Source organism: Gastrolobium bilobum, unplaced genomic scaffold, assembly GCF_033153095.1.
Source record: "Gastrolobium bilobum isolate Gb01-03AN ecotype WA unplaced genomic scaffold, APGP_CSIRO_Gbil_v1 utg3588, whole genome shotgun sequence".
NCBI classification, from domain to species: Eukaryota; Viridiplantae; Streptophyta; class Magnoliopsida; order Fabales; family Fabaceae; genus Gastrolobium; species Gastrolobium bilobum.
In genome coordinates this window covers 668,697-740,785 of record NW_026899729.1, presented here as the reverse complement: position 1 = coordinate 740,785, position 72,089 = coordinate 668,697, and the positions used below count along the sequence as shown (strand labels likewise).

Below are 72,089 nucleotides of genomic sequence, written 5' to 3'. Positions count from 1 at the left end.
TTGCAACCAATTCTTTCGTGTGTTTGAGAAACTTTGATTGAGTTGTTGTTAGTTTGGTACATGGAATGAACCTTTGACAGAGAAGAAGATCTCACCAACAAATAAAGTCTCTATATCAGAATTTCGAATTGATTAAGGTTTGGTGATTTGATGTCGGGGTTGTTTGTCCTAAAGAGAAATTGAAACCTTTTATGAGGCTTTGAAGAATCCTGCTTCCAATTTCCTGAATAGTTAATTGTTGTGTTGATTTCTGGGGGACATGAAGTTTCTAAGCCTTGTGGGGAATTCTTTTGGATGTTCTGCATCTGGTGAGCGCTTAGTTTCTGCAGCAAGAGATGGGGATGTTCAAGAGGCCAAGGCTTTATTGGAATATAACCCCCGTCTTGCAAGGTATTCCACTTTTGGAGTACGCAATTCCCCTTTGCATTACTCTGCAGCTCATGGCCACCATGAGGTACTTAATTCAATGCTCTCCATTTATTGTATCATGTTTTGCATTTCTTTTCATGATATCTATCGTGTTTTGCAATTGCATTGATGTAGATAGTGTGTCTCTTGCTTGAGTCTGGAGTTGATATCAATCTCAGGAATTATCGTGGTCAGGTAATTGATATTGTTTTGTTTGAATATTCTCTTCTTTAAATTCAATTGACTAAATTTATTTTGTCACATCACAGGAAAAATTACAGCTCAATCTAGAACTCACTCTGACTGTTCACTGTCTAAAACTGTCAATTTTATGCTAAAGGCTGCAAACTTTGTTGTGTATGAATAGCGTTGTATTTCATCTATAGAAAGGACCATTTCTTTTACTTACTTTACAGTTTATACCATTAACAGACTGCATTGATGCAAGCTTGTCAACATGGTCATTGGGAAGTGGTGCAGACCCTGATTCTTTTTAATGCCAATGTATGGTCGTTACTGCCAACAAATTTGGAATATTTTATTAACAATCATATAAATTATTGGGTAAAATGAGTTGTAAAACATTGGCTATTAAAATGGTTGCAGATTCATAAAGCAGATTACTTAAATGGAGGTACGGCGCTCCACTTGGCTGCTTTGAATGGCCATACCAGGTGCATTCGGCTTCTCCTGGCAGACTATATACCTAGCATCCCTAACTTTTGGAATGTATTACAGACAGATGATCATGAATCAATCTTGGAATTTGATCAAAGGTACTCTCACCAAAACTCCTCTTGCAGTCATCTTTCATAAACCTGTTGCATTGAGTTAATTTTTGATTTTTTTTCTTTAAATGGTTGCACACAAAGTGGTCTTTGTGAGGTAATTAACAGAACTGCTGATGGAGGCATTACTGCTCTGCATATGGCAGCATTGAATGGACATGTTGAAAGTGTGCAGTTACTCTTAGACTTGGGAGCTTCCGTGTCTGAGGTTACTGTGGAGGATGGAACTACCATTGATTTAATTGGTAATTGTTTGGCATTTTCTAGTTCATGTGATACAATGATGTGCAAATATTTGCTATGGAAAGTAGCATTTATATATAAGTAGATTAACGTTACTTCCAATCTGCTGATTGTTTCCATACTCGTGCCACCCTCTTTTTTATTTTTTAATTTGCATATTTGTTATCAAACCTACACAGCCTGGTCATTTCTCATCACTATTGTTTAACATTCTGTTTCTGGTTTCTGGAAGAATTTTAGAATGCACTTGGTTGAACTGAAAATGAGCTGGTGAAAATTTTAGAATGAAAAATATTTTGCAATTGCTTTGTACAACAAAAATTTAAAGTGGTTGAAAAAGTGAACTGCAACTCATTAAAATTCTAATTCCACAATTGTTGACTCCTCCTATAGCATGAAACTGAGCTGAAAATGATTTTTGACCCACTTTCCGCTCTCTACCCAGAAGGAAGGACTATGCACATGGAGTAAAAATCAAAACCTTTCTATCTCACTCCGTTTTCTACCCCACACTATTTTCTTCCTTATATACTAAGAATAGCCTTGGTTTCTGAGTGGGTTTCTCCCTCTTTGATCTCTTTTTACACCTCACAAGTTTGGCTGTGAGTCAATTTCAAGTATACATTTATCAAATTAAACCAGATGGAGAGAGATTTGTGCTAGATGTTCCTTCCTTCTATTATATAAGAGAACATGCAATTTGTATTTGTCCATTAAGTCTTCATTTTTAAAGATCACCTCTTGTGCAGAGTAAATTTAAACACTAACATAGTTCATTAGTTATTAAGAAAATTTAAACGTATAGCATTCCGTAAGTTTGGGCTAATTTCATTAATTTCACCTCTAGTAACTGCTGTCTATCCTGCTTGCAGGTTCTGGGAGCACTCCCCTCCATTATGCTGCATGTGGTGGAAATGCACAATGCTGTCAAGTATGTTTCTATTTTGCTTTAGAAGAAAAATATACTTTTGCAAATGAAAATATTATTCTTCCTAATGAACATGCAAAGTTAAAATTGGTTACATTGCTGGTCTTCGTATTGAAGTCCCTTTCCTTTTTTAATTTCGTGTATTATTTGTTTGGTTCAGCTTTTGATTGCGAAGGGTGCCATTCTGACTGCTGAGAATGCAAATGGGTATGTATCAACATATCTCTGTTACTTCTGATGTGTGATGAATTTATCCTATTTACTGCCTGCCATGGTAGACATGTAAATATTTTGGTCTATATAGTTGATAGGAAATTTAATACTCTTCTAGAGGAGCCGAACAACTCCCTATTCCCTTGTCTTCTAAGTAACGTGCTATAAAATTGTTAACTTTTAGAAGCTTAAATCTAGCTCACTTGGCTTTTGACCAGAAACTTAAGTTTAATTTATTATTGATGTTCTGGATTCAGAGTATCCATGTTCCTGGGTTTTGATATGGTTTTTTTGTGAACTTATGTTTTAAAGTTTAGCCTCAGATCCCTTTTCTGTCTTGTGTATGATAGTAAATTGCATTGCATATCACCTTGAAGTCTAAAATGCAATCATCATCCTTATATTGTGATTGTGTTTAGTTGCAAGTGCCTGTTCCTTTTTTAGTACAAATTGCATGGAGGATAGCAGTGTTTTTAGACTGCGTTCAATTCAAGAATCCTTTGATCTGTGCTATCTCATTGTAATAAAAAACAATTGAACCTGTCATAATTATAGTTCCTATAATGCTTTGTTGCATCTGAATGAAGCAACCTGAGTTTTATATTGTCTCAAGCACTTGTTTGTCTTTTATGGGTTTCGAACTTTTTGGTGAATTGTTTCTATGATTTTTGCTTTGAAGATGGACCCCCTTGATGGTGGCTCGTTCGTGGCATAGAAACTGGCTCGAGGACATCTTAAAAACACCTCAAGCAGACCACTTACAAGTTCTTCCTTCACCATATATATGTCTTCCTCTTATGAGCATTGTCAGAATTGCTAGGTATGTGTTTGTCGAAGCTAATCTCTTACCAATTTGACCAATTTCTTCCTATCAGTTAATAGTCCTGAAGTTTGATATTGGGAGCTGTCTGCTTTGTTCCTCCTCGGGAGAACCAACTAAAAATTTATGTTTTCCTAGACATTAGCTTGAATTGATTTTAATAAGCACAATTCTTTCCATGAATTTGTGGAGTCTGCTCTGATTTCAAGTCAACTAACAGGTGGTTTTAACTGATTATTCTTTGAGCGAGGTGACAATCCTGATCATTCAGCTGTTATTGATGGAATTTTAGATTTTTACTGATTAAATTCAATGATACTCGGAAAATTTACTCAAATTCATTTGTCATTGATTGTTTGTTATGTGATTATGTTCTAACTAGATGAGTTAAGTCTTGTCTTTTTTAGATTTATTATTTTCATTTTGATATCCAGCATCATTGACATCACTGGGATTGGCTAACCGGTTGGATTTGTAGAAGTGTTTTGATCTTCTTATTTATAGTTTGCAACAAGTAGGCATATATTGTACCAAATTAATCTCAAGTGCTCTAACAAACAATCTGCCCTGAAATTTTTCGTACCATTAATCAGCTCTGTGTGATTATCAAGTTGTTCATTCAGTAAAAGCAGACACACTACTAATATTTGGATACAGATTTTTCCGTAGCAAATACTACATCTTGACAATGCTGAGTAAATTAAAATAAAACTTTTTCCATATTTGATTCGATTAAGCCAGTTGACTGTACCTCAAATTTGGGGTATTCCAATTCCAAGGGTTACTAATTTTGCTCCTACCCGCTTTTTGTTTCTGTTGTGTTCATCATCCTCAACAGGGAATGTGGATGGAGGACGAGTGAATTAGCACCAACATGCTTAGATCCATGTGCTGTTTGTTTGGAAAGGAAATGTATGGTCGCTGTCGAAGGTATACACGCCTCTTAAATTCACAAATAAACATATACTTTATTGATTAGTATTATAAAAGCTGGATTCATGGTATGTGATTAGACGCTTTAATATGGAAAATGATTTTAGCCTTTTTGAACCAAAGGTTTAAAAAATGTTTATATTTTTTTGCTATGGAACAAGTACACTATTAATGGCTAAGGAAACATGATGTAATTACCAGAGATGAAAAGGCGATATTCCCAAAATGTTCTATTTACAATAACTAGTCTTTTCATTTTGATAGGCATGCTTACAAATATAAAGTGACTGGTCAGGCTTGGATATTGTTCATGGATTTTTTAAGTAGCCATAGTTCGTCAGAAATGATAGATAATGAGTGCACTTCTATTCCCATAGTATGGGTTGCCATTGTGTACTCATTCATTCATGAATGCAATACCACTGTTTCCATGGGACAATCCAGTGTGCTACTGTAGAAATTAGAAACTTAGATCTAAACCATGACTCTTAGGCGATTACGAGGTTGTTACAAGTGGGGCCATTTTTTTCAATGAAGACATAGTTAAGGTCTACCAACAAGATGATCAAGTTCAAGACCCTTCATTTTTCCGTCTATGGTAGTGTATGTATCAGTCAAATAAGAGTAAATAATTATAAAGTATCGCTACAAACACATTCTCACACTAAAGTAAAGGGGGGGAAACAACATAACTATGCTTTTATGTTTGCAACGACTAATGAGTCAAGTTTTGAATCAATGGTAAAGGAATCTGTGTGTTCCCTTTCCCATGTACTTTTTTTTTTTATATCTGTTGTTTCTTTATCCATGATATTATCTGTACATGTTCATATATTTATTCTTCCTGGCTGAAATCTTTTTGTTTCATATCGTATATTTTACTAATGGCCTCCAATTATGATGATGCAGGTTGTGATCACGAGTTCTGCACACAGTGTGCCTTGTATCTTTGTTCTACAAACTCAACCTCAACGACCACTCATGGCCCCCCAGGTTCAATTGCTTGTCCTCTCTGCCGGCACGGCATAGTCTCATTTGTGAAGCTTCCAGATACAAGGCCACTACCCAAGGAAATGCAAAGGACAACAAATTTGTCCCTAACATTTTGCACGTGTTCTAGTGAGGTGTTAGGAGATTCCACTGATATGACCACCCCATTTTGCAAACCAACTTCCCGGGGATCCAAAACTTCTTCCCCTTCAAGATCATTCCGCTCCCTGAGCTGCCAGAGATTCTCCTCATTCAAAATCAACCCCAGCATTTGCTTGGGAGCAGACGTTGCACCTTCCTTAGTTCCTTGCAATGCTAGCAGGAACTTGAGAAACCATTTGGCAAGATGTTCTGGTTCTGGTTTTAGGCGAGCATCTTCTCAAACAGAAAGAAGGAAGTCATGGTTTTGTTCCCTCAATCAATCTGTTCCCACAGGCAGTGGATGCTGATTTCTTTTTGGTATCTATGCTTTTCCATTTATCACACCAATATAAGCAGTATATCCAACGTTATATTCATCATTCCAAAATTTCATCCACGTTTGACACATTAACCTTGTAAATACCACCACCCCAATTGAACAGCTGGGACAAGCATTTGTTTTTTGGGAGCAAGTTTCACGATACAATTTCTACAAGGTTCATGTTCCGTGCATATAGTTCAAGGTCATCATCAAACGGACTGAAAATTTAAAAGACTGAGGAAAATCCGGTGGTTTATGATAACCTTTCACAGCGTAGATATTATTTGAAATTTGGGTGGAATATTCTATGCACATGGAGAAAGCCACGGATGATGTTAGGCACACGTCACGAGTTCATTAAATTTGGTTGAGGTCATAACCTAAACAACATCGATGCCTTAAATTCAGTTTTCAGGAAAATAATAAATCTGTGCCAGCTGAAATGTAAGACCATGAGCATCTGGACCCACAATCCCACGTGCAGCTTACAGAGATTGCAACCTAAACAACATGGAGCTAAGCAAAAGGAAAAAAAGATGCTGAAGATGTATCCAGTTTGCCATACTATATGCTACTACTTTTCTTTGTTCTTCATTATATTATTATGCAAAAACTTGCTATGCAAAGAATATTGAACTCCTCAATTTACCACAGAAACTGACTATAGAAGAATCTTTTCCTTTTATGTTACACAACTTATAAATCAGGATACGATTTGCCTGATTTGTAATAAGCATTTAACTTATACAACATCATCTTGAATTGAACTAATAGAAAGATATATAGCAAGCGAAAGAGATGGTACAAATTTTGCTCAAACATTAAATTAACACAATAGATGAGACTCATAAGAGATAGAGATTTGTCTGTATTAACACACATAAAATAATAACAACGTTTCCATTAAAGCTCAGGAGGAATAGGTAAAAAATATTTAAACGGGAGTGGCTGACGTGATGAAGATAGAAAATTTAGATAAGAAAGAAGTAGAAACTTATAATAATAAATGGAAAAAAGCTAAAAAGTCCTGCAAGGTCAAGAAAAAAATAAAATAAAACACTAAAATAAGAAAAGAAAAAATAAAAAGCTCAGTTAGGATAGCGCCATGAAAACCCTATCGCGTGCTTCATTCTCCATTTGCTGTAGTGAAAGCGAAGGAAATTTGTTGCACTCGGCCCAGATGATAGTTGGAGATGCCTGATGCCATTTGAGAGAGATTCTGGAGCAGTTAGTACCAAAAGCATATTGAGAAAGAAGTGACAAGTTTGAACGAACTGAATTGTAAAGAACACGCGTGATGTTGTAGGCGTGCTATGATATGATATAAATGGGCAAGTGGAGATGCATGCAGAGTTGATAGATGGAGTTTATATAGTGAAAAGAGAAAGGGAAATAAATGAAAATAAGAGACTACTGACATTCCAAAAATGCTGTTGTTTCACTGAAGTATGAAGAAAAAAGGAATAGGTTGGTGGACCCAAAAACTATGAATTAATGGGATATGTATAACGCTTTAACGTTATAGGAGATAAATTTATCTTGTATAAATATATAAAAATATATAAGATGAGGTTTGTATTTGTCATTTAACATGACATAACAAAATTTTTTACACACATAACATTTTGTGAGACCCATATTTTTTGAAGAAAAAAAAAAAACTACGGCACCCAAAACGAATCTCTATAACATTACAGAATCACTTTTTCTACATCATAACTCTTATAAAACCTATATAAGATTCATATTTATTTTTTTTCTCGTTTTTTTTTTCACTTGATCTTCATATACTTATTTTTTACGATAAACATTAATATCTATGTAAAAATCCTTTTTCTTTTAATTTTTTTTCTTGTTCTAGCTGTCTCTGTCTTTCTGTTCTTTCCAGCGAGAAGTCTTTGATTATAAATCAGATAAATGGCGACTGATTTGAGAGAAGAAAGGATAAAGTACAGTGCAGTGTGACAAGCAACGTGACTTAACCATTTTCCTCTGGCTTTCTCTTCTGTCCTCTAATCTTTTACCTCCTCAGTCACGTAAATTCAAAAGCATATATATGAATGAAAGCATGGGATTTCGTACTCAAATTTCCAAGAAAGGGAAACGAGTTAAAACACAATAGGGCCTCCCTCTGCCTGCAATGAATTCTATCACAACGTTAAAAGTAAATATCAAACATATATACGGCACGGTGCCAACTTTGATGAAACTATTACAAGACAAGAGAAAATATGTAAAAACAAGACATCCTCTTCATCCTATCAATTAATTTTCTTTTTCTTTTTCTTTTTCTTTTTTTTCCCTCTCATTTTCCTTTCTCATCCAAGTTTGGTCCCTTTGACTAATGTTATAACTGATATTATTTAAAAGAACATGATGCATACGAAATATGTATTATTTTATGTGTATATACTTATTTTGAACTAATATTAATTAAAAGAAATATAGACGAATAGGGAATATATATATATGTAAACCAGTTCCAAAGCTTTTCCTTTCTTGTTGGAGATTATGACAAACTCACTGCATCAACATAGAATTTTCAACCAGAGCACTGCATCAACATAAATAATATACATTAATTGAAATCGCATTGCATTTCTTGGCATAAGCTTTTTAAGCACGAAACTGAGAACAGGTCAACAGGTCATGCAATGATAAAACCCAACGTTGGTTGGACTTGCAATAGAGAGGAGCACATTTTGTGTATTACGGAAGTACCTACTCTCCTTACTCGCCTTGCTAAAATAGAAGGAAAAAAAAAAAAGGGATTAAAAGGAAAATAATCATAAATATGTTAACTTTTTTTTTTATATGTGATAAAAGATACATTGAGTGTTTGGTACTCGGATAACACTTAGCCACTTAGCAGATGTTTGGTACGACATTTTTTTTTGGGATTTTCGAGAAACTGAAAGTGTTAATCATATTTATTCATATTTGGTACAAAATTTTTAAACTTTTTTCGAGAATCTAATTTTTTCGGAATTTTATTTTGTGTGTAAAGAAAATTCAGGGGGTGATATTCTAGGATTTCTACGGCAAGGGAAAATTTAATACAACTAAACATGTATCAAGAAAATTAACTCAATATTTTCGGAAATATTTTAGTCCACCAAACAACTTTTTGGTAACATTCCCATAAAACTCATATTCCCATCATATTTCTGAAAATCGTAATTTCCGGATAAATAAAAATTTCTTCTCTACCAAACACCCCCTTAAAATATTTTCAAACAGGCAGGGATGCGTGGGTAATTGGGTTGAGGAGAAAACATTACACAGTTTTGCACGTAAAGCTGGTTACTTTATAACCCACACTGGGTTTTCTCTTCTTTTCTAGTTGATTTTGAATTGCTATTTTCAGCTTTCTAACTTGGTTCTTTCCCATCCAATGCCACCAATCAGTTTCATGCCAGTTAGGGTGTGTAGCCGTGGAAGAGATACGGTTTTCCAGGTACCAATTTAAGGATGTGTGGTTTTTAAATGTAGACATAAAGGAAAATACTACATTACTATGGAATACCATATATGATTAATGAACATGTTATATTTATAAATTTTTTATTTATAAATTATATTACATATTACGAATAATATCTAATACTTGAATATATAATATCTATAATATATAATATAATTTATAAATAAAAAATTTATAAATATTACTTAACTTATCATTAATATATGAGGACAGTGGAAGGTGTGAATCAAAATGGCAAAAGGGGGAGTGGGGCAATTGAAGAAGGGATATATAGGGATCTTACATATTGTTTCAGCCTTTTAAAAATCTTTAGATAATCATCACAATTCACATCGTAGCCAGTGATGGGACAACACATGGTCAATCCATCAGTCTCTTGAAGTCACTCTCAGAGTCCTTTCTCTTTCAACTTTCATCCTCAATGCCAATGGTTGCAGCCGCCTACGTAAGACAAAGATATGAACATGCAAGATTGGTGACATGTTCCTTACAATTGATGCAGCATGCCTACTATATCCGTACTGCACGCATGTGCCAACCTCGACCCTTTTGTTTTGAGACTCTTTGCTATTACCATCTTACAAATAAATGCTTTCTATCTTTTTATTTTTTATCCAAATCATGCAAGCAAAAGGGTATCTTACTATCTTATCAGTTTTTGTGTTTAAGCTAGCTGCGTGCGTGTAGGGGACTGAATCCAATTTAAAGTATTTCTTGGAAAACAGCTGGGTGTTCAACTGTTTCATTTATTATGTCAAAATAAGGGAAGGTATCGATTCAGTTTTGTCCTCACTAGCTGGCTCTAGGCAATGGCAAATTGATCGATGATGGGGTGTAGAACACTGAACAGGGATACAAGGAAAGTGTAGGTGCGGTGTGGACTGTGGAGGATGGATCTCTCTATCTCTGCATTGAAGTAAACGATCACACTATTGGCTATGTTAGCAAGGGACGTCTTTGACTACTTGCTCATTGGTATGGGAATTGTAGTTAGGTTTTTTCTCCTATAGCATGAAATTCATTTTTTTAATTTACATAAATTATAATATTTGCATACATAAATTATATATAAATTGAAAAATTTCCCCTTAAAATTTCTGTCACTTGCAAAGTGTGCAAGTCTCTTATCTATCATTATATTGCTTTATATATGTTGCCGATATTACTTTGGGAACAATGATAAGCATCCCCATTGGTGTTTATGAGTGTTTGTGAAGAACATGATATGGTGATCGTGAAAAAATTATAACTATATAATGATGAATCAATGAGGATAATTTTGAAAAAATTTATTTCAATATTTTTTTTGTCTTTTCTTTTATCACCAATGATTATGATCTCTATGTTATATTTATTTTAACATGAAAGGATCTAATTCCATTTGTGAATATCTAAAGAGTATCCCATCTGTAAATTCTTTCATTCTTAGGTTAATTGTGAAAAATCGGGTTCAACCAGCGTTGAACCAGTTTTATATTAAATTGTGTAAAATATATACATTTTTCAAGTATTTGAAAGCTCCTATAAAACTCACCACAATGCTTGAAATGAGAGCACGAAGAAGAAGAGCAATTATGTTGTTAGTTCCCGGTAAAAGATAAAAATGTCAAGTGACAAAGATAAAAATGAAAGCGTGTAAGAAGAAGAAGAAGAAGAAGAAGGCATTAGTGTTAGGTACTGGCAAGTGCACACATAAATTTGGTCATATATTTTTTTTAGTAAAGAAGAGATATATTTTTTAATTAATTATGAGTGTCACTCAAGAAGCAATTTTAGTGGCTGTATTACCAGAAATAAAGCACAGATATTAAGAAAGAAACACATTTTATTTACTGCTTATGTTTTAGTGGTTTTATATCATTAAGTTGATTACTATTTTTTTATGTTAAGTTCAAGTTTTCTTTTCTCTTGTTGTTTGAGGATTATATCCCTCATATTATATGAATGAAATTTTTTGTCAAGTTATATAATATTAAAGAAAGTGAGATGATATATTATTCAATGAATTTGTCTTGTCTTTTTCTTAACATGACAAAAAATTTAGTTCATGTAACATAAGGGATATAATTTTTTTTATATTCTTTTATTTTTCATTGCATTTAAAGCTTTGTTTAATTTTTTTTCTTAGAAGCACTGCCCCCAAATTCCTTCCACTAAATATTCGGACTAAATATGCACACATAAGTAAAATTTTCTAGGTCCGCTACTCAGGGGCGGGCCTAGGGGGGGTACTAGGGTAGGCGGCCGCCCCCCTCAAAATTTAAAAAAAAAAATTAACACAAGTATAATGCAAGAAATTTCCATTTTTTCTCTCCATTAATGTGAAGTAGTTTTCTCCCACCGCAGAGATTTTATAGAGCTTCTTTATATTCTCAGGTCCTATATTTATTTAAACTCCTCTAACTCTGATTGCATTTTTTCTCCCTCCAAGAAAGTTAAAGAAATGAACAAAACAAAAAGAGAATGAGAAAGAGTGCAGTACCATGATTAGATCTTGTCGAATTGAAAAGTAAGCTCAGGATTTAGTTTGGGGGGTTTTAGAGAGAGTTAAGAGATAGAGAAAAGAAAGTCACGATTATCAAATCCAGAATTTAATGTTTTCTTGTCTTTTTTTGCTTTAACAAAAAAATAAGTTTATTTAAGATTACATCACAGTGTTGGGAGTATCAGTGACCACCAATAGAGCTACATGGTTTTTCTTAGCTCAAATTCTTTTAGCTACGTGGCTCTTGTTTGTTGGCACAGACCTGATGGTAACAATTAGCATATGAAATTGGCATTAAATTATGGGGAAAGACCTGTTTATAATTTTTTTTTTACGAATTACACTAAGTATGACCAGTCATACACTCATTAAAGTATGACGGTCAGACACAATATAGTTTGTAAGAGTTTCTAAACAGAAAGTTTGTAGATATAACTTTCCCCTTAAATTATAGTTTAAACCTCGACTTGAAACTTACAATTTTAACTTTTATTATGCTTAGATGTTAGCACAAATCTTCCCATCCATGAATAAAAATAAGAAGTCTGAGAGTCTTATGAAAGAATGAACCTTATTCTTTCGATCCCTCTCCTTTTCTGATGATTCGTGACAAAGAGGGAAGTAAGGGCAGAAGGGTTTTGGTGATCGTGCTTTTTGGCAATCTGTCTCTTCTGCTTTATCTTTGTCTTTTTTTTTCTTGTTGGGATAACAATGAGTAAATAGAAAAAGATGTTAAGAAATGAAAGGGGTCTGCTTTGAATTATCTATTTAGATTATAGTAATTAGTACATATTTTTGTGAAATCTAAACCTTTGCTCTCTTCTCTTTTTCTTTGTTTTCTTTGCATAAAAAATGTTCATTTTAGGGGTTGAAAATGTGTAGTTTTTTTCAAATTGATAGTAGATTTTACTGTGACATCTTCCACCTCTTTCTCTCTCTCTGTCTCCTTCTTTCTCTCTGTAACAAGTTAAAAGAGGCATTTATGATTTATGTTCTCTGGATTGATGTTTCAGCCTCCCACATATTGTGGTTGAAGAGAGGAACAAATATTTAATTTTTCATATTTTGGCCTCTCATATATTATGTTTGTAGAGAGAAACAAGTGTTTAATTTTTAGCCCCCCACAGAAAAAATTTCTGGGTTCGCAACTGCCGCTACTGGTGTTAGGGTTATCTTTGCCTTGCAATGATGGATTTTATATTGTGTTAATCTGATGAAGAAATACACTCAAGAATAAAATAAGAAGAAGAAGGCGTTAGTGTTAGGGTTTGATAAAAAAATAAATAAATTTTTTAAAATATACATATATTGTAGCGGTCATCAAATAACAACTAAAAAATATTCAAAAATTTAAAAAAAAGGAAAAAAGTTTCCGATGTTACTTTAGATAACTTTATCTAATGTTCATCGAAACGACGTCGTTTTGGAGTTGAAAAATTAAAAAATTAAAGTGATAAAGACTATTATAACCCTGAAATAAATTAAAATTACATGATTTCCGTCCCAAAACGATGTCGTTTTGATGAACATTAGATAAAGTTATCTAAAGTAACATCAGAAAAAACAAACCCTTAAAAAAATTATATAAATCCTAGCGTCAAAACCTGCCACTTTATATAAATTAACAAAAAAAAAAAAAGAATTTTGCAAGGTGGCATTCACTAAAAACATTAGAATTTATATATTATCTGGGGTTTTATTGACCTTCAGTAAATAACCTCCACAAATCATGCTATTTTTTTTAATGATTTGAGCCGTCTTGTTTGAGGATAGGAAGACTTATCACTAGACCAATTTTATTTGTTGTACATAATGTTCATAATTTAATATTTATTTTATATTATTTTGAAATCTGATTGAACCGGTTGAACCACTAACCCAATACCTTAATCTCATTGATGACCGGTCCAAATTTTAAATCGCTCGTATACATGAATTGTCCAACACGCGTGTACATAAAAATGAGAGTGGAACTCTACCACTTGTTTGATCTAGACTTCAGACACCTTAAAAAAATAGAGAATTTCTTATATAAATTAACCTCATGTTCGATCCTTCAGGATGTATTTAGCTGTAATGGAAAGGGAATAGAAATTTCCAATTCTTATCATCTGCTCTAGAAAACATTCACGGTTTTTATGACGACCATTGTGCATAAATCAGATGCAATTTCCTTCTCCAATCTTGTTGAAGAACGATTTTATAATCATCCTCCAAATCTTTAAACTGTAGGCAAAGGTTGTGTTCAAATCCCATTCATTTGATCGTAAATACATATTTAAGAAGTAATTATTAAATTATTAACCATAGTACTATACATTATAATTACGATGTGTAACCGATGAGATGAACGCTTTCATTATTATCATGGAGTAACCAACTCTGCTTATTTCCAACCAGTTGGAGTGTACCTATATTAGATTGCTCTCTTAGGCTTATAATTGGTCACAAATTCTGAATATCACACCGTGCACATATTTGTTTTATCCTATTATTATGCTAACATATAAAGACATACATGAATCATGCATTATTCCTCAGTCACCAAGTTTTGTTTTGTTTTTTCATGCTGAATTTTACATCCATAGCGGCAAGAAGCAGCCTTTAAAAAATAGAGAAAAACTACTCTTATTTTACATGTGATAACTTTCTCTCCTACACACCATTCGATAACTGTGTCAATTTTTTTTTCAGGTGATAAAACTCACAAATTTATTTTTATGACATGAGATAACTTATCTCCTTTAGCATGAGATTAATAAAACCCTAAAAAATATGCATGTAATTGGGCTTATTAATTTTGTGAAACGTGAACAAGATGCAGAAGTACCTAACAATAATTTTATTTTAGAGGGCCTAGGCCACATCAAGTGTAAAGATAACAAATTAGTGAAAATAGAGAGATATAGAGAGAGAGAGATGACACTCGTTTCTTCTCTTTGTTACTCTCCTCCGCTTCATTACTCCGCGTTTTCAAATTCAACATTGGCATCAAATTGCTATGCTTTCAGTATCTCAAACCTCAGGACCCAAATCCAATCCTCTGTTTCTACAAATGTTTGCACCCAAAAAATCGATACCACTTTGTTAACAATCGCTGAGTCCTTCTACGAGGATGAGCTTTGGGCCGCTGCGTGTCTCCGCGTTCGTTCCTTCCACGAATTCCGTCCCGATACCTTCGGTGTCCAAGTGAGTCTTCCACTTCAATTTTTCTTATTATTTTTCTTCAATTTTTAATTTTAATGTTTTTCCCTTAATTATCAAATCTAGCTACACCCATCGTTTTTTGTCACCTATTTCGCAAATGGGTATGCTTGAATTGTGATCAAAGAGTGAGCTTTTTACAAAGTAACGTAAGACATTGCATTCCGTATTTCGTGTTTGTCAAGTTCTATTAGGATCATACAAGGTACTTGGCTGAGCGTGAGTTCGAAGCACTTAAGGAGCGTGTTTCGGGGAAGAGAACGGGCTTTAGAAGAGTCTCTTGCATAAACGCTTCACTTCCATTATCCCATATATCGACCCTCTCCGATGATTTATGCTCTTCATGTAAGGTTTGTTTATTTCCTGGATTCATTCATGTGCCTCCAATTGCAACTCTGTATGCTAATGCTTTCCCATGTTCCTACAATATGTTTGGAGATAATTTTGTCTCTTGTATAATGGACCTTGTTCCTATCTGCTGAGAAAATTCACATATGGAGTTTGTTTATGTTATTATTAAATGTAAAGATCTGTCATACACACCTACCCTTCTACTCTGCTTAGAGTCATTGTAGAATTGTGTTGCGACTTCGGCAAGTGCACTGGTTGTAAAAGTAATATAAGTGTACACGAGTACGAGATCGTTCCCACGAGAATTAGATTTCAAGTACTAGTTCACTATTTGCACTTTATTCGGACAAACGATTACGAGATCTTTGAATTAAAACTAAAATTGATTAAAAGCATAAGAATTCAGAATTAAAAACAAGCAATTAAAAGAGAGTGTTTTGACAATCAAGATAAGCATAGTTAAGGTTTCGATTTTCCTCAATTTTCTTCTTATGTTATGGATTAAACAATTAAGTAATTGTCTTTAATATAATGTCAATCGATTCCTCTAAATTAATTAAGATTCAATACCTTGTTATCTTAATTCTATGTGATCTTACAAGAATCCTAGTTCCCCAGCTATTCTTCAAGAAAACATGCATTAATATCAAGAATCACACGATTGCATAATTATCCTATGTGTATCCCTAGATCACAAGGATTATGATGAATTTATTAAATTAGGGTTCATGCACCAACATCCCTATTGTCATACAATTCCCCTAAATCAGTCTACAAGGAACGAACTCATAGAAAGCATTAAACATAGACAAATTCATTCAATTATAAAAAGGAAAATTACAAAGACAATTTAATCCATAAACATAAGAATTCAATTGGGTTTCATCTACCCTTAATTACATAAAATCTAGCCTAGTATAGCGAAATCAAAGACAAGAGAAAGTAAAGAAAATCCCCCAAACTCCATTGGTGTGATGGCGTGAAGAATTCTCAAAACTCCTAGCTTGTTTTTGAATTCAACCCGCTCCTGATGCTCCAAAGTATGAAAGACGCGTTTCTTTCTCCAAAGTAGGATTCACTCTTCTCAATTATAAAAAATTGCTCTTAATGGTTCTGAAACTCCTTTTTATATGAGTGAAATCCGTGCCATATGTGAAAACAATGAGTTGGGCCTTTATTGGATCACAGATGGGCGTTACTGTTAGAATAGGAAATATTAGATATGATTAGATTTGAATAGATTACTTCCTATCTGTAAATATTTTGGACTTCTCACTTAAGCCCATTAGGGTCTCTCTATATTGTAACTCTTTGTATTAGATTAATACAAAACATATTATTTTATATTCAAGTTGGTACCAGATCTCTTTTGTTCTGGGGACCCTCACTTTCGCTTAAAACATTTTTTTCGCTTTAAAACCTAAGCCTAGGAGTCCTCTTTTCTTTGCCGTGCGTCCTTCCGGCAAGCCATCTAGGGCTGTAAGCCCCTTCTGAGTGATTTTCGAACGCGTCAGCACCTCCGACCGCCACCGGAACCACCGTCCGTCAATGTTCCGGCCGCCGGAGTCGTTTTCCGGCGAGTTTTCAGACCAAACCACCTACGATCAAGATTCTCTCCTCCCGGCAACCAGTTCTGTGGAGGTCTGACCACCATCGCAGCCTTCACGCGCCTCCATGCGCCACCAGTCTTCTCTGCGCGTGGTGCTCACGCGCCACCTTCTGCCTGCGTGTGTGCACTGTTCCGGTGGAATTTTCCGGTCGTTCTTGGACAGAGAAGCTCGCCTCCTCCTCCTCTTTGCAGATCTGTGGTTGGTTCTTTGTGGTTCTCACTTTTTGTGCGTACCTCTTCTTGATTTGCGATCAGGTTAGTTTCTATTCGCTTGGTTGTTTATCCTTTTGATTTATTATAATGGAAACATCTTCTCCTGCTCTCTCGGATACCAGTTCTCCCTCTCGTCCTGCCAAAAGTTCCCCTAATGTCATCTCCACCAATGTTGGGCCCATTACCTCTTCAAAGCTGAAGGGTTCTGTTAATTACAAGAATTGGGCCACCTCTGTTCGAGTTTGGTTCTTTGGACAGGGACATGGGAACCATCTCACAACTAAATCTACTGATATTCCTAAGGAAGAAAAATCTGATTGGGAAAGGATTGACAACCATCTTCTGAGTATCCTTTGGCAGTCTATTGATCCAATTGTCTTGGATATTTTCTATTATTTTCAAACCTGCAATGACGTGTGGGAGGAAGCAAAACATCTCTACACTAATGATGTTCAGCAGCTTTATTCCATCATGTCTCAGTTTATAGATCTGTGCAAATCATCTGACACTCAGATCGAGACATATGTTGGCAAAAGTCGATCTCTGATGTAGGCATATTTGGATATGTTGCCCTACCCTACTGATGCTTCTGCATATCAGAAACAGGTGGAACGTCTCTTTATGGTCGCCACACTTTCTGGTCAACCCCGAAGAATATGATAATGTCCGGGATACTATCTTGACTAGTAGGGATCCTGATTTATCAATGACGTATAAGCGTCTTCTGAATCTTAATAAGAAATCTGCTCCTGCATCATCTGCTGTTGTTGATTCCACTGCTCTAGTTTCCCGTACTGACTTTCGCGGGAACATTGGAGGTGGTCGTGGTAGAGGCCAGGGAGGACGTGGCCCAAGAGGACGTGGTCAGCGACCTCGTTGTCATTATTGTCAGCAACTCGGTCATTATGAGGAACGTTGTTACACAAAGTATCCTCACCTGCGACCTTCTCATGCTGCTAATATAACTCAATCGGATACTGCTTCAACTGGTACAGTCTCTCTCCCCTCTGAAGACTATGCAACATTCTAGACCCTTCTCAAGAAGGCCTCTCCTCAGTCTCAGGCCTCTGCTTTAGAAACTGGTAATCCCATTGCTTGTGTATCTCATTCTGCATCACTTTTTCCTTGGATTTTTGACTCAGGTGCTACTGATCACCTTTGTGGTAATAAGGAACTCTTTTCATCTCTTACATATTCTGATAATTTACCCTCTTTTACTCTTGCTGATGGCACTAAAGCCCCTGTTCATGGGATTGGACAAATTTGTCCAACCTCCTCATTGACCTTGACATCAGTCTATTACATTCCTGGCATCCCTTATAACTTAATCTCTGTTAGTAAATTGATCAATTTTCTTAACTGTATTGTTACCTTCTCAAACCATTCTGTTTCTGTGCAGGATCCGGGTACGGGGAAGACGATTGGAGTGGGCCGTGAGTCACGGGGTCTGTTCTACCTAGTTGTGCCGAGTCCTTCAGTTGCTTGTTCTCTCACAGAATCTCCTCAACTTATCCTCAGACGCTTCGGTCATCCTAGTCTTTCAAAGTTGCAGAAGATGGTTCCTCTTTTATCCGGTCTTCAGACTTTAGATTGTGTGTCATGTCAGCAATGGAAGCACATACGCTCCTCCTTTGCCAATCGAGTCAATAAACGAGCTGATGCTTCTTTTTCAATTATCCATTCAGATATTTGGGGTCCTAGTCGTAGTGTGTCTGTTTTAGGTTTTCGGTATTTTGTTACCTATATTGATGATTTTTCACGTTGTACTTGGATTTATTTAATAAAAAAACCGTTCTGAGTTATTTTCTATTTATAAAAAAATTTCTGCTGAAATTCATACTTAATTTGGTGCTACTATTCGTATTTTACGTAGTGATAATGCTAAGGAATATGTTTCTGCTGACTTTTCTAATTTCTTAGCCACGCAGGGTACTTTACACCAAACTACTTGTCCTCACACTCCACAACAAAATGGAGTAGCTGAACGTAAAAATAGACATCTCATTGAGACTGCACGAACTCTTCTTATTCACATGCATGTTCCTCTGCGCTTCTGGGCCGATGCAGTCCTTGTCTCTTGTTTTCTCATCAACCGTATGCCTTCATCTGTGCTTAATAATGACATTCCTTATAACTTGTTGCTTTCAGATGTTCCTCTCTATCCTTTATCCCCACGTGTCTTTGGTTGTACCTGTTTTGTTCATGATCTCACTCCTGGTAAGGACAAGTTAACATCCAAATCCTTTAAGTGTATTTTTCTTGGCTATTCTCGTCTTCAAAAAGGTTATCGTTGTTATTCTCCTGATCTTAAGCGTTACTTTGTTTCCGCTGATGTCACTTTTCTTGATCAATAACCCTTTAATTCTATCCCATCTCAATTGTCACAGGTTGATCATGTTCCTCCTGTTCCTTTTCTTGACTTGTCTTTGCCAGCTACAGGTACTTCTATTCCAGATGAGCAACCTATTGCTTCCATACCTGAGGACTGTCCACTTCTCACCTATCAGCGTCGTAAGACTGTGCCTCCTGTCGACTTGACTCTGGCTGACTCATTGCCCACTGCTGTTGATTCTTCCCCTTCGGCTCCTTCACCAGAGGCTCTTCCCATTGTTCAAAGAAAAGGTACACGTACTACTCGTAACCCTTATCCTCTTTATACCTTTTTGAGTTATGACCGTCTTTCTTCTCCTCATTTCACCTTTGTTTCTAGTCTTTCTTTTGTTTCTATTCCTAAGACAACAGGTGAAGCACTTTCCCATCCAGTGTGGCGCCAAGCGATGCTTGATGAGATGATTGCACTTCATTCCAATTGCACTTGGGACCTTGTTTCTGTTCCTCCAGAGAAGTCTATAGTTGGTTGTCGCTGGGGGTTTATTGTGAAAGTTGGACCGATGGCCATGTTGATCGTGTCAAGGCACGCTTAGTTGCAAAAGTTTTTACTCAAATCTTTGGCCTTGAATATAGCGTCACGTGCTCTCTGGTCGCTAAGATGGCGTCAGTTCGCCTATTTCTTGCTCTTGCTCCTGTTTGTCACTGGCCACTCTTCAACTTGACATCAAAAATGCCTTTCTTCATGGTGATTTACAAGAAGAGGTTTACATGGAGCAACCACCTGGTTTTGTTGCTCAAGGGGAGTCTAGGAAGGTGTGCCGTCTTCGCAAATCCTTATATGGTCTTAAGCAGACTCCTCGGGCATGGTTTAGTCGCTTCAATTCTGCTGTTCAGGCGTTTGGCTTAATCCGCAGTAAAGTTGACCAATCTGTATTTTATAGGATCACATCTCTTGATGAGTGCATCTATTTGTTAGTCTATGTTGATGACATCATTCTCACCGGAAGTGATCAAGCTGGAATTCGTGAGTTAAAACAACATTTATTCAGTCAATTTCAAACAGAGGACCTTGGGAAGCTGTGTTACTTCTTGGGAATTGAGGTGGCACAATCTAGATAGGGCATTTCTATCTGTCAAAGGAAATATGCCTTGGATATCCTAGAAGAGACTGGTATATTGGGGTATAAACCAATTGATACACCCATGGATCCCAGTGTTAAGTTATTACCTGGACAGGGGGAGCCGTTATCTGATCCTGGTCGTTATCGGAGGCTAATTGGGAAGCTCAATTATCTTACTGTGACTAGGCCAGACATTTCTTTCGTTGTTAGTACGGCTAGTCAGTTCCTTGATTCCCCTTGTGATTCTCATTGGGATGCTGCTATGAGGATCCTCCGATACATCAAAGGAGCACCAGGAAAAGGTTTGTTATATTTGGATCAGGGAAATACATAAATTTTGGTTATTCAGATGCTGATTGAGCAGGATCACCCTCAGACAGGCGCTCTACTTCTGGCTATTGTGTCTTCTTTGAAGGAAACTTAATTTCTTGGAAAAGCAAGAAACAACCTGTTGTTGCTCGATCCAGTGCAGAAGCTGAGTATTGTGCAATGACAATTACTACCTGTGAGTTAATCTGGTTAAAGCAGTTGATTCAGGAGCTTCATCTTTGTGAACAGAAACAATTCATGACACTCATTTGTGATAATCAAGCTGCACTACATATATCCTCTAATCCTGTATTTCATGAGAGAACCAAACATATAGAGATTGATTGTCACTTCATTCGAGAAAGGATTCAGTCAGGAGAAATCAAAACAACTTTTGTCAACTCTAATGATCAACTAGCGGATGTCTTCACTAAAGCTCTTAGAGGTCCTCAGGTTGAATACATTTGTAGCAAGCTTGGTGCTCACAATATATACGCACCAGCTTGAGGGGGAGTGTTAGAATAGGAAATATTAGATATGATTAGATTTGATTTGATTTGAATAGATTACTTCCTATCTGTAAATATTCTGGGCTTCTCACTTAAGCCCATTAGGGTCTCTATATATTGTAACTCTTTGTATTAGATTAATACACAACATATTATTTTATATTCAAGTGTTACAACGTTGATTAGAGCGTTTTAACGCGCTTGCTTACAATTTTTGGTCTGGAGGAGAGCGTTTTAACGCTCTACAGCGCGTTGTAACGCGCTCATCAAAGGGAATTCTGTTTGTGACAACACGTTGTAACGCTCTGGAGTGCGTTAAAACACGCTCCTCTAGAATCTTTCCTCGTAATTTCCATGTGATTTGCGCGTTGAAACACGCTTTGTGACATTTTAACGCGTTCCTTCACTGTACTTGAAAAAGGGTAATCAGAAAAATATTATTAATTGTATATTAATCTGATACAAAGAGGTCTCTATTTATAGAGACTAAAAAACCTAATTCTTGATCTAATGGGCTTGGCCCAATACAACAAATACTAATAATAATAAAAAACCTAATATTTACAACACTCCCCCTCAAGCTGAGGAATAGATATTTTTCATTCCCAGCTTTCTAGTAAGTTCTTGAAATCTGTCTGAAGGAAGTCCCTTTGTCAATAGATCAGCTAATTGACGCCTAGTGGGAATGTATGGAGTGGTAATCAACCCGCTATCAAGTTTCTCTTTGATGAAATGGCGGTCGACCTCAATATGTTTAGTCCGATCATGTTGAACCGGATTATGAGCTATACAAATAGCGGACTTATTGTCATATAGCAGCTTCATATGTCCCTCACATTTTATTTTGAGATCATCAAGTACAATTTTCAGCCACAGTAACTCACAAATGTCTTGAGCCATAGCTTTCATTCAGCTTCTGCACTTGACCTGGCAACCACATCTTGTTTCTTACTTCTCCATGTCACTAAGTTACCACAAAGAAACATGCAATAACCAGTGGTAGATCGACGGTCGGTCACGGATCCAGCATAATCAGCATCAGTGTAGACTTCTAAAGAGAGATTGCCATCACGTCGGAATAACAATCCTTTACTAGGAGTAGCTTTAAGATACTGAAGAATTCTCTCTACTACCTGCATGTGTTTCTCCTTTGGATCGTGCATAAACTGACTGACAACACTAACAGCATAAGCTAGGTCTGGTCTAGTATGAGCCAGATATATCAATTTTCCAACTAGCCGTTGATATTGTCCTTTATCAACTGGAGGACTCTTCTCTTCATAGCCTATCTTGTGATTCTGTTCAATAGGAGTATTAGAGGGTTTACACCCAAGCTTTCCTGCTTCTTTGAGAAGATCCAGAACATATTTCCTCTGGCTGATAAAAATTCCTTTGCTTGAATGAGCTACTTCTATCCCTAGGAAATATCTCAGTTTCCCAAGGTCTTTGACTTCAAACTCAGAGGCAAGCCGTGTTTGCAGAATCTGTCTCTCCACAAAATCATCACCTGTGATGATAATATCATCAACATATTCAAGGAGCACAGTAAGCTTCCCATTTTGGGAGTGCTTGAAGAAAAGAGTGTGATCTCCTTGACTCTGTCTGTATCCTAAGGTCATCATAACCTTAGTAAACCTTCCTAACCAGGCACGAGGTGACTGCTTCAATCCATACAAGGCCTTTTTTAATCTACAAACTTTATTTTCTCCCTTCACAGAATCAAAACCAGGCGGGATTTCCATGTAGACTTCTTCTTCTAACTCACCATTCAGGAAAGCATTTTTCACATCAAATTGATTTATATCCCAATTGTAATGGGCAGCAAGGGATAACAAGACTCTCACCGTATTCATCTTTGCAACTGGAGCAAAGGTTTCTTCATAATCAATGCCATAGGTTTGAGTGTAACCTTTGGCGACTAATCGAGCCTTGTATCTTTCAAGAGTTCCATCAGAATTATATTTAAGGGCATAAACCCATCTGCACCCCACTGCTTTCTTTCCGTTAGGTCTATCAATAACTTCCCAGGTTTTATTTTTCTCCAACGCATTCATCTCTTCTTGCATGGCTTGAGCCCAATTCCCATCTTTCAAGGCTTCATGTACTGATTTTGGGATTGAAACAGAATCTAGTGCTGATACAAAGCTTTTGTGCTTCACAGAAAGATTAGCAGAGGAAACAAAATGGGAGATAGGGTATTGAGTACAAGAGGGACAGGAAGAACAAAATTTCTTGGAACAAGATCTTTTTCCTTTTCTCAAAGCAATGGGTAAATCATCAGAAGCAGTAGTAATGGGTAGCTCATCAGAAGTATTAACATCATGATCAGAAATATGAGATTCAAGACTTACCAGTGGTTCAGACGATTGAGGTTGCTGTTGAGGCAATGTGGGCTGTTTCCTTCTTTGATATACCAATTCAGGTGTCACAATCTTCCGTATCTCTGGTGTACTTGATGTATCAGTCACAGGAGGATCAGACATGGAAGGAACAGGAGTAAGAGAATGTGACACTGACACAGGTAAAGGAATAGACACTGGAGGTTCAGACTCAAAGAAGGAAGGTGATGAGTTTTCTGGTGAATTATTCTCCCCCTGAAGATGAGGACCTTGGAAAAAGGACTCAGATTCCTGAAATGTAACATCCATAGAAACAAAAAAAATTCAACTACCAGGGTGATAGCACTTGTACCCCTTCTTATCAAGAACATAACCAAGGAAGACACATTTAATAGCCCTAGGGTCCAACTTACTGCGATGATGTTTATGAACATGAACAAAAGCAACACACCCAAACACCCGTGGAGGAAGACTCATAGTTGGAATAGAAGGGAAAAAGGAAGTGATAGAGTGAATAGGACTTAAATTGTCAAGTACCCGAGTGGGTAAACGGTTGATCAAGAATGTTGCAGTAAGAATAGCATCTCCCCAATAGTATTTGGGTACATGTGTCTGAAACATTAATGCACGAGCCACTTCAAGAAGGCGACGATTTTTTCTTTCAGCAACCCCATTCTGTTGAGGGGTGTCAACACAAGTAAGTTCATGAATCATACCGTTATTTCGTATAAATTGGGAAAAACTTTGATTAACATATTCAGTACAGTTAAATGTAAAAGAATACGTTGTGTATTGATCTGTGTCAAGGAGTTACAATATATAGAGACCCTAATGGGCTTAAGTGTAAGGCCCAAACCTAATCCAAACCTAATCCTAATACAGTCAGAATACAGTCAGACTATTTACGGATAAGACAGAATCCAACCATATCTAATCAAATCTAATCATATCATATCTAATATTCTAACACTCCCCCTCAAGCTGGTGCGTATATATTATGAGCACCAAGCTTGTTACAAATGTATTCAACCCGAGGACCTCTAAGAGCTTTAGTGAAAACATCTGCTAGTTGATTAGACGAGTTGACAAAAGCTGTCTTGATTTCTCCTGACTGAATCTTTTCCCGAATGAAGTGACAATCAATCTCTATATGTTTGGTCCTCTCATGAAAAACAGGATTAGAGGATATATGTAGCGCAGCTTGATTATCACAGATGAGTGTCATGGGTTGTTTCTGTTCACAAAGATGAAGCTCCTGAATCAACTGCTTTAACCAGATCAACTCACAGGTAGTATTTGCCATTGCACGATACTCAGCTTCTGCACTAGATCGGGAAACAACAGGTTGTTTCTTGCTTTTCCATGAGATTAAGTTTCCTCCGAAGAAGACACAATAACCAGAAGTAGAGCGTCTGTCCGAGGGTGATCCTTCCCAATCGGCATCTGAGTAACCACAAATTTCTGTATTTCCCTGATCCGAATACAACAAACCTTTTCCTGGTGCTCCTTTGATGTATCGGAGGATCCTCACAGCAGCATCCCAATGTGAATCACAAGGGGAATCAAGGAACTGACTGGCCGTACTGACAGCGAAAGAAATATCTGGCCTAGTCATAGTAAGATAATTGAGCTTCCCAATTAGCCTCCGATAACGTCCAGGATCAGATAACGGCTCCCCCTGTCCGGGTAATAACTTGACATTAGGATCCATAGGTGTATCAACTGGTTTACTCCCCAACATACCAGTTTCTTCTAAGATATCCAAGGCATATTTCCTTTGACAGATAGAAATGCCCTGTCTTGATTGCGCCACCTCAATTCCCAAGAAGTAACGCAGCTTCCCAAGGTCCTTTGTTTGAAATGTACTAAACAAATGTTGTTTTAACTGACGAATTCCGTCTTGATCACTTCCGGTGAGAATGATGTCATCAACATAGACTAACAAATAGATACACTTATCAGGAGATGTAATCCTATAAAACACAGAATGGTCAACTTTACTGCGGATTAAGCCAAACGCCTGAACAGCAGAACTGAAACGACTGAACCATGCTCGAGGAGACTGCTTGAGACCATATAAGGATTTCCGAAGACGACACACCTTTCCAGACTCCCCCTGAGCAACAAAACCAGGTGGTTGCTCCATGTAAACTTCTTCTTGTAAATCACCATGAAGAAAGACATTTTTGATGTCAAGTTGAAGGAGTGGCCAGTGACGAACAACAGCAAGGGCAAGAAAGAGGCGGACTGACGCCATCTTAGCGACCGGAGAAAATGTATCGCTATAATCAAGGCCAAAGATTTGAGTAAAACCCTTGGCAACTAAACGTGCCTTGAGACGATCAATATGGCCATCAGGTCCAACTTTCACAGTAAAAACCCAGCGACAACCAACTATAGACTTCTCTGGAGGAGCAGAAACAAGGTCCCAAGTGCTATTGGAATGAAGTGCAGTCATCTCATCAAGCATTGCTTGGCGCCACCCTGGATGGGAAAGTGCTTCACCTGTTGTCTTAGGAATAGAAATAGAAGAAAGACTAGAAACAAAGGTGAAATGAGGTGAAGAAAGACGGTCATAACTCAAAAAGGTATAAAGAGGATAAGGGTTACGAGTAGTACGTGTACCTTTTCTTTGAGCAATGGGAAGAGTCTCTGATGAAGGATCCGGAGGGGAAGAAGCAACAGCAGTGGGCGATGAGTCAGCAAGAGTCGAGTCGACAGGAGGCACAGTTTTGCGACACTGATAGGTGAGAAGTGGACGGTCCTCAGGTATAGAAGCAATAGGTTGCTCATCTGGAATAGAAGCACCTGCAGCTGGCAAAGACAAGTCAAGAAAAAGGACAGGAAGTACATGATCAACCTGTGACATCTGAGATGGGATAGAATTAAAGGGTTGTTGATCAAGAAAAGTGACATCAGCGGAAACTAACTAACGCTTAAGGTCGGGAGAATAACAACGATAACCCTTTTGAAGACGAGAATAACCAAGAAAGATACACTGAAAGGCTTTGGATGTTAACTTATCCTTACCAGGAGTGAGATCATGAACAAAACAAGTACAACCAAAGACATGTGGAGTTAGAGGATAAAGAGGAACATCTGGAAGCAATAGATTATGAGGAATGTCATTGTGGAGCACAGATGAAGGCATGCGATTGATGAGAAAACAAGAGATGAGTACAGCATCTGCCCAGAAGTGAAGAGGAACCTGCATATGAATAAGAAGGGTACGGGCAGTTTCAATGAGATGTCTGTTTTTACGTTCAGCCACCCCATTTTGTTGTGGAGTGCGAGGACAAGTAGTTTGATGTAAAGTACCTTGTGTGGCCAAGAAATTAGAAAAATCAATAGAAACATATTCCTTAGCATTATCACTACGTAGAATACGAATAGAAACACCAAATTGAGTATGGATCTCAGTAGAAAACTTTTTATAAATGGAAAATAACTCAGAACGATTTTTCATTAAATAGGTCCAAGTGCAACGGGAAAAATCATCAATAAAGGTAACGAAATACCGAAAACCTAAGACAGACAAGGTACGACTTGGACCCCAGATATCTGAATGAACAAGAGAGAAAGGGGCATCAGCTCGTTTATTGACTCGACTGGCAAAAGAGGAGCGTGTATGCTTCCCTTGTTGACATGACACACAATCTAAAGACTGAAGACCGGACAAAAGAGGAACCATTTTCTGCAACTTTGAAAGACTTGGATGACCAAGGCGACTGTGGATAAGTTGTGGAGATTCTGTGAGAGAGCATGCTACTGAAGGACGAGGCACATCCAGATAATAAAGCCCCCGTGACTCACGACCCACTCCAATCATTTTCCCCGTACCCGGATCCTGCACAGAAACAGAATGGTTAGAGAAAGTAATGGTGCAAGTGAGGGAGTGGATCAACTTACTAAAAGAAATTAAGTTATAAGGGATGCCAGGAATATAATAGACAGATGTCAGGGCCAAGGTAGTGGTCGGACGAGCTTGTCCAATCCCACAAACTGGGGCTTTGGTTCCATCCTCAAGGGTAAAAGACGGTAAATGATCAGAATAAGTAAGAGATGTAAAGAGTTCCTTATTACCACAGAGATGATCGGTAGCACCGGAGTCAAATATCCAAGTGCCAAGTGATGTAGAATGAGAAACACAAGCAACGGGATTACCAGTATAAGGCTGAGACTGAGGAGAAGCCTTCCTGAGAGGGGTTTGGAGTGCAGCACAGTCCGAACCTGAACCAAATGATGCTTTGTCTGACTGAGCTATATTTGCAACAATAGAAGGAGAGTTAACCTCCGAGAGATCAGGAGATGCTGCTGCCATTTAAAGATAAAATATAAAAGCCGTAAACGAAGGCAAACGATATCCAATCAAGAAGAACCACGCGTCTAAGGTCAGACCCACAGAGAAACAATCACAAATCCAGAAAGGGGAGGAGAAGGCGAGCTTCTCTGTCCAAGACCGGCCGGAAAAAGCCGCCGGAATAGTGCTCACGCGCCGGCAGAAGGTGGCGCGTGAAGCCCACGCGCAGTGAAGACAGGTGGCGCGTGACGGCGCGTGGGAGATGCGTTGCTGACCGGACCACCACAGACCTGGTCGCCGGGAAGAAAGGGTCCTGATCGCGTGAAGTTTGGTCGGAAAAGTCGCCGGAAAAAGTCTCTGGTTGCCTGAACAGTGATTCTGATGGCGGGCGGTGGTTCCGGTGGCCGTCGGAGGTGCTGACGCGTTTGGAAAAATCACTCAGAGGCTGTTTACAGCCCTAGAAGGCTTGCCGGAAGGACGCACGGCAAGAAAGAGGACTCCTAAGCAGTGGGCTTAGGTTTTTAAAGCAAAAAACAAGGTTTCTGAGCGGAAGCGAGGGTTCCTAGAACGAAAGAGCTCTGATACCAAGTTAAATGTAAAAGAATACGTTGTGTATTGATCTGTGTCAAGGAGTTACAATATATAGAGACCCTAATGGGCTTAAGTGTAAGGCCCAAACCTAATCCTAATACAGTCAGAATACAGTCAGACTATTTACGGATAAGACAGAATCCAATCATATCTAATCAAATCTAATCATATCATATCTAATATTCTAACAAGTACCATTATCTGTCCTTAGTCTCTTGATTTTTTTACCAATTTGGGTTTCAACCATTTTATAAAATTGAAAGAACAGTTATGGTACCTCAGACTTTTCACGCATTAAGTAAACCCAAGTTACACGAGTGCAATCATCAATAAAAGAAACAAACCATTTATTTCCAGAAGAATGAGGGGGAGAAAGATGGCCGGAAAAACGGTCAAAACATGAAAAGGGTTCTGCGTTGTGAACAGTGACGAAAAAACACAAGAAATCCGGTTCTGTCTTCTCCGTGATGAATGCGTTGATGAACAGTGAGGAAGGAAGAAAAATAAGAGAAACAGTGATCTTCTCGGTCCAACAGGTCCCCGGAAAATTTTTCCGGTGGCGGTTGATGGCTGCGAGAGACGGGAAAAAAAAAGAACATAGGTTTCATAGGTGCGGAAGCAGAGCCCTCGGGATCGAGAGCTTTGATACCAACTTGAAAAAGGGTAATCAGAAAAATATTATTAATTGTATATTAATCTGATACAAAGAGGTCTCTATTTATAGAGACTAAAAAACCTAATTCTTGACCTAATGGGCTTGGCCTAATACAACAAATACTAATAATAATAAAAAACCTAATATTTACAACAACTGTTTACTTTGCTTCTTGGATACGTTCCTGGACTTCTCTGATCTTTCATTTCCTACTCCAAGTCCTTTACTTCATCCTTGCATCAATTTAAGTCAATTTTCCTTCAAAACACACAAGAACGAATTATGTTAGATCACATTTCAACTTTCATGTTTTTTCACTATAAAACCTAAGTATTTATGCCTTTGACTATTATGTAAATCATGTAATATTAGTCCTAAAAACATGATAAACTAAAGGTTTATCAAATTGTAGTCTTAACCTCAATTATTACAAGTAAAATTGACATGTTTGATGAGCTTTCTCTATTTTTTGTCTTCTTAGATTTGTTTATAGGTCGTTTGTTTCTTGATAAAATTAATGACACTTTACTTAAACTTGTAGTTTTCTACCAATGGAGAAGATCGGATTGTAGTTGGCACTCTTGATCTTAATCAGTGTTTGAGCCTTCCTGATGAAATTGCAGGGATGAAGCCAGAGGTATTTATTATATATCTTGACTATATGCTGGTGTGTTTGTGTTAGCTTGCTTCAAAAGTCAAGTTTCGACACAAAAATTTATAACTCTTTCTTGGTTACTAATTTGTAATTTTGTACAATGGTACCTCCTTCAAATTGTTTGAATATTTTACTGTCAGGTCGTTGGAGCTTATATCACAAGGGCATACCTAAGTAATGTATGTGTTGCTAAAGAGTTGCTCCGAAATGGGTTGGGCTATGCACTTATTGAAAAGTCAAAGTTAGTTGCTCATGACTGGGGTAAGAAACAAAATAGCACTTAACTGCTACATGGATACTGCTGTTGTTGTTTTTGTTGTTGTTGGTAAGCACTGCTGTTGTTATCATTGTGACTGCCTTGAGAAAAGGTTTATTTATTTGCACTCTTTTTTCAAGTGCCACTGCCATTAGCAATTAAATCATTGGTACTTGTAAGTGTTGATTTTTTGCTGTTAAGGCTCTGGCACTTTGTGGTTGAACTTGATCAGATATCAGGGAATCCCCAGTCCTAAATTATAGTCTTTGTTTGATGAGGAAAATATTTTAATTTAAAATTTCTTTACATGCTTTCCCAAATTTTGGTCCTAATAAGCAAAACATTGGATGCTCGTGATAATTAGGAAGTTCATTTGGGAATCTTAAAGATGTTTATGATTGTGCTACTGTCAGCATGTATTTAAGACTTTAGATTATTTCAATCTTCATAGCTATTATATTGGAGTGTTGGACTAGTATACTTGTAGCCCTGCAAAACTAGTCTTATTGATAATGTAAACTTCTGCCGTTCTTTCTTTGTGTCAAGCCCTCTAAGAGACTTGTCTGCTAAATGCCTAAAAATTCAAGAAATGACAATGTTGACTTTTCTTAATTGTACTCTACATTTTAGTAAGAGTAAATATATCTTACTCATAGGCGAGAAGAGAAAGCAGGTTTTTAATTTTATTTTATTATTTTTGACAAATCATAACACGAAATTTTACATCAATTAAAGGTGAAGTATGTTTACTCATTTTTTCGGCCAGCACATTTGGCTGACCCATTAAGCAAGGCCGAATACTGATAGCCCATGTCTGTAACACCCCAAAAGATATTCCAAAGTGAGACACGCAGCGTCTCACACGGGATCTCCCCCTCACTTTCCCGCTGCAAAGCAGTCATTGTACACTAACAGTGGCTGTGGGACGCCTTGTTCCAACAAGGCCAGGTTTCACTTTCAGTGGCACAGCTTTGTCCCCATTAACCTCGCTCTCTCTCCCATACTTAGGGAGCCCAACCATATCTATAAATACCCCCCTTCTCCATTGAAGGGGCATCACTGTTCATTCACTTATATGAACTGTTACTCTGCTAAAGCAAAGAGCTATTGTAGCCATTTATACATCCTCCCCCTCTTACACAGCACCTAAGAAACTCTAACAGAGCCTTGGTCTCTACCATTGCTACAAAGAGCGTCCCTAGATTGACATATTTTACCCCTTGAGGGATACATACACGGTTCTTTGGTATACAAACAGTTCGGGATACCTCATGATGTTAAACATGCAGCATGTCTTGATGTTTATATTTTCTTTGGCAGGTTAAGATCAACAAGGATCTAAACTGGCATGGCCATTTTTATTAAACTACTTGTAACGTTGTAATGTCTATTAACCAAATTCTGTATGATCTTGGTCTTGTACAAAATGGATGGCTTCCAAATTGGTGAACATTGTTGTCAACAGGTTTCCAAATTTTGTTCCTTTGGGACAGAAAACTTTTGTCCAGAATGGGGCTGCAATCTGAGTTTTGGTTATGACTCAGTGTGGAGGGATTTGATTTACGTAAAATTATCACCTCAAATTGTGTGGGTCTGCATCAAACTCGAATTCGAAGCCAAACCCAATATTATCACCTCCCCCCTCGCGCACTGTGATCTATCTTTGTTGATTAGATTGTTTTTAATGCCAAGAACCAGGCATCATGGAAAACAATCATGGTAAATGTTGTCCTTAATCTGTGTTGAGTGAATTTTTCATATCCTTCTCGTGGTCCATGCTGATTCCCTGGGTTGTAAAGCACTCTGTATCAGTATTCACATTATCTTCTAATTACGCTTTGTTTCTTCCCTATATTTCTCATTTGAGTCTATGAACTGCGAGAGCCTGATATTTCTACATGGCAATTCAGATTGGTCTTTGCCTAGACCAAAAAGTGACTAAACTTAAATCAATTTTTTTTCCCTATCTTCCAGGCATAACAGATTTGTACGTCCATGTTGCTGTTGACAATGAAGCAGCAAAGAAATTATATACGAAGAGTGGATTCGTCTATGAAAGTGATGAACCTGCGTGGCAGGCCAGGTTTCTAGATAGGCCCCGAAGACTTCTTCTATGGACAGGTCTTTTAAGCACCTAATTTTATAGTGTGATCTCTCTATCCTTGGTATTTTCGGAACATTCATATTAGTTATCTTTCCTTTCCCTCCAAAGCTCAAATGTAAATTGTTTTGCTTTTTTTGCAATCTGGCTGACAAGGATCCAATTTAAGAAATCAATGATGACGTGCTATGGCTTCCCCTCTATGATTATCTTTACCAAAGGATAATTGACAAAACATACATAGTTATGATCATGTTTCTGCGCCAAAAAAATGCTGTTGAATATAAACGTAACTCGCACTCATTGAATGTATTCGTGTGTTATTCAGAGTTGAACTAACATTTGGCTGAGCATTACGAGTATGTATTAGGGATTAGTCTACCACGATGCAACTCTAACTTATATTGATAATAACTTGGTAAAAGACCAGGCATTTTAACATACATTCCAGCCTCCTTGGACTTGTGAAAATTCAAAAACACCTTTGTTATTAGTAATTTAATTAATTCAATGGGAAATTTGTTTAAGTATGTGTATGTACAGTTCGAATATTAAATACTAGATCTACTAGTGGCCTTGCCATATATCTTTTCTGTTAGACAAAAGAATTATCAGAGGCAAATGATGCTGCTAAACGATCCAGAAAAATGTAGGTCATCCTTCTTAAAGAAAATGTAGATCATCTCTGAAAATATATTAGCGAGGCATTTACAAGCTGTCTACTGAAAAATTTCCAGGTAAACAATACATTAACAGATAACATACATTGGTTTCAGAGACATCAAATTAGATTAATAGTGGAGTAAGCAGACACGTGCAGAAATGATACATTGAACTGTCACGATACCAAAACTTGCTGCATATCAGATAAATTTTTCTATCTTATTCGAACGTATACAACAATTGAAGTTTGAAGATCACGATCCACCTTGAAGTGAGCATTAAAAAATCTTCTTTCCTGTTTTTGAAATCCAAATGTTAGGAAAATGAGGACAAATTGCCAGCATTTAGAGCAACATCAGAAAAGTCATAAGTAATTAACTTAGGGAAGTCTTAATAATTACCTCTTTAAAATCAAATGAAATTAGAAAGTTCCTTAATTTTTGTTCTTCTGAATCAAATAAAACAACGTGGCTCGGTGAAGACCAATTTTTTGCATATTCAGACACAAAAGGAACAGGGTCCATCATGAAACGGTCAGACTCATCTGGAACTCCTTTCTCTTCACTGTTGAACATGATACATTGAAGAGAATTATGAAGTTATTTTTGTCCTGATTAAGATTGAAGCCATTTCAGAATTCTAAATTCCAAACCTTGGTGTGCAGTCAAGAAATTGCATTGGCAGGTTATGATGCAACATGGAATAGTAGGGGGTTGCATGGCAAGGCGTTAGGAATAGGATGCTTTTCACTTTCCCATGAAGAGCTTCTCTGGCAAGGTGGTTCATAACATCCTCAGGTCCTCTCTGTTGAGAAAATAAAGGAAATATTACATATTTCCTTCTAGATTTTTACTGAAGATTTTTTGCTCAAGTCTTGTTATAATAAATACGCACATCAAATTGAAAGAACAATGAGTAACAAGAAATAGTAATAATCTCATCCAGCAAAAATATATCTCCTATATTGCAAGAGTGTATAGTAGAGAAGCCCCTCAACACCGGGTAGAGAGAGAGAGAGAGAGAGAGACCTGATGAACCAAACTCATATACAAAGCCATTGGAATATTGGTAGCAAGCAAAAATAAGATGGCAACTCTCATCTTGGGAGGACATTTGGTATGCTTTTTTGAAGATTCTTTTCCTTTATACTGTGGAGAACCAGGATCTTCTATCACAGCCAAAGAATAACCAGAGAACATCAGAGCTATGGGAAGAACTGGCAAGACAAACCTGTACCTCAATAGTAATTATTATCATAAATCACGTAAAACCAATAGGCCAGGTGCATGTTAACATATATGTAAATTTTTCAGATTTGAAATACCTGAATTCCTTATGCCCTAATACACTGTAGAAACTCAAAACCCATGCAAGGAGGCCAGTAAACTTCCATTGTTTGGAATAAATGATACCAGCTATACAAAATGGTAAGTGAGAGAAGATCATGACTGGAAATCCCTGAGTTAAGTACCAATGCCACTTGTGAGTTCCATAATAGTCTCCACCCGAGGAAAGAAAATTGAACTTTAGAAAATTAAGCGGTACTAGAATCCACGTGCCATACATGAAACGATCTAATAAGCAGGTAAGTCCAAGCACCAGGGTCCTGATAGAATGAGTCGAAGTGTTATTAAATATAGCCTTTGGGGAGAAGGGGAAACAGAAAAACGAAAATCACATGTCATGATACATGATTCTCTAAAAGCACAAGTAATAATTAAGATTGTATTTCGATAGGAAAAATCATAAAATGTGTAAGCTTTAACGGAAAGGAGTAATCCAAAGTTCATGTGGAAGGAAAGGATAAGACTCCTCAAAAGTGAGCAAGTAAAGGTGTATCCGCCTTGATTAAATTTAAAGTACATCGTGATCTTAACCTACTAAGATCTAAGGGTGGATACATCATTTCTTGCTCACATTAAAGGAGTTTTCTCCAGAAGGAAAAGTTATCCAGAATTTAGAAGGTAAATCTACAGGTTACTTAGAATTAAGCCAAGGAGAGTGCTTTTGAGTCTGATAGCAACATAATTCATTTTTTCATAGAGATATATTTTTTATTTCTTAATTAATCAGAAGCAGTGGTTTTAAGAATTTATAAAGATGAGAAAATTAAATAAAAATATTTCAATTCACCCTAACTTTTGAATTACTAATACTATTTTCAGACATGAAATGTGTGTAAACTTTCCACAAGACATATCAAAGGCTAGAATTATAAATTAATGTAACTTTAGTAAGCACAATATAAAAACTTTCATGGCATATTTATATGCTATAATTAAAATTTTAAAACTAAATCCTCATTATTTGTATACACAAGGAAAATAACACAGAAATCTTAGGCATCCATAGATTGCCTTTCCCCAAATGTCATGAAGCTTTCTAAGCACATATACACAGGCCAATCTAGAGTGAGCAAAAGGTCACAAAACATACCCAATAGGAGCCACCTCCAAAAAAATGAATTTCAATCTGTCATGTGCCTTTAAAAGCTCAAGAAGGCCAACATACAGCCATGTGATTGCACTTGTTGGCCGAATAGCACAAGCCAACGCTGCCACCACTAAACCGCACTTCCTTGAAACAAAGGAACATTTGTTGGAAGACCTCATGCATGGCCAAAAGTATAGAGACACTAGTGTAAGAACAGTCTCCAAGCTATTTGATAGTGTACGAGAAAAACAATAAAACATAAACCAATTGGCCAACTGCGAAAAGAGCTGAGACTGAGTTAAGTTTTCATACATGACGTGGAAAGAAGGTATCTTCAAAGTGTTTCTAATTTCTATACAGTAATGCAGCAAGAACTTCTAACATGAAACTAGACTCATTCTAACCAAGAAGTAAATAAAATAATAGGATACTGCCCATTTTGCAACACGGTCACCAAAGAGAACAGCAGAAAGTTTGTACAAGTACAAATCACCAACTGCAGAGAACACAGATTGCAGTAGCCGTGGAGCTCTCATCTAAGAAAAATGCAGCAGAAAATAAATTAGAAGAACCATATCTATGAAACATAACAACAAACAAAGACACTTTAGTTTCATAAACTAGACTGTTATTAAAATGAAAACTAACATATCATGTCATGAAAAAATGAAGCAAAATACATTTAATTCTTTAATTAGATGTTACAGTAAGTTAATTTTGCAACAAATAATTACCATAAGCCAAGGTGTATCAAGATTAAGTATAGCGAGAACCCTATAAAGCACAACAAATAGCATGGGATGCAAGTAGCTGCGGATACCCTGTTTCCACTCCCACGTTAAATGACCATACCTGCCACATCAGCACTTACGTGGAATTGGTGAAGAAAGAATATAAATAATAATAATAATAATAGATTTAGCTGAAAATTAAAGAGAAACAGAAAAATGGTACCCAAATGCGATGCGATGCGCAACCTCAGGTCCCTGCCAGTGTTCGTCTGGGTTGAAGTAACTCTGCACTAAAAGAGAATTCAGAATTCGGAATGCCAAACAGAAACCGAAGACTCGTTTCTGTGAAGACCAGAATGACAAGTGCTCTGAATCTGATTTGGGAAAATTTGAAGTTTGGACTCTGTATTTATCTGCATCATTATCATTGTTGTGTCTTCTTCTCATACTGTTTGTGATTGTGATATTTGTTTCTTTCTTTGTTAGAAGAGAGCAGAGACTACAGTAATTTCTGTGCTCTTCTTCTACGCTACGAAACCAGACAAGGAGAAAGGGGAAGCGCCATAACTGGTAACCATATCATTCTGGATCTGACCCGGCCCAAATCCACTTTGCATATATCTTCCACTTATGGGCCGGCTCCATGAGGCCCGTTAAGGTATTTCTCCTGAATTAAATACTTCTGATTCAAATTATTTAAGTGTCGCGTTATTTTAATTTTATGCTAAAGACTGATATACAACAACTATATAAATAAGGAAAATATGAATAATGAATACCATTATTAGTCATGTAATTATAAGTTATAAGTTCATATTTAGATTAAAATATTCTGAGGACAAACACATTTTGATCAAAAGAATTTTTAAGGAACTTTTGAAAAAATAATTATATCTCTCAATGATCATGAATCAAATATTTATACATACATTTATTTAACTCAAAGTTGTATTAAATATTTTAGAGTTAATTTATTGTAAATATTATAAAAAATGTATATTTATTAATATACTTGTATTTGTAGAATCATGCAAGAAAAAAAAGGAGTGAGTTTTATTATAAGAATAAGAATCTCCCTTCAAAATATACCCAACAAAAGGTCTGGGTCCGGTTTTTTCAGTTGCATCGTGGAAGACAAAGTTGGTGAAGCTTACCTTTTTGTCCACCAAACAAAATGAAAAGAAAGCTTATCTTAATTGACTTATGTCCCAAAATTACAGAGCTTGAGCTAACAACATGTATTGAGGTAAAAGAAAGACTCAACCATCAAAGAAACACTAGTTGCCTGGTTGGTCCTATTCCTGGAAAAGGGGCCAGGAGAATATGATTGTTTTACAGATTGTTGCTTAATATTATAATCAAAATTATAAAACAAATTATTTGAAGTCTAAAAATATTTTTTCCATTAGCAGTTCGTTAGGGTCTTAATTTGATGAAGTGTGGCCTACTACTAGCCTAGTAACATGGCATATACACGAATTATTTTATTTCGCTGGAAGATAGATTACATATAGTTTTGAATTTAATAGCAGGGACGATATTATGTAATTGTTACAAATATATTAAGGTACGAAGATGCAAATGGATACAGAAAGGTAAAAGCTTTTAACATAAATTTCAGTAAAATTGTAGTTCATATTTTGCAAAAGAAGTGGAAATCCTCAGCATGTGATTGATGGTTGTGGCCCATGTCTTGTATCGACGGAAATCATCGGCCATGTCTAGCTTGAAATTGCCTCCTCTTGTTGTTAAAACAATCAGATAACAAGTATCAGCATCCTCAGCTTCTGAACCTTTATACAGCTCCGCATGCAGATTCAGTATTATACCTATAGCCAGTGCCGTAAGTCATTGTTCCCTTTACGTTTTAATAAAGAACAAGGATTATAAAAAGAAAAGAACATAACGGGAAAAACAAAAAAGGCACATACTCTCCTTCTTGCTTTTAAATAGATTATGCTTCCTCATCATGAGTACAACCTGTAGTTTTAGACATCATGAGTCAGATAGATAAATAAAAACACAGGCTACACCAGTAAAGCTAGATTTAATCCAAATATCTAAGTTAATCTTAAGCTCAACTGCTAGATTTATAATTCAAAAGGTAAGGATTTCAAGTATCCAAGTTTCAATAATTGAAAACTTTATTTTGTTATCAAGCGTATTATAATTAATTGAGTCAGTCCATGGCAAGTAGCTTTTATAATTTTTCTTGATATGTTTTCGGCTCATGATCCAATTTAGAAGAAATAGATAGACATAAAAACTTCCCATAACCCTGACCTTGGCCTCACTGGTTAGGATGACAGACACTGATCTCGGCATGTACTTCCCTGTTTAGACATAATTGAAGTAAGCATAAATTAGAAAAGCATATAATTCTTAATACTTAGTAGTTATCCTTCTTTATGCTATATGGTTATAATTGGATGGTGGTGTGGTAGTTTAAATATTTAGAAGAATTATGCCACTGCAAAGCAGGGCTTTTTTATTGCATTAATGTACCTTCTGGTGTTTCCACATATAACTCAGCACCTTGTGCAAGAATGGATCTGCCTTTTTCAAAGTCAAAATCTAAATCATTGTTGTCTTCAATGGGCAAGACGAGGGCTCCCCCATTCAATCTGTTCTTGCATCCCGATCTTACTTTAAGTGTAGCTGCTCCTTTTAATGCTGAAATTAGACAACAGTTTTTAGTCAGCAATGGATGGTACATGATAAAATTGTAGACCATGCACACCAAACGGAATAAGAAAAGGGAAGTAATGTTTCCATCCGTTTCCTCTATTATCTATTTCTTTTGTTGGGTTTAAGTAGTACTTTATCTAACAAATTTCTTCATATATACAAAATATGAAAAAAGGAAATAGACCTAAAAAGTGTCTTTTCTAGTGAGGGAGGGACATGTCCAGACAAGAGCCATCTGGTTTCAATTGGGCCAGGAATTTTAACACTTATTGCCCCAAATCTGTTGCCAAATCTTGCAATTGTAAACTTCCCACCTCCCAAAAAAAAAAAAAAAAAAAAAAGTAACAGTGAAAAATAAGCAAATTACATGTTGATGCTGCGGCAGTGAGAGTTAGGATGTCAGTTGCACTTGTGCCACTTATTGCTGAGCCAATTACACTTCCAAGTTGCTCTTTCTTTGCACCCATTGCTTCAGCTACTTTTGCACACTGAGCAGCTACCAAGGCAGTAGCAGAGGCTACTGCTGCATCTCTTTCTTCATTGGACCCCTTTTTTGAATTTTCTGCAGCAATGGCAGCAAGAGCAGCTGCAACCCCTGCAACGGATATTGCTGCATGCACATCTGCTCTTTGCAATCTCTGCTCTTCTTTCTTCCTCAACTTTATTTCCTTAAACCATTTCTTTATTGAGACGCTTTTCAGTGGTATGATCTGCTTCCATGGCATCTGCATGGTAACCATAACAAACCAACTAATGCTAAGTGAACTAACTAGCATGCATGTAGTTGTCACCTTTAAATTTAGTGAAAAGATTACATACCCATTTCTTTCGGAAACAACTGTTGTAATTCAATTCAGGATGCATGGCTTGCTGCATCCATATCCACGACTGAAAAAAAAAAAAAAAAAATAGTCATGAAAGGCTGTTTCTCAATATGGAATCAGATGGTTATGTCGTGTTTGTACTTTCTTACCTTCACATCGTTAGATTTCCATGCTGGCAGAGACCTGAAATCTGCATCATCCATTCTAGCACTCTTTTCCATCTTATGCAAGTTTCACAAATATTGAGCACGAATGATTAGTTGAAGAAATAGAGTTTAGAATAATATTGGAACAGTTTAAGCAGCTTGACTCACCGTAGGATGAGCCTTGGGGCTACCAGGCTCCAATTGCTTCATAGGGTTCTCAACAAGAACAACTGATCCATGTTGTGGCTCAGGCTGCAGAGCTTGTACAGCAAAGTTACACCATGCAAGTGAAAGGAAATCCATTGTCTCGGGATGTGCATCAGAAGGGGATAGATTGAAATCGGAAGCCATGTTAATGTGATCTTCAGAACACAAATTATCTTGGAAATGAATTGAACAGGATGAAAATTCAGCTGTGCAATCTCAAATATGAATATATGTAAGCAAGCATGCATGCATATTTATACATGCTAAATCATCTTGATATCACTATAATAATTTGCAAACCCCACTATTCCTCTAACTATATATATATATATATATATATGAAGGTTTTAAACATGCAATATGCTCAATATCCAATTAAACAGGAAATGACAGTAGGGTTTAGCACTTTATATCTTAAACTCAAAACTTAAAATAAGTATTGAGTTTTTTAGTTATGGGTAATACTTTTCTTTTGTTACATAAGAAAAATATTATCTCCTACCCAAACAATAAATAAGAGAGAAAAAAGAGTTTGAAGGTAAGATAAAAAATTTATTGTGAAACCCATTTGAAAAATGTGAGTGCATGAGATATTACTTTTTTTATGTAACATAAGAAAAGTATTATCCTTTAGTTATATCTTACTGAATTCATTTCTAACCAACATGAAATGAAACGTCATAGCTTACATTGAAATTTTAAAAAATTTATGATAGAGTGTATAACTAAATTTGCAAAGAGGACATATCAAAAGAGGACAGAAAGAAAGTGGCTTCATGTCCTTCATTGTCATTGGTCATATTGACCCACTATATGAAATTCTAAATTAGAAGCAAGGCAAGTGATTACATACAGATATTTTAGAGTACAATTTGCAACAGTCCAATAAGTCATTATACTGAAAGCTATGTGGTGAAGAGGAATATTGACCAGATGAGATATTACTATATAACAGATAGAAAGTGCCGTTACTCTTTAGATAATTGTACATGTCTATTTGTGAAGTTACTGATATCTGAAAACTAAGGGACCCACTTGGTCATGAAAGAATTGATTTGTAAATAGATTCTGATTGTAGAAAACAAGCCCTCAAGATTAGAATGAGAAATAACACATGCTAGTCATAATAGAACATTGTGGAATAGTATATATAAAGACTCTAAGAGGACCCTTCTTTTGGGCATCTTTAAACGTAAGCCATAAACTTAAGGCTAAGCATGATGCATTTTCAGATGATAAAAATAATGAAAGGCTAGTTGCCAGAGGATCAGGGCTTTCCTCAGGGCCACCACATAAGCACCCAAAAGAAAAACAAGCAAGAAAAAGTAGGGAGGCATTATAACCTAGCATGCTTGTGGGTCAGTGTTGATGGAAAGAAACTAGACACGTATGATTGACATGAATGAAAGGCAGCTAACAGGTATCATTGTGGTTAAGCATTTTTCATTAGAATAATGAAACATTTGATTAGCATACTTGTTAAATAATAAGGGTGAAGATTAACTATTCGTCACTTTGAAAAGAGCATGTAAAGCTACTTAAGTATTCTATGGCATTGTACATAACTACATATTCTAAAGTATGATCATTGGAATGACCTTCCATTTAATTAAGGACCTGAGGGGATTTGCTTGAAGGCGTGCTGATTACGTTCATGTGACAAGCAAACACTTAATTAGTTTATACGTTAGATGCTAAGATGTTTCTAAATCGTGGTTCGTGATTAAGAGGCACACCAAATAGGCTCTAGGATCAATGTACTCGTACATATTGATCATTAAAAAAATCGTTGAGACTTAAAATGATGGAACGTAAAGAATGTTTATATATTGATGAATTTCACAGCCACTTTAATTAAATATGTTAAAATTTCAAATATACACTCTTTTCTTTAATGGAAAAATTAATATATATATATATATATATATATTACAATTTATTTAATTTAAGTATAAATAAGCCTTTCAGAACTCTTTTTGCTCTCCTTTTAACTCTTAGTGTCTTCAGCCACAAAGCTCTGAACTTGTAATGTCGAGTGAAAGACTTTAAAAGATACTAAACCAGTTTTAGGTTTACTTGTTGAAAATATTGGGATCTTAAGGATTTGTTGCACTTGATGTTAAAAGGGAAATGATATGTTTACAACTTTTTTTTACAAATTACACTAAGTATGACCGGTCATACAATTTTGATTGAAGTATGACCGGTCATACTTAGTGTAGTTTATAAACAAATTTTTTTTAAATATAACCTTCCCGTGTTAAAATCCTACTAAGTTATGTACCAAAAAAAAAATAAAAAATCCTACTAAGTTTGAAAGATTATGGCTTTTGATGTTGTCCACAATCCCTGTTCGCAACTCAAACTATGGAGTAACTATTTGTGTGTGCTGAAAGAACCTAATCAATTATATTTCCCCAAATCATAGTTGGGCCTACACCATTACCCAATCAAAACCCAAGTAAAAGAATAACTCAATTAAGTGGACTTGTATATGTAATATGAATTTACACAGGTCCAGAATATATCAAATGGCAAACAAATGTTGTATAACTAATATGATATTACATGTCATGGATGTTAATATACTTTGAAAAAGGCTCTTAATCAGCTAAGCCCATCTCTTTCTCCTCAAAATCTACCCCCAACCCCCCCCCCCCCCCCCCCCCCCCCCCCCCCTCTGTTAAGGCGATATTTACGATCAACTTCGAATTCCTCTTAAATGATACAGAGTTGATATTTAAAAATAAAATGAAATAGGGAAAGAAAGTTCAGCTTTTGTATTTAAATAATATAATTTTAACATTTAATTCTTTGTTTACTGTAGTTACAACATTAATTTTCGAAATACGCTTTTTTTGTTTGACATTGAGACCAACCTTTCATTATAATGTTATTTTATTTTTGGCATAACATTAAGAAGTTAGCTTCCTAAAAACTGATTTTTCATAATTATTTTTATTTTCAAAACTTGTTGAGATAGCTTTTTGTAAATTTAAAATTTTTCAAATAAACTAAGAAGAAGTCGATTTTTGGCAAATCAATTTTTTAACAGCTTTTTTTTTTAAAAATAAAATAAAATACACATAATGGTTGAAAAGTTGACTTTTGAAAAACCAAAAAAAAAAAATCATGTTCAAAAGTCAATTTGCGTCAAACCAATTTTTCAACATAGAAAAAAAAAACATATCTCAGGAATTAATCTAGGAACCAGTGTTGTAAAATCCGGCCCGACCCAGTCGGGTCGACCTGAGACTCGATGAACAGGTCATCAGACCGGTTCGGATCAAGCATTGGACCGGTCATGCATTGATCCGGTCAAAATTCGGACAAAATCGCCCAAACCTGGTCAAAACCGATGATCCGGTCGGGTCATGCATTTAAAACAAAAACAAAAAACTAAAATTGTTTCATCTTGTCAGAAAAAAATGTAGAACTCATTTTAATTTTTTTTTGTAATTTTATTTGCTAATATACTCTTCTACAATGACCTCAAATTTCAGCTTCCAATACTGAAGTAATTTGCTGAATAATAAATTAAGAGAATGTGACGTATGTCATTTTAATGTAGTTGAATTGAAAAATATGAGTTCAATGTTTATTGAGAAGTATGTTTATGGAGTTTATGAGTTGCAATTTAAATTGACATAGTAATAACGTGCATTATTATTTATTTATGCTTCATGTTTTTTAGCATATTTAGTGAATCTTGTTTAATTCATTTTAGATATGGAGAATATAATTGAATTTATATGTTCATATTTATATATTTATATATATCCAGGTCAACCGGTCCGACCAATGACCCACCGGTTCGACCAGTAACCCAGTGACTCAGTATCCCGAACGAGTTGATATCCGGATCGGGTTTAATAACACTGCTAGGAACTATACATGGGAATCAAAGTTGGAAATTATAATATTTAAATAAAAATCCAGAGAATTCCACCAGTTGAGGCGTTTTTTATAGTAATATTGTAATTTTTAACGTTATTTATCACGTTAAGTACTTTCTACTTTAAATTCCATATTTTTTAGGAATATATATAAAAATTGATGGAAGCCGATTTCCAAAAATATGTTCACTTTGTTAACATATTTTAACAGTTGATATATTTTAAGCACTCCACCTTTATGCTTTAGTTAAAGTATTATAAAATTCATTACCAAAATAAATATTATAAAATTATATTGTGATCAAATTTATTTCATAATTGTTTGGGAAAAAAAAGTAGGTTTAGGGATGCAGAAGGGTGTTATTTTTAGCGGTGGTTCAACCCATTGGTGGACGTATTTGGTTGCAAACGTGTACAAGTGCACACATAAATTTGGTGAAATAATTTTTTAATAAAGAAGAGATATATATTTTAAGAGAAAAATGTGTGTCATTTTAAATGACACACCTCATATCTTTTCACTCTAATAAAAAGATGAGATCCACATTTTTAAAACTTTTTTCACTCATTTTTTCTTCCATGATTTATCTTTTTCTCTCACTTAAAATGACACAACTTTATATCCTTTAAAATGATACACACTTTTCTCATATTTTAATTAATTAGTAATGTCACTCAAGGAGCAATTTTAGTGACTGCATTGCTAGAAATACAAGCACAGGTACTAAAAAAGAAACACATCTTATTTACTGCTTATGTTTTAGTGATTTTATATCATTAAGTTGATTATTATTTTTTTATGTTAAGTCGAATTTTATTTTATTTTTTAGGATTATATCCCTTATATTATATAAACAAATTTTTTTGTTATATTAAGAAAAAGACAAGTTATATAATATTAAAGAAAATGAGATGACACATTATTCAATTAATTGGTCTTGTCTTTTTCTTAACATGACAAAAAATTTGGTTCATGTAACGTGAGGGATATAAATCTCTTTTTGTTTATATTCTTTTATTTTTTAATTCTTTTAAAATTTTGTATAATATTTTTTTTTTGAGGGACTGCCCCCAAACTCCCTCCACTAAATATTTGGACTAAATATGCACACATAAATAAAATTTTTTGGATCCGCTACTGGTTCAACCGAATTTCAAAATAATATATAATAAATATTAAATTATGAACATTATCTCAAACAAATAAAAGTGGTCCAATGGTAAGTCTTTCAATACCCAGACAAAGGGACTCAAGTTCGAATTTCATTATTTGCAAAATGTTTATATTTTACACAATTTAACATATAACTCAAGTTCGAACCGATGACGGCATTATCAGGTCACCAAAATACGTGTCGACCGGTTTAGTATATGGGCTCCATATTTTCTTTTTTTCTCTCTTCTTTTCACATAAACCCCACGTACGTTTTACGTTTTATTAATCTTAATATGTTTTAATTATCACATACCACATTAGAAATATTAATCCTTTTTTTATCTGTGTATGATTAAGGTAAATAAGAAAAATACTGAGTTCACAAAAAAAAAAATAAGAAAAATAGTGCACTTATTGTAGAGGGAGGGGGATGAAATGTTTGGATCTTCTTATTTTTAATTTTTCTTGTTCTTATAAGTAGAAATTAAACCAAACAGAATTTTACAAATGCTCTTGTAATAAAAAGAGTTTTTTTTTTTAATGAAGTCAAAAAGATCTTATAATGAGCTTTTTCTTTTAAGCTTTTATCAGCTTTTTTTAAGTTTTTATTTTTATTTTTAACTTAAAAATAATTATTAGTTTAGAAAAAAAAAATCCAAGCACGTTCGAAGTTTATTAATTTGGTTAAGCTTCAGCCCAATTGAGTGTACTTATCGTAGGGTACCCTTCATCTTTTCGGGTTGGCAGTTATGTTTAGAGGATGAAGCTTAGTCTTGATGGTCTATCGTATTTACCTTGTAAAAGAAAGAAAAAAGAGTAACTTGCTTCCAACTCAATTAGTTTGTAAGACTTGTGTGTCAACTTGAGGGCGATATTTTAATACTCTAACAAGTTAAACAAATAAGTAATGATTAGATTCTAATTATTATAAAAAAAGGAAATATAAGAGTAAATATAAGACAAGATAAGTACAAAAAATGTCAGGCCACATTAAATTTTACCATAAATAACCCGGCCGGGTTGTTTTTAAAATATAAAACTTGAATTTAACATATTATTTGACATCTATTTTTTTTAGAACTGAGTTAATATTTTTTAAAAATTAACCTAACTTAAAAATTTATTTATAAACTTACATTATTAAAGCCTCTGAATAGCTAATAATTTTAAATTCGAGCCATGAAAATAGAAAAAAATTTAGGGAGCTATTATTTGTAATAAATTCAATAGCACTCAAAATGAATTAATTTGATAATCGATTAATAGGTGAATATATTAACAAAAATTAGTTTCAAAAGGTTTGCTGTTGGTTTCAAAAAATCAATTTAAGTACTCGAGTGTTTAATTAGCACATAAATGATTTAATTTTTTTTTAAAATCTATTTTTTTACTATTTCAAGAAGCTGTAAAAAAAAATTCTTTCAAAATAAGCTCTTTTTTCTTTACTTTCTAAGAAAATTTATCATAAAAAAGAAAATATTTTTAAAAAATAATCAGTAGCTAAACATCCCACTAGTAACAATTTTGACCAAGAAGTTTCTCAACACAAACTAGCGTCAAGTAAATAAATAATTTATGGGGTTTCTTAGTATCAAGTAACAGGAAAACAAAATCTTATTCCTACACACTCATACAAAAGCGGGACCCACCAGGTGAGAGGAAAAAAAGAAAGAAAAAAAAGGGTAGCCCACTTATCGATGTGAGAACAGGAGATAATGTGGTTTTAGTGTTACATGACATGAATAAAACCCATAATTTATTTATGAGCAAATAGCTCTTTTCGTCCCTGATAATTTTCACGAGGCACATTTTAGTCCCGAACAATAAAAAAGACTCATTTTAGTCCCTAATATTTGAAAAAAAGAGCCACGTTTGTCCTTCCGTTAGTTGGCATTTGACGGTCCAACAAACGGAGCACACGTGGACCGTTACTTTGCTGAGTCACCATTAAGTATGCCAGCGTGGAAGTAATACGACGTCGTTTTGAACATGCCTTATGTCTTCTTGGAGTTTTGGACAGCTGACCCTATCATCGAAGGCCCTAACTGGTCCCTGGCAAATTTATCGAGGCCCTATTTGGTCCTTAACACTAAAAAAATGGACATGAACACAGATTGCAAGACATATTGCAGCAAACCACCAACCACAAACCTTTAAAACCACCATTGCAGCAATCCAATGGCTCTATTTTAAATGTATGATAGCAACTTAGTGGAACCTCAATGCTTCTAGAACTTTGTAATCTATCAATCAACTTCATTCATTGATAAGTCAATTAACATAGAAGATTCATGTTCCTAATGCTCGTAGCCTCAAGCTAAGGATAATGATTTTGATGATAATGTGGAGTTTCCTGGTGGGAATGTGAAATTTATTACCACCAAAATTTATTTATTTATTTATTTTTTATTCCCCTCAGGTAGAGATTTCACAGCTCCTTGCAAGTGTAAAGGTACATCAAAATATGTACATCGAGAGTGTTTGGAAATTGGCAAGCAGTTAGGGTAAGGATGCTGTCTCCGTTTGAAGTTTTTGAATTTCAACATTGTGTTATACTATAGGCCATATCAAGAAATATTCCATGTTCAGCGAGCATTGTGTAATAACTATGTGATTAATATGTGATGGATATGATTGCTAGTTAAGGGTGGCAACTTGTAACTTTATTTGTAACCCTGACTGAGGCTGTTTTTGGTGGTCCTTATACTTTTTGTTCTGCTGATCAATTAAGCAATGTGCATGCTCCATTATCGGTGACCCCGTAAATTAATGGGTAGGAGTCTAAAGATTCCGAACACAGAGTTACAGAGGAATGGTGTTGATGCTTCCCCTTCTTATTTTCCTGTCCTCTCTCTGTTTCTCCCACTGTCAATGATAAAAAGGTTTTATGTGTTTACTTGATTTATTTTAGGTGGTTTATGTTCATAAGTTTAGTTTACTCCTTATGGCTTGTAATGCATATTTCCTTTGCTTTGCAAAATCACTTTTGGGATCTCCTGCCGTGTACACATATTTGATATTTGGCTTGTTAGTTGTCTTGAGTGTGCTTGTCCTTGGAATTCTATAAGATATGTATTCATTTGAATTTAATGGGTATACTGAAACTTTTTTAATGATATTTACTGTGTCCATATACTTATTTTTTAATGAATTTTTCCTTTACCTAATGATAAATAGAAGCATAGAGTTGTAGATCATATGAGCTAATTTCCCCTAGGAAAAAGATCTCTAAAGTTCAGGGTGCCCCTTAGAGAATAAAGTGTGAGTGGATAATTGTTGATAGAAAATCACCCATACATATTGTATAGTTACAAGCATACCGCCAACAATCTGTGGATGTATAATATACAAGCACTTGCTTCCCAAATTTTATTGCTAATATTTCTTCGTGCTGAAAAGTACTCTCTACAGTGGTTGACCTAATAAATAAATCTATATTACTAAATATTCTGCAGGAAGGATTTGCATTTGCTCACTGCACTACCTGCAAGGCTCCATATCATTTGCGTTTTCATGGTGCTCATAGGAAATAGCGTACCTTGAAATTTTGGTTTTTTGTCACCAGAGACATTTTGTTTATATTCTTGGTTGTACAGCTTGTAAGTTAATTGTTTCCATTCTCCTAGCTAAGTAAAAGCTTATCCATTTGTAATTTATGAATTGCACATAGACATTCTGATTCTACGTGGCAACACCTTATTCTGTTTGTCTGCATGTCATTGCTTCACTGGCTTATTTGGTTTATCTAGTATATGGTTACCACCGGTATTTGCTTCGTCTTGTTTGGAGTTTTGATAGTGAGCTGAGCTTTTACTACATATGTGGTAAACTACTATGAACTTGAGCAGTAATCAACAAAATGCTTATACCAAGTATTTTCTATTTTTTTTTTATAACTTCAGTGCACAGTTTTCTTTTCTTTTTTTTTTATGGTAAAACAGACAGTTTTCTTTATCCATACATAAGATGATACTGGTTTTGTTGTTGATTTCATTTCGGTATTGTAAAATGTAGGAACTCTGTTATTTTTTGTGTTGCTTGGCCTGTCTGGGTGCTTCATTACCTGTTATGATGGAAGAGTTTGCAATGATTTGGCTCAGTCTTGTGAAATATGTCTTTGTTGCTGTCAACATGGGTAGTAACTCTGATTTTATTTACTCATGAGCCTTTGACATTGTTAAAGCACATAATTATACTCTTACAATCTGCATGAAGCATCATTTGTTTTCTTTTTGAATATTGTTAATGCATTTTATGGTTCCAGAAACAATGCTTGTAGAGTAATTTATGACATTTAATTTGCAATATATTGGAGACTAAAATAAGGATCAAATAGGGCCTCGATAAATTTCTCAGTGACCAATTAGGGCATTCGATGATAGGGTCAGTTGCCCAAAACTCCAAGAAGACATAAGGCATGTTCAAAACGACGCCGTATTACTTCCATGCTGGCATAATTAACGGTGACTCAGCAAAGTAATGGTCCACGTGTACTCCGTTAGTTGAACTGTCAGATGCCAACTATTGAAAGGATAAACGTGGCCCTTTTTTTTCAAATATTAGGGACTAAAATGAGCATTTTTTATTGTTCGGGACTAAAATGTGCCTCGTGAAAATTTCCAGGGACGAAAAGGGGTATTTACTCTTTATTTATTTTGTTGTGTTGAACACTATGTCATGCTAATAGACATTTAAACAAAACAAGCTTTTATAAAACATTACCAGACTTGTATATTAAATAAGTTTGTGTAGACCGTAAACCCGGTTCTCTGGCGTAATCCTTCAAATAAATAAGATATCGAATATAGGGAAAATATTTTCTTATATTAAATAAGACAAATTTCATTTTCTGCACAAATAAAAAGGTGAGTCCCTTGAACTTCTTCTTTTCTTTTTTTAGAAACATTTCGGCTAAGGGTGGTAAACGAATTAGGAGCCTTTCAGGGGTCTTTTATCCGTCTCATGAAAGCCCGAGCTTATATATGTTAAATTAGTTGTTGGAACAAGATTTGGACTTGTATAAAAGTTCGTTTAATAAAAAGACATCTGATTTCCAATTCAAAAGTCCAGCTTTAAAGTCTCTCAGACTGGCCTAATATACTAAATTTTTTTATATTTTATATTATTCATAATAGCCATCACCCTCTCCTCAAATCATTTCACCCCATTTTATTGGTTAAACAGACTTTATGAATAATTTTGTTCTATATTATGTTGCGTAAATATACATTGAATTTATGAATTTTGTGAAATTATTAATGTTGTTGATCGTATATTTTGTTTGAATAATTTTTTGTTGTCTTCTTTTTTTTAACATGTTTAACCAGAATTTTATTTTTTGTAAATAAGTCAGTTCACATGCTGATAATTATATTCATAACATGTAACTGGCTAGGCCATACTGACACATTTAAATATAAGCTTAGTCTTTTAAGATCAAAGCTCGATCTATTAACACCTCTAATTGCGGTCTATATATTTGTCTCTATGACATGAGATAACTTGTCTTATTTGACATGAAATTAATAACACTTGTATTATTATAGGGGGATTAATTTTCTCATTTTACATGAGAATATTTTCTTATGTCACACAGACAATATATGACTGGGATCCACAAAAAAGTGGAAAAACACAAAAATCAAAATGGATCCCATCTTTAATTGTGAGTGTAACATGAGAAAATTTTCTCATGTAGAATGAGAAATTTTTTTCTCTTATTATATATATATATATATATATATATATCATTTCATTATCCATTTATGGTTAAGACTTAGGTAGTGTTTGGTTGGGGAGAATTTTTTTTAAAGTGGGTAGTTGTCTTTACTAGGAAAGACGTTGGAAAGTTAGTTTGGTAGGAAAGTTTTAAAAAAGTTGTTTGTTAGCGTAAAATATTACTAGGAAAATTGGGTTAAATATCCTGATGTGTGTTTGGTTGAAAATAAAATTGTGATGGGAAAAATAATGCAAAAGACGAAATTAACTTTTTTATAAAATTATGCATTTTCAGAATTATATATGGGTTAAATATCTCAAGTTTTTATAAAATTAGGGCGGCGGCCAACGCTCCGATCGCCATGAGAGAAGCCCTCACTGTGAGTTCTCCTTCACTCCTTTTTTTCTTCTCTGTTTCCTTAGCTCAATTCGCAACTCTACTTCCCTACTCAACAGCATCAAGTACACTTGATTTCGTAATAACTATTAATTTACGACTTTTTGACCCTTATAACCCTTTAGGTATAATTAATTACCAAATTGACCTTCCTTATAAACTATTTCGAAAATTTAACCTCCTCCAAAAACATAACACCAATCTGCCCCTGTTTGACCGTTGATCACCAAGCCTACCCGGGTACACCCCTCCCTACCCGGGTATTTTTTGAAAATTTTTGCCTACCCGGGTAGGGAGGGGTGTACCCGGGTATATTTCTTGACATCTGGGAAATTGCTTGAATTATTTACCCGGGTAGGAAGGGGTGTACCAGGGTAAATCTAGGGCAATATTCATATTGTTACATAAGCAGCACAACTGGGAGTAACTAATTTCTTAAATATTACAATTACAATGTAGTGTTCTTTTTAATCTTCTCAGCAGAATTTTTCCCCCAAAATACCACTACTTAAATATAGCATTTGGCTATTAAAATTAACAATTAACATCAAGTTGAAATGGCAAAAGAAAAGCAATCACGAATACCTCAGAACCTTCATTTATGCATTCATCATACTTCCTTGTCTTCAAGTAACATGACATCAAGTTAAGTGAGCATGCCAAAAGAAGTTTCCTACTTTGAGAAGATGGAATATCTTTTATGTTTTCCTTTGCCTAGAATATAAAAAAATGAAAACAGACCAAAAAACTGATAATTTCCTTAAAGTCTCCAAAATAGGGATAAACAAGATAAAAAGGTGTGGGGAAGACAGTCAAGAAGTCACAAAAAGTGCACTTACAAGCATATACTTCTGTAAAGCATCATTGAAACTTCCTTGATTATGAAGTTCATTTCCCTGCAAAACTTAAATTTAGTTCATCAAGCCACACAGTAGACTAGACACCAACTGGAGCTTTACAGGAACTGAAAAATAGTAATCAGTTATCAGGGTAGTAAATCGAGTAACATTTCATGTCTTATCATGCAATGACAGCAAGTGTATTTTCTGATCAGATCATTCTATGAAACTAAAGTATTATTCAAATGTAATTTTATTTACGAATCTTTCTCAGAGCCTACATGATTCCGGAAAAGGATTGCCCGCAGGGCGTCATCACTTGGCTTTAGAAGATAATTTGGGCTTTAAGGACTACCACATGATCATAATATGCTTCCATCAAGAAAAATTAGAATGTATTCTTAATTACTCTTTCAAACTACAAATAGGGCATACTGCAAAAATAGTGGAACTTACACCAAGCTTTCTTTTTCCTATTCAACATGGATTCATCTCATGTCAAGAATTTACCCGGGTACACCTCTTCCTACCCAGGTAAATAATTCAAACAATTTTCCAGATGTTAAGAAATATACTCGGGTACATCCCTCCCTATCCAGGTAGGCAAAAAATTTCAAAAAATACCCGGATAGGGAGGGGTGTACCCGGGTAGACTTGGTGGTCAACGGTCAAACATGGGCAGATTGGTGTTATGTTTTTTGGGAGGTTAAATTTTCGAAATAGTTTATAACGAAGGTCAGTTTGGTAATTAATTATACTAAAGGGTTATAAGGGTCAAAAAGCCATTAATTTACAGTTATGCTTTGCTCGATTCTGATTTTCCAAATCGAGTGTTCCGTCATGGTTTCGCTTGATAGCTTAACGAAGTTTACTGCGCTACTTTACTTTCATGTTTTTGAGTTTGCATAGATCTGAATGTTGAGGAGAGATATTCTTACTACTAAAATCTTCTACTACCAACTCACTACCTATCAAATCACCATTGGATCAACATTTTCTCTTTTTTCAAAAACTTTTTAGCATTCTCTCTCTTTGATTCAATGGTGATTAGATAGGTAGTAAGTTAGTAGTAGAAAATTTTGGTAGTAAGAATATCCTTCCTCCTGAATGTTTACTATTTTGTTTCTGAACTGTTTTGAGTTATAAATTCGATCGTGAAGTTGTTGCCTATGTGTTGTGAATTGTTTGATGAGATTTGTGTGGTCTGATTTGTGGTTGCAGTTGCCAAGCATCGGCATAAGAAGAGAGGTATATGTGTCATATCTTTCATCACTTTTTTCATTTATCCGATTTTTCACACTAATTCCACCTGTTTAGACGGCTTCCTCAACAGTGTCAAAACCCATTTTTTACTTGTCTTCCTGAATTGCAAGGCAAAGCTAATTGATGGACAAATCTACCGAAAAGCTTCACCCAAACGTGGTTTCATCAAATTTCCACATGCACTTTGCGTGCAAAATTTTAACTTCTCCCCAATCAAACACTACCTTAAAGATCATTTCGTTGTAAATTTCGATTTTAGTAAAGAATGATGGTAGGGGACCCTGACATTGAATCACGTAGCTAAAAGAGTACGTCTTTTGGGCTACAAATTGGGCTATTCAACTCACAGTGTCACACTTTAAAGAGTCAGTCCCCGAACTTTAGGCCAGAATTGTCACATCGTGGACATTGTGGGCTACGCAAATAGGCTTGCAGTAGTGTTATGAAGCCTATCCTTACAAATCACATGGTTCTTTGGACACTATAGAGTATAGACCAGATAGAGGGAGACAGCACACGAAAGACGAAATAGGAATCATCCTTTCATTTCTTAATTAACTTGATCAGCTGATGTGATATAATTTTAATGTTTGCAAATAAATTAATTTTCATTAATTTTTCAATTTTTCTATTTGTAATATTTTAATTATCATTTTTAATGCCATGTATTTGTTTATACATGATTAAAACTATCTTGCATAAAATTATGTCACATGAAAAGATTGATTCGTAATATGAAATTTATGATATTTTTTTTTGTTAGTATAAAAAAAACAAATAATCATATATGAATCAAATAAGGATGGCAATAATAATTTATCATTATTATTTAATACTAATGGAGCATAAATAGCTGTCAAGCAACAGAGTATTAGCTAGCTAGAGACTAGAGAGAAGGGGTCAGATCAAGAGGTTTGGCCAGTTGATCCTATCACGTGATTGGAGACAACAGACCCCCTTCTATCCTTACAGATAAAAATCACAATCTTTCTTTCGTCTTTAATATTTGGTATATATCTTATCAAAATTGACTATTTTTCCATTATATTAAAGGATTTTATAAGAGTTATGTCGTAGGAAAAGTGATTGTGTTATGTTATAGAAATTTGTTTTGCGTGCCAAAATTTTTTTTTTTTTGCTGCGGGCCCCACAAAATGTTGTGTGTGTAGGAAATTTTTTGTGGTCATGTTAAATGATAGATGATAAACCCTATATTAAAATATGTTTTTTTAAAGTGTGGTTGAACTATTCAATTTAGTCTTTTTAAAAATAAAACACGTTATTCTAATTTTTTAATTTTTTTATAATTAATTATATATTTTTTCTTTATATTTTTTTTAAAAAAATCTTTCATTTTACATGTTTAATAATTATATATATTTATCTTATAATTTTAAGTATTTTTTAAATCTTTTCTTTCTAACACATTTTATATATTTTGTTTATGCTTAAAAATATTCATATAACATACGAATACTTACTAATTCATATAATTTATAATAAAATAAATAAATATCGTAAAGATCTAGCAACTACAATAAATTTTGTTAAAATATTTTAATAAAAAATATGGACAATTTAGTTAAAATGTAGATGGAAGGGATATTTCAGTTGCGGGGGTGAGGATAATTCATTTTTGCAAGATGTAATTATTTATAGGAAAAATGTTTGTTCGGATATAATTTTGTGTTGTTTTATATTTTCACCGTTGAATTTTGTCAATCAACGATTATAATTTATTGGGTCAAATTTACTAATTAATTAAAAACTCTCAATAAATTATAATCATTTAATTGACGGAAATAAACACTTAAGATATAAAATGACATAAAGTTATATTCTTTAAAAAGATAAATATTTTCCTTATTTTTTTATAGTCATTCTCCATTATTTAATATATATATATATATATGTATGGATTATTGAAAAGAATTGACAGTATACTTGTCCAACTTTTTATGGAAATACATATTTGTTTGTTTATTTTTTATTTTTGGCGATAGATTGATTTAAGGCATTACGCCATTACCTAACTAATTTTAACCTGCTCCAACAACTTTAGTTCATATATTATTTTCAGCGATCAACTTCACTAATATTATTATTACGAAAGCTAAATCACCATTATTATCCTTTTCTAAAATAAATAAACACTTCAATCCTTTTTTGAACCGAAGCATTGGCGTCCACCCAAACTCTAATTAGGAAAGTCTCAACTGCCTAATCCATACATTAAATGTTGGGTACGGTTCATACTTCACATGTTGACGAGAGTTTTTATTGTCGGGGTCAGTAGAAAGGCAATTGAGATCCTAGGTGGGCAGCACCCCCAAGCCCATAGAGGTTAGGTACTATTGTGAGTCTCTAATTTATTGTAAATTTTCCTTTTGTTAGTAGTTTGGGCTTGAGTTCACGAATAACAGCTGTTAGGATTTTTTTCTAATCTTATTTATATTCTCTTTGTAAACCGAGTGACTTGTAACGAGTGACAGTGAGGTGAATATAGTACAGACAAGCTGAACGTAGCCTAATTTGAGTAAACTAGGATAAATCACGGTGTCTATTCTCTTTCTCTCTCTTTCTCTTTTCATTTGAGATTTGTGTGATTGTGAATTTCCAACATTAAATACATAATTTGTAGTTTTTTTAAAATAAAAATAAAAATAGGACACTAACCCCTAAAGCAGTATCCCAATTACATGACGCACTATCAATAATTGATTGTCTTATCTATGATTTGAATTTTGTTTTTTCTATTAGAATGTGACTTATTTAACATTTAATTTGTTGATATATAATGTATGAGTTTAATGTTTCTTATGTGTAGGACATAAAATTATCTTCTACACACATATAAAAGTATGTGGGATTCATGTAGAATCATGTAATTAAAGAGAATAGAGAGAAAAAGAAAATATAGATCTCGTATATTTTTATATGTGTAAGAGATAATTTTATCTCCTACAATATGAGAGACATTAAACCCATAATGTATACATATAATTTAAGGGATCTATTAATCTCATGTTGCATGAGATAATTATCTCATGCAACAGAGATAAAATTGTGGGGTCCACTACTTTTTCAAAAAAATAAAAAATAGTGAATCCCACTATTTTGCCTCTGTTGCATGAGATAATTATCTCATGCGACATGAGATAATTATTTCCCATAATTATAAATATCTCACTTAACTTCAATTGTTACAAATTTCAAACTATGTTATTAGGACTGTATATACTTCTCATGTATAGAAATCCAAAAGCTCATTATCGTAACAACACATTTTCATGGTTACCCATTAACTTGTCTTGTGTAATGGCATTTTCATAGCTAATCAATGGCATAGTCTAATAATAGTAACTGAATTGGCGCCAGGGAACTGAGCATATGGATGTGAGAATATGTGTTCGATCATTTTCAATTCTGTCTTTGGGAGGAGTTTAAAACTTTAATCTCGGAATCCGTCTTGAATCAAACTAATTGCGAAATGATGAATTGATTGGAATATTTAAAAATAAAAATAAAAAAATGACAGAGTCTAATGAAATCAAATGTGAACGACAGACTTCCTGATTCACTTCAAAAAGGAGTGGAGAGGGTTTCTCCGAGTTGCTTAACTCATCCGATGTTCCTTATCTAAGAGGACATTCCGGGAAAAGACTTATGGGTGTACATAAAAAAAAAAAGTTCACAAACTTCATTTTATTCTAAAATTCTTCATCGAGTTGTTTTACATGCATTACAAATAATATATATTTCATTAATATAGTATAGCTTGTATACAATGAAATGTGAAAGACGAAGTTCTCGACCATGCGTAATAGAAGTTATGCTCTTTCATCCACTCTTTCTCCTAATCTCATCCTTATATGTTCAAGGGGAAAAAAATTGTGGTGGCTCTCCGCTACTTGGTTTTCGAACATATATCTATATGAGAGTAAACAAAAAAATCACATCTTTAGCTACCTCGTCCTTGTCATAATGTTACAGGAAAGGGGTGTTCAATTCAATTTGGTCTTGCATTAGTTAAATGTGCATGTTAACACAATCATTTCCTATAAGCCTCAAGAATGCAAAATCTTCATCATGTTTCTTCACTAAAACCAGCTATAGAGAAAACATCATAGCCTGAATAATGAATACTCCACATCGAAAATGACATTGATTTACTTGTAATATAGAGTTGCCTCTCTTTCTCTCTTCCCCTGATCATTGCTTGTATATATATGAGTAAGAGTAACGATTTAATTTGTTAATTAAACATATATAAACAATCCGCACAGTGTATCTATATTAATTAGCAACCTTGTTGGATTTCATGTTTACATCAATTTTGTTGACATGTATTATCAATTTCCTCACTTTGGTATGATGATCCATACCGACTCATGAAATCCACAATGAAAGAAAAAGAAAGTTCGACGAATCAAAGATAAACACGCACACATATATACATATATGTGAAGCTAATCAATATATATATCTTCCAAGCATCATGATGGAAGTAAAAACATAATTTGATTGACTTACATATATGTTTTCCTCTGTACATTGCCTTATTGTATATATGGAAGCGCTTCTTTTTCTCGATCACTTCTAGCTTGCAAAGAGAAAGTGTGAAGTGGGGAATATTTTCAAAAATAAAAATATAATATAATAAAGAAGCTAATTAATAATCGCTATGGATTTAATTATAATAATCTATATAGAAATATTTACGATGGAATTTTGATGAGCTTGGAGGCAGTGACAAGAGTACATCCCATAACTTCAACTTGAGCTCGGAGGGATTGTATATAATCTAGGGTTTCTTCAAGCAAAGACACATCATCCATGAATTCACCACCTGGTAAGAGACTCTTGAGTCTTCGTGTTCTCTTCTGTAACAACCTCTTGGCAATAAAACTCGCCGTCACCCTTTCTTTTGTTCTCTGTACTGTACGGCTTCTTCTCACGATCTTTCTACTTCTTATCCTTATTCTGCTGTTGTAAACCTGTGACGACGACGTCGACGTCGTCAACGAATTCGTGAAGTTTTCCCTTACCTTCTGGCGGTGCTGTGTTGAACCTAACATGTGTTCAGTGAAGACCTTATTGCTGTCGTCTCTGGAAGCATTGTCTATAAGGACACGGCTCCAGCGCGTGGTTTCGTCTCTAGTTGAAGCCATGGCTAAATCTGCACACAGCTTTATGGCTTTCTTTCTCTCCAACAAGCTCATGTTCTTCTTCTGAGAGCTATATTTTCCTAGTCCCGTTATCCATTTCCGGAGGAATTCTCGCTTGACTGAGCTAAGATTTCGCATTCTGTTAAAAAAAAAAAAAGGTTAAAAAATGATATATATGCTAGCTAGGGCTTTCTAGCTCGAGGAAACTGAATTATGTAATTAGAAAAAAATAAAATAAATAAATAAATTAAGGCATACCTTTCTCAAATTCTTCTTGTTATAAACAGAGTAGAAGATGGAGAAAGAAAAATTATGGTGGTTAAGTGTTACAGATCCAATTAAGCTAAAGTGTTGTATATGTATGATGAGGATCTGAGATGGAGAGAAAGAGAGAAGAGATGTATGAGAAGAGGAAGAATGTGCAGGATAACGAATTTATGTGCTAGAAAGAGGTGAGAGAGAGTGGTGGGCCTTTGAGAGAAAGACACAGCACATGCTGGCACATGGAGTCCCTGGCCCACTACCCAAACCATAGAGAATAATTTTATATTATGAAGAAAAACAATGTATTTAGATTGGTGGTAAAGAAGAATAAAGGTGACCTTAGTGTAATGCAAACCTAACATCAGTATCTTTGTTTTGAATACAAACAAAACTCACTAAATACGACTCACTTCGAAACAATGTGCCCATGGCCCGCGAGGGGGAACTCCGTGAGAGCAAGATTGTAGTACCATGTTATGAACTGGGATGTATTTGTATTTTGCAGACTTGATTTACATGGTTACATTTTTAACATGTACGTTATGTTTTTAATATCTCCAAAATATATATATGAACTCTATTTCTCATGGTATAATAAGTTCTATGAAAATTCAATTTGGATACTTATATTATTAGATTGTGGAATACTTTCTTAGTTTATTAATTAATGAAGTGAATATAACACGCTTTAATCATGACGTGTTCTACATATTAAAATATATAATCAATGCAAGATTTACATCGTTATATTTTAAAATTTTATTTTTGTAATATATTCACAAAATATCAACTTTATTTTTCATGATATCATTACGTTCTATGACAATTCAATTTGGATACTTGGATTGTGGAAGAATTTCTTGATGCATTATAATCATAATCGATGAGGTAAATATATATCTCAGATGTTCTCACGAAAATAAATATATATACGAAAAGTTTTTCTCCTATCAGTACAATAGAAAACTCTATCTCCCGTAATCCCAAAATGATATTGTTTTAGGATTAAAAATAAAGAGTATAATTTATTTTCCTCTTGTATTATAAATTTTACTAAAATATCATTTATTCTCGATCTTAAACCCTAAAACGACGTCATTTTAGAATTGCAAGAGATATAGCTATATTCTCTAATAGGAGAAACGTGTGTGTGTGTATATATATATATATATATATATATATATATATATATATAAAGATGCTATAATCATGATGTGTTATATATATTAAATTATGGCTTTAATGTTTCTAAAATGAATGTAGATAAGTTATCTACATTCGCTTCCAAAATGACGTCGTTTTGAGTTGAAAAATTAAAAAAATAAAATGAAAAATACTATTATAACCTTGAAATAAATTATAATTACAAAAATATCTTAATTTCTGTCCCAAAACGACGTCGTTTTGGGCTCAATGTAGATAAGTTATCTACATTGACTGTAGAAAAAGCGAACCCTTAAATTATATATAAAAAAAGATTTTAACATATTTCCTTACATAAGATGCTATAATAAGGGAAAAGTTGAATGTTATGAAAGCATGCAATTTATTTTACAAACATTTTTTTACGAAATTAAGGATGTGTCCGATAATCTGGATTAAAGGTTATGTGCGTGTTTTGTATTTCTCAAATTGTCTCATGTGTTATGTACTTTATAGGTAAAGACGAATAAATAATTTTATATTATATTTTTAACATATTTCCTTACATAATAATTCTTGGGACTTAAAAGGATAGACCATACTCGAGCACACTTACTTAGTGTTGAAATTTTATAATTTTTATTAGAAGAATGAGAATGGCAATAATCGAACATTATATCACTTGATGTCAGTCTTTAATACCATATCAAACAATCAATTCTTCTAAAAGTTTAAATTATTAGATAAAAACAGTGAATAACTTTATATTATATATTTCTATCACTTAAAATGTTGATAGAGTAAATTAAATGATATGCTCAAAATTAGTGCGTGTTTCAAAATAAAACTCATTTGAATGGTAAAATTTTTGAAATATTTATTCTACTTACTCATTTCGCAAGTAATCGAGAAAGTAAAATATTTGCTTTATTTCCTTAAGTCCCAACCATCGCATGCATAAATACATGGGACCGTCATTATACAATTAATGTAGCTTGTTTGATAGGAACAGTGTACAGTCATTTTTCGAAAGTTTGTATACTGTTTGTAATAACGTTAATAGTTCCAAGATATATCATTTCATCGGTACCCTGGCAATTAGGAAAAAGAAAATTGATGACTCTTCATTGATTTGATAGATAGCAATAAAGAGCAACAGCACGGCCTTAGGAGTTGGCATGCAATGCGCATTTTTCATTTGGGATTGGTTGACATGTATACTAGTGTTTGGCTACCATACAATTCGTATGCATGTGGCATGTTCTCAAATCATAATTAAAAAAGATCTCATGTGCCGTTATTTTTATTAATTATTATGTTATAAATCTAGCAACCGAGGGGAAAGGTAATTAAGCTTTCCGCCACAGTAATTTGATTTGCTATGTTTCTAGAATGTTGGGGTTAGAAAGTGATAAATATGCTTTTATAGGTTGACAGTCAAGGTGCCCAGCATTCTATTTATGAGTGAGCCTACGAAAGTCTACATCAATTAACTTTCTTTTTCTTTAAAGTAAAAAAAAAAAAAAGAATTATAAAATACATACATAACCATATAGAGTAGTGATACTAATTATATGCATATGAACTAAAAACGAAAGCATATGTGATTGTATTAAAATTTGATAGATATAAACAGGTTGGTTGAGACTAATAAATATAAATGCAACCGCATATATGTATACTTAAATTCAGTATACAGAGCATAGTTATTGGCATTAAGTAACCAAATCATATGCATGTGTGCATGTATGAATATAAATAATATAGATAGAGGATGGAGAGAGGGTAAAGTTGGGGTCGTGCTTAGGAGGAACAGAAGAGGAAAAGAAAAGAAAATTGGCAGGATCCGGAAAACTTGCTTATACGAGTCCGTCGGGTCCCACGGGAATTCTAATTCCCGGGCACTTCGGATTTGGCATTGCCTTACAGAAAAAGAGCACAATGCGATCCCCACATGCTCTCCACATGGGCCTTTTAAAAGTGTGCTACCTCTTCTTTCTATTCTCTCCTTCTCTTTCTTTTTTCTCTCTCTTTATATCTCTCGCCTCTATTTTTATCTTCCCCGAATCAAATCTCCCTTGCTAGTTGCTAGCTAGTTGTTACCTATCTTTTTCCCCACTTTTTTTTTTCCCACAATAATCTTCACTTAGAAAGAAACAACATAACTAAAATTTGATTACCTACCGCTTTCCCATGTTGTCCAACTTTAATTTGCTCGTTCTATCAATTAATAATATCTTTAAACTAACACTAACATATATATATATATATATATATATATATATGTGTGTGTGTGTGTGTGTGTGTGTCTATCAATATCATCCATTAAGAAATCACCGTTAGAAGAATATGGGACGTGCTTACCTATATTTCAAAGAATGAAATAAAAAACTGAGGGGGGAAAGGAATATTTCCAGTGGTTTACTTTGTTATTATTAATTTGGAAGGGGATAACTATTTTTTTATTTTATTTTTAAGGTTGACATAGTCAAAGAAAGAAATAGATTGAAGAAAGAGATATGTGAAGGATAGCCATAGAAGAATGGGCTTTGTAGAGAGGTCGTGGAATGGGACCAGAAGTTACAATTTCATGTGTGCTTAGGAAAATCAAGGGAAGCAACAGGATGCATGCGTCCCAAAATTTGTCCCCATCTTCTCTCCCTTCTTTTAAGAAATTGACACTTTCTCAAAACTCTTTTTTGAATATGTGGGATTGGCTAGCTCTTAGCTGCTCCATTGATGACATTGATTGTCCCTCCCTTCTATAACATCCGTGGGACCTCTTATCGCGGTTCAAAGTTCAAACTTCACGTTGTGATCATATGTTCTAAACAAAATACACAAATACGGTGTTTTACATCCATTTTTTGAATTTACTATTAACTAATTTGTAATATAATTTGATGTTTTTCAAAGATAGAGAAAAAGAAAACGTATATCCCATATATTTTTATGTATATATAAGAGATAAATTTATCTCTTATAACAATATGAGAAATATTAAATTCTTTGTAATAATGTGTAACTTTTATTAATATATGGGTTTGTTTTTTTCTAAAATTACTTTAGATAACTTTATCTAATGTTCATTGAAACGACGTCGTTTTGGAACGGAAATCATGGTGTTTTTGTAATTTTAATTTATTTCAGGGATATAATTGTTTTTATCATTCTAATTTTTTAATTTTTCAACCTAAAACGACGCTGTTTTAATGAACATTAGACAAAGTTATCTAAAGTAATATCAGAAACTTATTTCCCTTAATATATATGTGTAACTTTTATCTCCATTTAACAAGGTGTAAAATATATGTACATAACAATATGGGTTTTATAATTTTTATTTAACATGAGAATTCAAATTTTCCTACACACCCTTCGATTTTCGTGCTGACACGGGTCCTACATATTATTTTTTCTAACACATAGATCCCACATGTTTTTTATCTCTACAACATGAAAATTGATTCTCATTTAACATGAGAAAATCAAACCCCTGACAATATATGTACACTCAGTAATTAATAAAATATTTCTTTTATTCCGGGAGAATATACGCTAAAAAGCGTTTTAATCAATGAGTATTTAATATCGAATTGTACCATAAAACGCTGCACAAGCCGCCAAGTTTTTGTGTCTATGTGCACCTTTTTTTTTTTAAATAATGAATTATGTATCTCAAACAAAAGAAAGGAAACCTAGGGTCGAAAGCAGCGTTTAAAAACCCGGCCCGGCCATCGACTCGGCCGAGGTCAGGGGTCATGGAGTCATGGGTTCAACCGGGGGGTCACGGGGTCACTACGCTGACCCGGTTTTATATATTAAATATATATATATATATATATATATATATCCTATATGAAAATATTAAAAAACAAACCACAAATCATCAAAGATTCAAAATATACTTAACATATTCACCAATTACAACCACAAGTTAATATTACACAACTTAATTAAAGTATCAAGATACCGAAGTACAAAACTCATATTCTAATGGGGTCACTACGGTAACCCGGTTCTGCTTCTTTTAATAAGGTTTCTGACAAAGAAAAATTTAAGGGAAGTAAGAATGAGTTTTTGTTTTCCATCAACAGCTGTAAGGATCTCATTTGAATGGGAAAAAATTCTTACCTTTTCTAGAAGATTCACGGTAGCGAGGTGAAGATTGAAGACGTCTAGGTCACTTGGAGAGAAGAGAACGATTAGATTTAGGTTTGTAAGCATTTTTATTTTATTTTTTTTAATAAAACGACATTGTTTCAGGAATTTTTTTTAAAAAAAAAAAACATGCAGTGACCCCCTTTGACCCCTCTGACCCGGGAGTCACTAAAACTCGGCCGGGTTTTGGGGGTCGGAGGGGTCGATATGTATATAGGGTCTAACTTGTGACCCCAACCCTCATAGGGGAGGGGTCATGGTTGACCCGGGTCAACCTGGGGGATGGGGTGGAGTTTTAAAACACTGGTCGAAAGCTGTATTTGGCGGCATTTCCTTTTAATATCCTCTGTTAAAAAAATTTATTACTTAAAATATAAGTAAATAATTTTATTTGATTTAAGTTTTCAACAAATCAAATAATTTAATGGGGAAGATAACTTTATTTTCGAACATTCACATAAACACATTTTTTTTTTCTCTCTCATCTCCTCATATATTTTCACCTATTTTTTATGTACGTAAGAGATAAACTTACCTATAGCTTACATGAAAAATATTAAAAATGTTTTCAAATTTATTAATATTTTTTATTCTTTAAATAATGCACTTTTGAGACTTTTGTCAAATTTTTAAATTTTTATGCGAATTACAATTAGAGAAATTGAATTTAACCATCTTCGATTTATTAGTTTAAATTTAAACCGATTTAATGGTTAAAAACTCTCAGGACAAAGATTCAATGGGTAAACCATCACATAGTATCTCTTTGCGTATCAAAAGTTTAAGCTGTTGAGTGATGCACCAATTCAATCCAAAAGTTTAAGCTGTTGAGTGAGGCTATATTAATGATTTTATATATCTCAACACGCTCCCTCACATGAGAGCTCACTGGGCTTGAAGGGTGGACAATGCACATGCCCACCTACCTGTGCGAACAAAGAAATTCCTCTTAAAAGAAAGTGAGGGGCGATGAGTTCGAACCCGATACACCGAGGCTCTGATACCATGTAAAGAACCAATTCAACCCAACAGCTTAAGCTCTTGGATAAGACTACATTAATGATTTTATATATCTCAACAGGATCTATGAATCATCAATTCAATTAATGAGTCATTGAACTTCAACCGCATAAATTAAATATATAATAAATATACATTTAGAGGTATTTTAGCTATTAATTAGAGTTGAATTAATAGTAAGTGTTATAAGTTATAATTTTGTAGGGTTTAGGTTTGAATTTTATTAATGATATTTTTCAAATATTTTGTTTAAAATTCCACAAAATCAATTTTTTTTATTTATAATTTGGTATCTGTTTAAAATTGGTTGAAATCGGTTCAAGAATGATTCACCAATTTTATACCGAATGAAATACATAATCGATCTAATATCTAAACTGAACCCGATTTACATCAACAGCAAAAGCAAATAGTCTCGTTGACTTGTTGCCTCGCACCGTCCCACGTATGCGTTAAATACAATTGATAATGATCAATCACGGGACGTTTGGTTGAGGAATTTTTTTTGGAATAGTAAAGAAATGTAATAGATAGAGAAATAATTGGAAAGATAGATAAAGTGAGATATGTAAAAAAATGTAAAAAAAAGTTGTTTGGTGGGGAAAAACTTTACTGGGAAAATTAGGTAACTTTATGAAATCAACAATGCATTAAAAGCCAGATAACCGGTTTTCTGAAAAATCCCACCTTCAAATTGGGTTTCTAAACAGTGCGGATATCTATGTTTCTCATAAATCTATACAGATTGGATAGATGGATTTTTGGTGAAAATACGTTGAAACAAACATGGTGTTTCTAAAAGCCATACTTCAGAAACATAGATATCCGCTGAAAAGCTCCCAACCAAACACCACCTCACTGTAAAAAGCGTGTAATTTGGAAATATTTTTTATGCTCCGGGACTACCCAATGATTTAGTGTTCTCTCTCATAATATTACTTTTTTCTTTCACTTTTCACCCTTACTATTTTTTTTCTTTTTCAATTTTAGCCTCTCATTTATACTAAGAGACCACATAAAAAATGATGGTCCCGGTCCACAATAAATTCTCTCCTGTAATATTGATAGATACTATCCTCAAGTGGAGAAATTTACCTCCTCTTAAACGAGAACATCTTCCGTACATCTGTTCTTGGTACTACCGCCACTGAGAATTAGACACCTGCACTTAAACAGTGTTTTTTTCTTTTACATATTACTATGCGAGCTTACGTGTTTAATTTTTATTAGATGGTTGTATGGAAAATTGGATACAGCAGTAGTATTTTAGAAATTTCCCTCTTAAACTCATCCAAAAAAATGTTAAAGGACAGGTTTAAAAATTAAAAACTTTAAGAAAGTGTTACAATATTGGTATATTGAATAGTCTCTTATTTAGAATATATATCCGTCACCCACTGATGGAGCTTCTTCCTTATTTTTTGTTATAAATTTACTATTTATATTTTTAAAATAATGAAATAAAATTATTTGCTACTAATAAATATTAAATTAAAAAAATTATATATATATATATATATATATATATATATATATATATATATATATATATATATATATATATATATATATATACGAGCCATGTTATATTTACAAACTTTTTTTTTTACAAACTACTCTAAGTACGACCGGTCATACTTTAATTATGCAGTGTACGACCGGTCGTTCTTATTGTCGTTTGCAAAAAAAGTTTGTAAACGGATCTTATCCCTACATATATAGTGAAGATATTCTAACTACCAAAAATTCTCACTACTAATTTACTACTCATCACATCACCGTTGAATCAAAGAGAGAGAATGTTAAAAGGTTTTTGAAGAGATAAAAGATGTCAATCTAATGGTGATTAGATAGATAGTAAATTGGTAATGAAAAATTTTGATAGTTAAAATATCTCTCCTCTATTTTGCTGGGATTTTGGACGGAATTTACAAATCTACCGTCGATTTTAAATATTCAGCCTCTTTTTACAACGTTCATATCCCCACTCAGGTCTGTCTCTCTCTACCACACAAGTGCCACGAGTGAAAGATAATCCAGCAGCAATCTGCAGGGATACCCTTTCTCCTCTTCCCTCAACTTCGAGTCCCTCATCTTTTGGTGGGGGTGAGGGGGGAAGCTGAAATTTTGGAATCTCTTATTAGAGGTGATGTTAGTAAAGTTAAGAGTTTTAGTATTGTGGAAGAGGAGGCCATTCAGGTGCCAACCAACACAAGGCTGAAGGCCTCAAATCTGTGGCGGTTAATGTTTCATTTTTCGGGAAAAGGAACAATTCCAACAAATCTGTGGAATTATTTGGTTGAAAATTGCATCTACTTTACACAGCATTTTCAAATTCCAGGAATTAAACTTTCTCGGGATAATTTCATTTTTTATACCTATCGAATGTTGCATTTCAATTTAGCAAACCAAGGAATCCGAGAAAAATACAAATATTCCTCCTACCAAATAGCACCTAATATCATTAGAAACTCTCCATATGAGGAGGCATCTAAAAAATCACCATATTCATGAATTGTTATTCTATCAAAATCCAGAGTTATTGTGTCCATCCATACACATTCATCTTTTCTTAACCTCGCCTCAATCTGCACCTACGGTGTTTCTTATGCAGCTTTGGTTCATACCACTTTTACTTTGAGCACCTACGTATAGATATACATTGCCCATGACGAAATACAAACCAAGCTCTAGATCTACAACCGTTCAGATTATAAAAAGTTTAATTTTTTCTAATAAAAATTAATCTCTAAGATTTTCTACATTAGTTTATACAAAATCGCTGGACCTTACAAAATGAATTTCGTAAATGACACATGAATCAATGAGGTGGAGGATTTGTCTTCGTGTTTCATCAAGCATTTATTTATTTATTCAAGTTATGACAATTTGGTTAGAGAAGCTCTAATAAGATATAAAGAACCATTTCAACAACAATTAGATAAAGACATGTTAATAATCTCATATTTTATATCATATTTATCTAACAAATATTTTTACAAAAAATTATATATTTAAAATCTATTGAAATTCTCATATATAGATAAATTTATTGAAATGATCGTATAGAAAACTTTTATTTATTTATTTTGGGTAAAATGGTGTATCAAAGTTATTTGCTCACATGATTCACTTGATGAGCTAAATTTACGGGGAGAAACTAAAAGGATGTTGTCTAGTCGCTCCGTGATTTACGGTTATCCATTTGCAATTGCAACTTGCAAGGGAGTACCTCACATGTGATTGTTACAAGCAGGCTTATGAGTTAGACTTATTAGCAACCTTACCAACTAGTCAATAGTCATTCCATTTTATGTTTGATATCTCATGTGTTGTTCAAAACAAAACAAAACTCTGCATCCAGCTATAATATATTGTATTATATATTTTACAATGAATTTTATTAACGAGTATTTTAAGAATATTAGTTTAGAAATACTTAATATTAAATGCTTCTAACTACTTTAAAAGGATAATAATAAATATTCTTTGACCAATATTTTAAATGCTTTACTTTTTATTTAATGCTTTTAATTTTTATTCTTTTAACAAGTATTCTACGACTACCTACATTGTTACCAGTTATTAAAAAAAATTATTAAATTATTTATTCCTTTTAATTTAAATATACTCTATCTATCAGTTGAGATGATAATCAATAAAATATAAGTGTTTTTTATGAAAAATAAAATAAAACGAAATTGTTTCATTCAGAAATTAGGTATTTTTTGTATCAAGATACATTAAAGAGATTAAGTTGTTTGAAATTTGAACTTTGAAAAAACTTAACTAATAATGATTTTACACTCTTGATTACCAAATGGAGAAAGTTCATTTTTTCCATTTAATATTTTTTGATAAAAAATCATAAAGTATTATATTCTAATAAATTGAATGTAATAGTAATATTAGTATTTAGTAATATTATGACAATATCCAGTTTTGTTGCACCGACACCGACACGGGACACGGGATACCACACGACACGACACTCCGACACGTTAATTTTAAAAAATGTTAAATTTCGTCAGGTTAGGACACGTTTTGATATTATGTAATATTTTTAATTTATGTAGTGTATATTATATTTAGTATTCAATAATTTAATAAAAATAAAGCTAAACTTATAATATCCATCAATTTTGCAAAGAAACATAATATATCCCAAATATTTATATTAAACTCAATAAAATTATAATTGTAATCTAACGAATCTAATAGGTAAAACTCAAAATGCAATGCAACGTAACTTTTGAACCTTTTTTGAGTATTCACAATGAGTATTGGAGTGTCGAGAAATGTCAAAATATGGAGTGTCAGAAAGTGTCAGACACCATACATCAAAATTTAAATTTTGAAATATCAGTGCTTCGTAGTTATCCAATCAATTTGTTAAGTACAGCAAGCGGCTAAAAAAAAAACGACAAAGGAGTACAATAAAACGGCGGTGATTGGTGCACGCACGCTCGCACCAACACACGCATGTGCACACATGATAGGGACCCACCATGTTCTATCAAATGTTTACAGCCCTGCAAGCTTCAATGATGGGTCCTAGACCTCGCCCCCTATTTTCGTTTTTGTAGGTCCAAAACTAGGCTGTTATAACTTATACTATACCTCGTTGTCAAACTATACATGCCTTCTCTCATTGCTTCATATTTTCTCCATAGTTTTTTCATAATAAAATTATAATTTTACGTGAGAAAGATCTTGCTTCATTCTGAAGTCCGATCATATAAAAAATTTCAACCATTACTTAAGTGTAATACTTTGGTGGTCTAAATAATAAGTTAACAATCAAAGTTATAAACTCAAGTTTTTCTTTTTCTTTTTCTAAATACTCTTTACCATATATACTTAGAAAAAGTATTTCTCCAGTCAGTCAGTGAAGATAAAATTATCTCCAGTGAACTCAAAACGACATCGTTTTGAGATTATAAGATTAAAAGATTATAATGATAAATATTAAAATAATCCTGTAATATATTATAATTATAAAAATACATTGATTTTCGTACCAAAATGACATCATTTTGAACTCACTAGAGATGACTTATCTCCAAGAAATTCTTTACCGATAAAGTTAATGATAATTGTATTTAAGCCATTTCATTGACAAAACCGATAAAGTTACTCTTGATTTTTATGAGTAATTATTTAGTAATTAGTATTGCCGGAAAATTATTCTAGTAATATTTAACAATTATATTCTTAGTAATACTTGTAACCGATTATGATTAAAGAAAAAAAATAAGATTACAAAAGTAAATAAGTAACTAACAAAATACAACAAACTTCTTTTTTTTAATGAATTATCTCACAAAATTAAATTCACACTGTTTAATATTTTTGTAATAATTTTAATTAATCATCAACATAAAATTTTCGTACACTTTTCATATCTTAAAATGTTTAGAGTGTTCATATCTCCATTCAGTGTTTCATGCATACCTATGCTAAATTAAATTTATTTTTATTTTTTATTTTGATTTTAATGATAATAATTTTGCAAAATTCTTAGAATTTCACGAGCAATGAAAATTATCAAAAATAATATGAATGGATATAAAAAATAAAGTAATTTTGATTTAAATATAATTTTTATACATAATTAACACATAATAATACTATTGAAAATCCGCCCAGGTGAATTATTTAGCATTTAGAATGTATGTGAAAGCATATTTCTTCTCTCAATGAAATTGAAATAAGTTAAAACTTTTGGTTGGCTTGAACATGTTCCGCATAATTATATATCTAAAAATTTAAGAAAATGTCATCATATTTTAAGGTCACTGACTTTCCAATAAAAATTGACCTGTAATATTTAAATCCATTTTTTTTTGTACAATAAATCCAATTTTTTAATTAACTCCTATTAACGTTATTCTATTTTATTTCTTTAATTAACTCTTATTTAATACTTTTTAAATATTTTAAATGTATAATTTTTTTTCTAAGCCGATTTAATCCTGTTCAAGCACTGTTGGATTCAAATTGGGGTAATTCTCCTAAAATCATTTTTATCATTTTAAGATCTCAAACCCAAAATCGATTTTTGATTAAGAAAAATAAATTCTTTACCACTTAAATCAATAATTCTTAGTAAATGTATAATTTTCAATCAGGGATATTCAAAATATTTGAAAATCCAATACCTTTTCTTGCATGGTTTTTTTTTTTTTGGTAATCTTCTTGCATAGTTTTAATTATCATACTAAATGTGAATATATAACTTTTCAATGAAATTTCTTATATTCAAATTAAATTTTTGTATAAAGAAGATGTGATCAAATACTTTAAAGAAGATGTGACATAAGAGAATAGGCTAATTAAAATTTAGACAAAATAATTTGGGTAGAATTCAACTTTAAAATCAAATACTGTTTTTAACATGCCACTGAAATTACGAGCTCTTTAACATATATTTTAAAATTTACAGCAGCGCAGCACCATCAGATCAAATGCTCAAATGATGAGTTTTTTCTTTGATAAAATCCAAAAGAAAGGGGATGATTTGGTCACGTAAGCCACTAATTATGATGACGGAGATCAATGTTGGGTACTTGGCGTTCCATTCCATATGCCTCATAATAATTGCATGACAATTTGACAAATGGCATAAATTTGTTACTTATTCGGCGGGGGCATATTATATGTTCAAAGTAGCATCATCAAACTGGCGTGAGTTTGTTTATTGATGTACAAACTTTAGAGACATAAACTCAATTAAAGTGTTTCATTTTGTTAACAGCACCATATTCATGCCTTCTAATTGGTCAATCCAAGATGGCCTTAAATCAAGGGTTTGGTCGCTTCTGAGACACTCTATCTAAATGCACCCCCTACAAGATATTGTTCACGCAAAGATCTTTAACATATAATTGTTTAATTAGTGATATTAGACATAAACAGAGCATCATCTATCTTTGCCATATGCATAAAATCAAGGCAGGACGCACCCATGGCACGCCTTTCCACATTTGCCTAAGGAATTATACACTCATCTTCTTTCTCAAAGTTCATGGCTTCATGCACATCTCTTATTTGATTTTTGGTTGGTAAAGTTT

General features: G+C 34.1%; 5 protein-coding genes and 1 pseudogene across 9 annotated transcripts in view; 3 read left to right on the top strand and 3 right to left on the bottom strand.

Moving 5' to 3' along the window:
• LOC133292968 (E3 ubiquitin-protein ligase XBAT32) overlaps positions 1-6,473 on the top strand; it is a 7,257-nt gene extending 784 nt beyond the window's left edge. The window contains exons 1-10 of one of the 2 annotated variants that reach the window (XM_061491464.1): positions 1-454; positions 544-603; positions 841-912; positions 1,015-1,184; positions 1,281-1,441; positions 2,312-2,370; positions 2,528-2,574; positions 3,260-3,400; positions 4,239-4,330; positions 5,243-6,473. The exon at positions 1-454 is cut by the window's left edge and continues 784 nt beyond it. In XM_061491464.1, the coding sequence (XP_061347448.1) occupies positions 260-454; positions 544-603; positions 841-912; positions 1,015-1,184; positions 1,281-1,441; positions 2,312-2,370; positions 2,528-2,574; positions 3,260-3,400; positions 4,239-4,330; positions 5,243-5,772 (1,527 nt within the window). In that variant the 5' untranslated portion in view covers positions 1-259 and the 3' untranslated portion in view covers positions 5,773-6,473. The remainder of the gene's footprint in view (positions 455-543; positions 604-840; positions 913-1,014; positions 1,185-1,280; positions 1,442-2,311; positions 2,371-2,527; positions 2,575-3,259; positions 3,401-4,238; positions 4,331-5,242) is intronic. The other variant, XM_061491465.1, reaches the window with a different exon arrangement.
• Positions 6,474-14,644: 8,171 nt separating this feature from the next.
• Positions 14,645-40,129, top strand: LOC133292979 (GCN5-related N-acetyltransferase 7, chloroplastic). Of its 3 annotated transcripts, XM_061491480.1 has the most exons (7): positions 14,645-14,944; positions 15,154-15,309; positions 29,829-29,924; positions 30,083-30,203; positions 32,173-32,319; positions 36,613-36,784; positions 40,036-40,129. In XM_061491480.1, the coding sequence occupies exons 1-6, from the start codon at positions 14,675-14,677 to the stop codon at positions 36,771-36,773; spliced, it is 951 nt and encodes a 316-aa protein (XP_061347464.1). In that variant the 5' UTR covers positions 14,645-14,674; the 3' UTR covers positions 36,774-36,784; positions 40,036-40,129. The 3 variants fall into 3 exon arrangements, with proteins under 3 accessions (XP_061347464.1, XP_061347465.1, XP_061347463.1); XM_061491481.1 differs by lacking the exon at positions 40,036-40,129 and having other exon boundaries at positions 36,616-36,861; XM_061491479.1 differs by lacking the exon at positions 40,036-40,129 and having other exon boundaries at positions 36,613-36,861.
• LOC133292977 (mannosyltransferase APTG1) lies at positions 33,006-36,601 on the bottom strand. 2 transcript variants are annotated; one of them, XM_061491475.1, is made up of 9 exons: positions 36,350-36,601; positions 36,130-36,247; positions 35,800-35,931; positions 35,399-35,769; positions 34,287-34,568; positions 33,991-34,192; positions 33,615-33,766; positions 33,364-33,526; positions 33,006-33,257 (listed from the first exon to the last, which is right to left on the bottom strand). In XM_061491475.1, the coding sequence occupies exons 1-9, from the start codon at positions 36,571-36,573 to the stop codon at positions 33,177-33,179; spliced, it is 1,725 nt and encodes a 574-aa protein (XP_061347459.1). In that variant the 5' UTR covers positions 36,574-36,601; the 3' UTR covers positions 33,006-33,176. The 2 variants fall into 2 exon arrangements, with proteins under 2 accessions (XP_061347459.1, XP_061347460.1); XM_061491476.1 differs by having other exon boundaries at positions 35,399-35,682; positions 35,827-35,931.
• LOC133292978 (VAN3-binding protein) lies at positions 37,564-40,269 on the bottom strand. Its single transcript, XM_061491478.1, has 8 exons — positions 39,953-40,269; positions 39,788-39,859; positions 39,634-39,702; positions 39,182-39,539; positions 38,632-38,799; positions 38,410-38,459; positions 38,058-38,106; positions 37,564-37,955 (listed from the first exon to the last, which is right to left on the bottom strand). Exons 1-8 carry the CDS (start codon positions 40,133-40,135, stop codon positions 37,744-37,746), a joined length of 1,161 nt encoding a protein of 386 aa, XP_061347462.1. The 5' UTR covers positions 40,136-40,269; the 3' UTR covers positions 37,564-37,743.
• Positions 40,270-45,210: 4,941 nt separating this feature from the next.
• Positions 45,211-49,322, top strand: LOC133293046 (ERAD-associated E3 ubiquitin-protein ligase DOA10-like; annotated as a pseudogene).
• Positions 49,323-57,689: 8,367 nt separating this feature from the next.
• LOC133293026 (transcription factor IBH1-like 1) lies at positions 57,690-58,822 on the bottom strand. The gene is made up of 2 exons (XM_061491542.1): positions 58,687-58,822; positions 57,690-58,567 (listed from the first exon to the last, which is right to left on the bottom strand). The coding sequence occupies exon 2, from the start codon at positions 58,564-58,566 to the stop codon at positions 57,979-57,981; it is 588 nt and encodes a 195-aa protein (XP_061347526.1). The 5' UTR covers position 58,567; positions 58,687-58,822; the 3' UTR covers positions 57,690-57,978.
• Positions 58,823-72,089: the final 13,267 nt, after the last annotated feature.

What these genes read in the sequence shown, in the direction of transcription:
- LOC133293026 (XM_061491542.1), bottom strand. Translation starts at nt 58,566, where the DNA reads ATGCGAAATCTTAGCTCAGTCAAGCGAGAATTCCTCCGGAAATGGATA.
- LOC133292979 (XM_061491480.1), top strand. Translation starts at nt 14,675, where the DNA reads ATGACACTCGTTTCTTCTCTTTGTTACTCTCCTCCGCTTCATTACTCC. An exon ending in ATTTATGCTCTTCATGTAAG is followed by an intron (nt 15,310 to 29,828) that starts GTTTGTTTATTT and finishes TTAAACTTGTAG; the next exon opens with TTTTCTACCAATGGAGAAGA. An exon ending in TTGCAGGGATGAAGCCAGAG is followed by an intron (nt 29,925 to 30,082) that starts GTATTTATTATA and finishes TTTTACTGTCAG; the next exon opens with GTCGTTGGAGCTTATATCAC.
- LOC133292978 (XM_061491478.1), bottom strand. Translation starts at nt 40,135, where the DNA reads ATGGCTTCCGATTTCAATCTATCCCCTTCTGATGCACATCCCGAGACA. An exon ending in GCCCCAAGGCTCATCCTACG is followed by an intron (nt 39,860 to 39,952) that starts GTGAGTCAAGCT and finishes AACTTGCATAAG; the next exon opens with ATGGAAAAGAGTGCTAGAAT. An exon ending in ATTTAAAAGCAAGAAGGAGA is followed by an intron (nt 37,956 to 38,057) that starts GTATGTGCCTTT and finishes CACTGGCTATAG; the next exon opens with GTATAATACTGAATCTGCAT.
- LOC133292977 (XM_061491475.1), bottom strand. Translation starts at nt 36,573, where the DNA reads ATGAGAAGAAGACACAACAATGATAATGATGCAGATAAATACAGAGTC. An exon ending in TTAGGGCATAAGGAATTCAG is followed by an intron (nt 34,193 to 34,286) that starts GTATTTCAAATC and finishes ATTGAGGTACAG; the next exon opens with GTTTGTCTTGCCAGTTCTTC. An exon ending in ATATGAGTTTGGTTCATCAG is followed by an intron (nt 33,767 to 33,990) that starts GTCTCTCTCTCT and finishes TTTTCTCAACAG; the next exon opens with AGAGGACCTGAGGATGTTAT.